Source organism: Rhododendron vialii, chromosome 5a, assembly GCF_030253575.1.
Source record: "Rhododendron vialii isolate Sample 1 chromosome 5a, ASM3025357v1".
NCBI classification, from domain to species: domain Eukaryota; kingdom Viridiplantae; phylum Streptophyta; class Magnoliopsida; order Ericales; family Ericaceae; genus Rhododendron; species Rhododendron vialii.
Window position 1 is genome coordinate 22582120 of NC_080561.1, and position 72089 is coordinate 22654208.

A 72089-nucleotide genomic window follows, 5' to 3' on the forward strand; every position below is an offset into this window, starting at 1 on the left:
GTACTGTAACGAAGTACTCGTACGGTATTGCACCGTTTTGGTGTGGTTTGGTACCGTAACGAAGTACTCGTCCAGTATTGCACCGTTTTGGTGTGGTTTGGTACCGTAACGAAGTACTCGTACGGTATTGCACCCTTTTGGTGTGGTTTGGTACCGTAACGAAGTACTCGTACGGTATTGCACCGTTTTGGTGTGGTTTGGTACCGTATGGATGTACTCGTACGGTATTGTACCGTTTTGGTGTGGTTTGGTACCGTAACGAAGTACTCGTACGGTATTGCACCGTTTTTGGGTGATTTGGTACCGTAACGAAGTACTCGTACGGTATTGCACCGTTTTGGTGTGGTTTGGTACCGTAACGGAGTACTCGTACTGTATTGCACCGTTTTGGTGTGGTTTGGTACCGTATGGATGTGCTCGTACGGTATTGGACCGTTTTGGTGTGGTTTGGTACCGTAACGACGTACTCGTACGGTATTGCACCGTTTTGGTGTGATTTGGTACCGTAACGAAGTACTCGTACGGTATTGCACCGTTTTGGGGTGATTTGGTACCGTAACGAAGTACTCGTACGGTATTGCACCGTTTTGGTGTGGTTTGGTACCGTAACGGAGTACTCGTACTGTATTGCACCGTTTTGGTGTGGTTTGGTACCGTAACGCAGTACTCGTACGGTATTGCACCGTTTTGGTGTGATTTGGTACCTTAACGAAGTACTCGTACGGTATTGCACCGTTTTGGTGTGGTTTGGTACCGTAACGAAGTACTCGTACGGTATTGCACCCTTTTGGTGTGGTTTGGTACCGTAACGAAGTACTCGTACGGTATTGCACCGTTTTGGTGTGGTTTGGTACCGTATGGATGTACTCGTACGGTATTGTACCGTTTTGGTGTGGTTTGGTACCGTAACGAAGTACTCGTACGGTATTGCACCGTTTTGGGGTGGTTTGGTACCGTAACGGAGTACTCGTACGGTATTGCACCGTTTTGGTGTGGTTTGGTACCGTAACGGAGTACTCGTACCGTATTGCACCGTTTTGGTGTGGTTTGGTACCGTATGGATGTACTCGTACGGTATTGTACCGCTTTGGTGTGGTTTGGTACCGTAACGAAGTACTCGTACGTTATTGCACCGTTTTGGTGTGGTTTGGTAACGTATGGATGTACTCGTACGGTATTGCACCGTTTTGGTGTGGTTTGGTACCGTATGGATGTACTCGTACGGTATTGTACCGTTTTTGTGTGGTTTGGTACCGTAACGAAGTACTGGTACGTTATTGCACCGTTTTGGGGTGGTTTGGTACCCTAACGAAGTACTCGTACCGTATTGCACCGTTTTGGTGTGGTTTGGTACCTTATGGATGTACTCGTACGGTATTGTACCGTTTTGGTGTGGTTTGGTACCGTAACGAAGTACTCATATGGTATTGCACCGTTTTGGTGTGGTTTGGTACCGTAACGAAGTACTCGTACCGTATTGCACCGTTTTGGTGTGGTTCGGTACCGTATGGATGTACTCGTACGGTATTGTACCGTTTTGGTGTGGTTTGGTACCGTAACGAAGTACTCGTACGGTATTGCACCGTTTTGGTGTGGTTTGGTACCATATGGATGTACTCGTACGGTATTGTACCGTTTTGGTGTGGTTTGGTACCATATGGACGTACTCGTACGGTATTGCACCGTTTTGGTGTGGTTTGGTACCGTATGGATGTACTCGTACGGTATTGTACCGTTTTGGTGTGGTTTGGTACCGTAACGAAGTACTCATACGGTATTGCACCGTTTTGGTGTGGTTTGGTACCGTAACGAAGTACTCGTACGGTATTGCACCGTTTTGGTGTGGTTTGGTACCGTAACGAAGTACTCGTACGGTATTGTACCGTTTTGGTGTGGTTTGGTACCGTAACGAAGTACTCTTACGGTATTGCACCCTTTTGGTGTGGTTTGGTACCGTAACGAAGTACTCGTACGGTATTGCACCGTTTTGGTGTGGTTTGGTACCGTATGGATGTACTCGTACGGTATTGTACCATTTTGGTGTGGTTTGGTACCGTAACGAAGTACTCGTACGGTATTGCACCGTTTTGGTGTGGTTTGGTACCGTATGGATGTACTCGTACGGTATTGTACCGCTTTGGTGTGGTTTGGTACCGTAACGAAGTACTCGTACGTTATTTCACCGTTTTGGTGTGGTTTGGTAACGTATGGATGTACTCGTACGGTATTGCACCGTTTTGGTGTGGTTTGGTACCGTATGGATGTACTCGTACGGTATTGTACCGTTTTTGTGTAGTTTGGTACCGTAACGAAGTACTCGTACGTTATTGCACCGTTTTGGGGTGGTTTGGTACCCTAACGAAGTACTCGTACGGTATTGCACCGTTTTGATGTGGTTTGGAACCGTAACGAAGTACTCGTACGGTATTGCACCGTTTTGGTGTGGTTTGGTACCGTATGAATGTACTCGTACCGTAATGCACCGTTTTGATGTGGTTTGGTACCGTATGGATGTACTCGTACGGTATTGCACCGTTTTGGTGTGGTTTGGTACCGTAACGAAGTACTCGTACGGTATTGTACCGTTTTGGGGTGGTTTGGTACCGTAACAAAGTACTCGTACGATATTGCACCGTTTTGGTGTGGTTTGGTACCGTATGGATGTACTCGGACGGTATTGCCCCGTTTTGGTATGGTTTGGTACCGTGTGGATGTACTCGTACGGTATTGCACTGTTTTAGTGTGGTTTGGTGCCGTGACGAAGTACTCGTACGGTATTGTACCGTTTTGGTGTTGTTTGGTACCGTAACGAAGTACTCGTACAGTATTGCACCGTTTTGGTGTGGTTTGGCACCGTATGGATGTACTCGTACGGTATTGTACCGTTTTTGTGTGGTTTGGTACCGTAACGAAGTACTCGTACGTTATTGCACCGTTTTGGTGTGGTTTGGTAACGTATGGATGTACTCGTACGGTATTGCACTGTTTTGGTGTGGTTTGGTACCGTATGGATGTACTCGTACGGTATTGGACCGTTTTGGTGTGGTTTGGTACCGTAACGAAGTACTCGTACGGTATTGCACCGTTTTGGTGTGGTTTGGTACCGTAACGAAGTACTCGTACGGTATTGCACCGTTTTGGTGTGGTTTGGTACCGTAACGAAGTACTCGTCCGGTATTGCACCGTTTTGGTGTGGTTTGGTTCCGTAACGAAGTACTCGTACGGTATTGTACCGTTTTGGTGTGGTTTGGTACCGTAACGAAGTACTCGTACGGTATTGCACCGTTTTGGTGTGGTTTGGTACCATATGGATGTACTCGTACGGTATTGTACCGTTTTGGTGTGGTTTGGTACCATATGGACGTACTCGTACGGTATTGCACCGTTTTGGTGTGATTTGGTACCGTATGGATGTACTCGTACGGTATTGTACCGTTTTGGTGTGGTTTGGTACCATATGGACGTACTCGTACGGTATTGCACCGTTTTGGTGTGGTTTGGTACCGTATGGATGTACTCGTACGGTATTGTACCGTTTTGGTGTGGTTTGGTACCGTAACGAAGTACTCGTACGGTATTGCACCGTTTTGGTGTGATTTGGTACCGTAACGAAGTACTCGTACGGTATTGCACCGTTTTGGTGTGGTTTGGTACCGTAACGGAGTACTCGTACAGTATTGCACCGTTTTGGTGTGGTTTGGTACCGTATGGATGTACTCGTACGGTATTGTACCATTTTGGTGTGGTTTGGTACCGTAACGAAGTACTCGTACGGTATTGCACCGTTTTGGTGGGGTTTGGTACCGTATGGATGTACTCGTACGGTATTGTACCAATTTGGTTGTGTTTGGTACCGTAACGAAGTACTCGTACGGTATTGCAACGTTTTGGTGTGGTTTGGTACCGTATGGATGTACTCGTACGGTATTGTACCGTTTTTGTGTGGTTTGGTACCGTAACGAAGTACTCGTACGGTATTGCACCGTTTTGGTGTGGTTTGGTACCGTAACAAAGAACTCGTACGGTATTGCACCGTTTTGGTGTGGTTTGGTACCGTATGGATGTACTCGTACGGTATTGTACCGTTTTGGTGTGGTTTGGTACCGTAACGAAGTACTCGTACGGTATTGCACCGTTTTCGTGTGGTTTGGTACCGTAACGAAGTACTCGTACGGTATTGCACCGTTTTGGTGTGGTTTGGTACCGTAACGAAGTACTCGTACGGTATTGCACCGTTTTGGTGGGGTTTGGTACCGTATGGATGTACTCGTACGGTATTGTACCGTTTTGGTGTGGTTTGGAACCATATGGATGTACTCGTACGGTATTGCACCGTTTTGGTGTGGTTTGGTACCGTAACGAAATACTCGTACGGTATTGCACCGTTTTGGTGTGGTTTGGTACCGTAACGAAGTACTCGTACGGTATTGCACCGTATTTGTGTGGTTTGGTACCGTAACGAAGTACTCGTACGGTATTGTACCGTTTTGGTGGTGTTTGGTACCGTAACGAAGTACTCCTACGGTATTGCACCGTTTTGGTGTGGTTTGGTACCGTAACGAAGTACTCGTAGGGTATTGCACCGTTTTGGTGTGGTTTGGTACCGTATGGATGTACTCGTACGATATTGTACCGTTTTGGTGTGGTTTGGTACCGTAACGAAGTACTCGTACGGTATTGCACCGTTTTGGTGTGGTTTGGTACCGTAACGAAGTACTCGTACCGTATTGCACCGTTTCGATGTGGTTTGGTACCGTATGGATGTACTCGTACGGTATTGTACCGTTTTGGTGTGGTTTGGTACCGTAACGAAGTACTCGTACGGTATTGCACCGTTTTGGTGTGGTTTGGTACCATATGGATGTACTCGTACGGTATTGCACCGTTTTGGTGTGGTTTGGTACCGTAACGAAGTACTCGTATGGTATTGCACCGTTTTGGTGTGGTGTGGTACCGTATGGATGTACTCGTACGGTATTGTACCTTTTTGGTGTGGTTTGGTACCGTAATGAAGTACTCGTACGGTATTGCACCGTTTTGGTGTTGTTTGGTACCGTAACGAAGTACTCATACGTTATTGCACCGTTTTGGTGTGGTTTGCTACCGTAACGAAGTACTCGTACGGTATTGCACCGTTTTGGTGTGGTTTGGTACCGTATGGATGTACTCGTACGGTATTGCACCGTTTTGGTGTGGTTTGGTACCGTAACGAAGTACTCGTATGGTATTGCACCGTTTTGGTGTGGTGTGGTACCGTATGGATGTACTCGTACGGTATTGTACCTTTTTGGTGTGGTTTGGTACCGTAATGAAGTACTGGTACGGTATTGCACCGTTTTGGTGTGGTTTGGTACCGTAACGAAGTACTCGTACGGTATTGCACCGTTTTGGTGTGGTGTGGTACCGTATGGATTTACTCGTACGGTATTGTACCGTTTTGGTGTGGTTTTGTACCGTAACGAAGTACTCGTACGGTATTGCACGGTTTTGGTGTGGTGTGGTACCGTATGGATTTACTCGTACGATATTGTATCGTTTTGTTGTGGTTTGGTACCGTAACGAAGTACTCGTACGGTATTGCACCGTTTTGGTGTGGTTTGGTACCGTAACGAAGTACTCGTGCGGTATTGCACCGTTTTGGTGTGGTTTGGTACCGTATGGATGTACTCGTACGGTATTGTACCGTTTTGGTGTGGTTTGGTACCGTAACGAAGTACTCGTACGGTATTGCACCGTTTTGGTGTGGTTTGGTACCGTAACGAAGTACTCGTACCGTATTGCACCGTTTTGGTGTGGTTTGGTACCGTATGGATGTACACGTATGGTATTGTATCGTTTTGGTGTGGTTTGGTACCGTAACGAAGTACTCGTACGGTATTGCACCGTTTTGGTGTGGTGTGGTACCGTATGGATTTACTCGTACGGTATTGTACCGTTTTGGTGTGGTTTTGTACCGTAACGAAGTACTCGTACGGTATTGCACCGTTTTGGTGTGGTTTGGTACCGTAACGAAGTACTCGCACGGTATTGTACCGTTTTGGTGGTGTTTGGTACCGTAACGAAGTACTCGTACGGTATTGCACCGTTTTGGTGTGGTTTGGTACCGTATGGATGTACTCGTACGGAATTGTACCGTTTTGGTGTGGTTTGGTACCGTAACGAAGTACTCGTACGGTATTGCACCGTTTGGTGTGGTTTGGAACCGTATGGATGTACTCGTACGGTATTGTACCGTTTTGGTGTGGTTTGGTACCATATGGATGTACTCGTGCGGTATTGCACCGTTTTGGTGTGGTTTGGTACCGTAACGAAATACTCGTACGGTATTGCACCGTTTTGGTGTGGTTTGGTACGGTAAAGAAGTACTCGTACGGTATTGCACCGTTTTGGTGTGGTTTGGTACCGTAACGAAGTACTCGTACGGTATTGCACCGTTTTGGTGTGGTTTGGTACCGTAACGAAGTACTCGTGCGGTATTGCACCGTTTTGGTGTGGTTTGGTACCGTATGGATGTACTCGTACGGTATTGTACCGTTTTGGTGTGGTTTGGTACCGTAACGAAGTACTCGTACGGTATTGCACCGTTTTGGTGTGGTTTGGTACCGTAACGAAGTACTCGTACCGTATTGCACCGTTTTGGTGTGGTTTGGTACCGTATGGATGTACACGTACGGTATTGTATCGTTTTGGGGTGGTTTGGTACCGTAACGAAGTACTCGTACGGTATTGCACCGTTTTGGTGTGATGTGGTACCGTATGGATTTACTCGTACGGTATTGTACCGTTTTGGGGTGGTTTGGTACCGTAACGAAGTACTCGTACGGTATTGCACCGTTTTGGTGTGGTTTGGTACCGTAACGAAGTACTCGTACGGTATTGTACCGTTTTGGTGGTGTTTGGTACCGTAACGAAGTACTCATACGGTATTGCACCGTTTTGGTGTGGTTTGGTACCGTATGGATGTACTCGTACGGAATTGTACCGTTTTGGTGTGGTTTGGTACCGTAACGAAGTACTCGTACGGTATTGCACCGTTTGGTGTGGTTTGGAACCGTATGGATGTACTCGTACGGTATTGTACCGTTTTGGTGTGGTTTGGTACCATATGGATGTACTCGTACGGTATTGCACCGTTTTGGTGTGGTTTGGTACCGTAACGAAATACTCGTACGGTATTGCACCGTTTTGGTGTGGTTTGGTACCGTATGGATGTACTCGTACGGTATTGTACCGTTTTGGTGTGGTTTGGTACCGTAACGAAGTACTCGTACGGTATTGCACCGTTTTGGTGTGGTTTGGTATCGTATGGATGTACTCGTACCGTATTGTACCGTTTTGGTGTGGTTTTGTACCCTAGCGAAGTACTCGTACGGTATTGCACCGTTTTGGTGTGGTTTGGTACCGTATGGATGTACTCGTACGGAATTGTACCTTTTGGTGTGGTTTGGTACCGTAACGAAGTACTCGTACGGTATTGCACCGTTTTGGTGTGGTTTGGTACCGTAACGAAGTACTCGTACGGTATTGCACCGTATTTGTGTGGTTTGGTACCGTAACGAAGTACTCGTACGGTATTGTACCGTTTTGGTGGTGTTTGGTACCGTAACGAAGTACTCCTACGGTATTGCACCGTTTTGGTGTGGTTTGGTACCGTAACGAAGTACGCGTACGGTATTGCACCGTTTTGGTGTGGTTTGGTACCTTATGGATGTACTCGTACGGTATTGTACCGTTTTGGTGTGGTTTGGTACCGTAACGAAGTACTCATATGGTATTGCACCGTTTTGGTGTGGTTTGGTACCGTAACGAAGTACTCGTACCGTATTGCACCGTTTTGGTGTGGTTCGGTACCGTATGGATGTACTCGTACGGTATTGTACCATTTTGGTGTGGTTTGGTACCGTAACGAAGTACTCGTACGGTATTGCACCGCTTTGGTGTGGTTTGGTACCATATGGATGTACTCGTACGGTATTGTACCGTTTTGGTGTGGTTTGGTACCATATGGACGTACTCGTACGGTATTGCACCGTTTTGGTGTGGTTTGGTACCGTATGGATGTACTCGTACGGTATTGTACCGTTTTGGTGTGGTTTGGTACCGTAACGAAGTACTCGTACGGTATTGCACCGTTTTGGTGTGATTTGGTACCGTAACGAAGTACTCGTACGGTATTGCACCGTTTTGGTGTGGTTTGGTACCGTAACGGAGTACTCGTACAGTATTGCACCGTTTTGGTGTGGTTTGGTACCGTATGGATGTACTCGTACGGTATTGTACCATTTTGGTGTGGTTTGGTACCGTAACGAAGTACTCGTACGGTATTGCACCGTTTTGGTGGGGTTTGGTACCGTATGGATGTACTCGTACGGTATTGTACCGTTTTGGTGGTGTTTGGTACCGTAACGAAGTACTCGTACGGTATTGCAACGTTTTGGTGTGGTTTGGTACCGTATGGATGTACTCGTACGGTATTGTACCGTTTTTGTGTGGTTTGGTACCGTAACGAAGTACTCGTACGGTATTGCACCGTTTTGGTGTGGTTTGGTACCGTAACAAAGTACTCGTACGGTATTGCACCGTTTTGGTGTGGTTTGGTACCGTATGGATGTACTCGTACGGTATTGTACCGTTTTGGTGGTGTTTGGTACCGTAACGAAGTACTCGTACGGTATTGCAACGTTTTGGTGTGGTTTGGAACCGTATGGATGTACTCGTACGGTATTGTACCGTTTTGGTGTGGTTTGGTACCATATGGATGTACTCGTACGGTATTGCACCGTTTTGGTGTGGTTTGGTACCGTAACGAAATACTCGTACGGTATTGCACCGTTTTGGTGTGGTTTGGTACCGTATGGATGTACTCGTACGGTATTGTACCGTTTTGGTGTGGTTTGGTACCGTAACGAAGTACTCGTACGGTATTGCACCGTTTTGGTGTGGTTTGGTATCGTATGGATGTACTCGTACCGTATTGTACCGTTTTGGTGTGGTTTTGTACCCTAGCGAAGTACTCGTACGGTATTGCACCGTTTTGGTGTTGTTTGGTACCGTATGGATGTACTCGTACGGAATTGTACCTTTTGGTGTGGTTTGGTACCGTAACGAAGTACTCGTACGGTATTGCACCGTTTTGGTGTGGTTTGGTACCGTAACGAAGTACTCGTACGGTATTGCACCGTATTTGTGTGGTTTGGTACCGTAACGAAGTACTCGTACGGTATTGTACCGTTTTGGTGTGGTTTGGTACCGTAACGAAGTACTCGTACGGTATTGCACCGTTTTGGTGTGGTTTGGTACCGTAACGAAGTACTCGTACGGTATTGCACCGTTTTGGTGTGGTTTGGTACCGTAACGAAGTACTCGTACGGTATTGCACCGTATTTGTGTGGTTTGGTACCGTAACGAAGTACTCGTACGGTATTGCAACGTTTTGGTGTGGTTTGGTACCGTATGGATGTACTCGTACGGTATTGTACCGTTTTGGTGGTGTTAGGTACCGTAACGAAGTACTCGTACGGTATTGCAACGTTTTGGTGTGGTTTGGAACCGTATGGATGTACTCGTACGGTATTGTACCGTTTTGGTGTGGTTTGGTACCATATGGATGTACTCGTACGGTATTGCACCGTTTTGGTGTGGTTTGGTACCGTAACGAAATACTCGTACGGTATTGCACCGTTTTGGTGTGGTTTGGTACCGTATGGATGTACTCGTACGGTATTGTACCGTTTTGGTGTGGTTTGGTACCGTAACGAAGTACTCGTACGGTATTGCACCGTTTTGGTGTGGTTTGGTATCGTATGGATGTACTCGTACCGTATTGTACCGTTTTGGTGTGGTTTTGTACCCTAGCGAAGTACTCGTACGGTATTGCACCGTTTTGGTGTGGTTTGGTACCGTATGGATGTACTCGTACGGAATTGTACCTTTTGGTGTGGTTTGGTACCGTAACGAAGTACTCCTACGGTATTGCACCGTTTTGGTGTGGTTTGGTACCGTAACGAAGTACTCGTAGGGTATTGCACCGTTTTGGTGTGGTTTGGTACCGTATGGATGTACTCGCACGATATTGTACCGTTTTGGTGTGGTTTGGTACCGTAACGAAGTACTCATACGGTATTGCACCGTTTTGGTGTGGTTTGGTACCGTAACGAAGTACTCGTACCGTATTGCACCGTTTCGATGTGGTTTGGTACCGTATGGATGTACTCGTACGGTATTGTACCGTTTTGGTGTGGTTTGGTACCGTAACGAAGTACTCGTACGGTATTGCACCGTTTTGGTGTGGTTTGGTACCATATGGATGTACTCGTACGGTATTGTACCGTTTTGGTGTGGTTTGGTACCGTAACGAAGTACTCATACGTTATTGCACCGTTTTGGTGTGGTTTGCTACCGTAACGAAGTACTCGTACAGTATTGCACCGTTTTGGTGTGGTTTGGTACCGTATGGATGTACTCGTACGGTATTGCACCGTTTTGGTGTGGTTTGGTACCGTAACGAAGTACTCGTATGGTATTGCACCGTTTTGGTCTGGTGTGGTACCGTATGGATGTACTCGTACGGTATTGTACCTTTTTGGTGTGGTTTGGTACCGTAATGAAGTACTCGTACGGTATTGCACCGTTTTGGTGTGGTTTGGTACCGTAACGAAGTACTCGTACGGTATTGCACCGTTTAGGTGTGGTTTGGTACCGTAACGAAGTACTCGTACGGTAATGCACCGTTTTGGTGTGGTTTGGTACCGTATGGATGTACTCGTACGGTATTGTACCGTTTTGGTGTGGTTTTGTACCGTAACGAAGTACTCGTACGGTATTGCACCGTTTTGGTGTGGTGTGGTACCGTATGGATTTACTCGTACGATATTGTATCGTTTTGTTGTGGTTTGGTACCGTAACGAAGTACTCGTACGGTATTGCACCGTTTTGGTGTGGTTTGGTACCGTAACGAAGTACTCGTACGGTATCGTACCGTTTTGGTGGTATTTGGTACCGTCACGAAGTACTCGTACGGTATTGCACCGTTCTGGTGTGGTTTGGTACCGTAACGATGTACTCGTACGGTATTGCACCGTTTTGGTGTGGTTTGGTACCGTAACGAAGTACTCGTACGGTATTGTACCCTTTTGGAGGTGTTTGGTACCGTAACGAAGTACTCGTACGGTATTGCACCGTTTTGGTGTGGTTTGGTACCGTATGGATGTACTCGTACGGTATTGTACCGTTTTTATGTGGTTTGGTACCGTAACGAAGTACTCGTACGGTATTGCACCGTTTTGGTGAGGTGTGGTACCGTATGGATGTACTCGTACGGTATTGTACCTTTTTGGTGTTGTTTGGTACCGTAACGAAGTACTCGTGCGGTATTGCACCGTTTTGGTGTGGTGTGGTACCGTATGGATGTACTCGTACGGTATTGTACCTTTTTGGTGTGGTTTGGTACAGTAACGAAGTACTCGTACGGTATTGCACCGTTTTGGTGTGGTTTGGTACCGTATGGATGTACTCGTACGGTATTGTACCGTTTTGGTGTGGCTTTGTACCGTAACGAAGTACTCGTACGGTATTGCACCGTTTTGGTGTGGTTTCGTACCGTATGGAAGTCCTCGTACGGTATTGGACCGTTTTGGTGTGGTTTGGTATCGTATGCACGTATTCGTTCGGTATTGCACCGTTTTGGTGTGGTTTGGTGCCATATGGATGTACTCGTACGGTATTGCACCGTTTTGGTGTGGTTTGGTACCGTATGGATGTACTCGTACGGTATTGCACCGTTTTGGTGTGGTTTGGTACCGTAACGAAGTACTCGTACGGTATTGCACCGTTTTGGTGTGGTTTGGTACCGTATGGATGTACTCGTACGGTATTGTACCGTTTTGGTGTGGTTTGGTACCGTAACGAAGTAATCGTACGGTATTGCGCCGTTATGGGGTCGTTTGGTACCGTATGGATGTACTCGTACGGTATTGTACCGTTTTGGTGTGGCTTTGTTCCGCAACGAAGTACTCGTACGGTATTGCACCGTTTTGGTGTGGTTTGGTACCGTATGGATGTCCTCGTACGGTATTGCACCGTTTTGGTGTGGTTTGGTATCGTATGCATGTACTCGTTCGGTATTGCACCGTTTTGGTGTGGTTTGGTGCCGTATGGATGTACTCGTACGGTATTGCACCGTTTTGGTGTGGTTTGGTACCGTATGGATGTACTCGTACGGTATTGCACCGTTTTGGTGTGGTTTGGTACCGCAACGAAGTACTCGTACGGTATTGTACCGTTTTGGTGTGGTTTGGTACCGTAACGAAGTACTCGTACGGTATTGCACCGTTTTGGTTTGGTTTGGAACCGTATGGATGTACTCGTACGGTATTGTACCATTTTTGTGTGGTTTGGTACCGTAACGACGTACTCGTATGGTATTGCACCGTTTTGGTGTGGTGTGGTACTGTATGGATGTACTCGTACGGTATTGTGACGTTTTGGTGTGGTTTGGTACCGTAACGAAGTACTCGTACGGTATTGCACCGTTTTGGTGTGGTTTGGTACCGTAACGAAGTACTCGTACGGTATTGCAACGTTTTGGTGTGGTTTGGTACCGTATGGATGTACTCGTACGGTATTGTACCGTTTTGGTGTGGTTTGGTACCGTAACGAAGTACTCGTACGGTATTGCGCCGTTATGGGGTGGTTTGGTACCGTATGGATGTACTCGTACGGTATTGTACCGTTTTGGTGTGGCTTTGTACCGTAACGAAGTACTCGTACGGTATTGCACCGTTTTGGTGTGGTTTGGTACCGTATGGATGTCCTCGTACGGTATTGCACAGTGTTGGTGTGGTTTGGTATCGTGTGCAAGTACTCGTTCGGTATTGCACCGTTTTGGTGTGGTTTGGTGCCGTATGGATGTACTCGTACGGTATTGCACCGTTTTGGTGTGGTTTGGTACCGTAACGAAGTACTCGTACGGTATTGTACCGTTTTGGTGTTGTTTGGTACCGTAACGAAGTACTCGTACGGTATTGTACCGTTTTGGTGTGGTTTGGTACCGTAACGAAGTACTCGTATGGTATTGCACCGTTTTGGTGTGGTTTGGTACCGTATGGATGTACTTGTACGGTATTGTACCGTTTTGGTGTGGTTTGGTACCGTAACGAAGTACTTGTACGGTATTGCACCGTTTTGGTGTGGTTTGGTACCGTATGGATGTACTCGTACGGTATTGCACCGTTTTAGTGTGGTTTGGTGCCGTGACGAAGTACTCGTACGGTATTGCACCGTTTTGGTGTGGTTTGGTACCGTAACGAAGTACTCGTACGGTATTGTACTGTTTCGGTGTGGTTTGTTACGGTAACGCAGTACTCGTACGGTATTGCACCGTTTTGGTGTGGTTTGGTACCGTATGGATGTACTCGTACGGTATTGCACCGTTTTGGTGTGGTTTGGTACCGTAACGAAGTACTCGTTCGGTATTGCACCATTTTGGTGTGGTTTGGTACCGTATGGATGTACTCGTACGGTATTGTACCGTTTTGGTGTGGTTTGGTACCGTAACGAAGTACTCGTACGGTATTGCACCGTTTTGGTGTGGTTTGGTACCGTATGGATGTACTCGTACGGTATTGCACCATTTTTGTGTGGTTTTGTGCCGTGACGAAGTACTCGTACGGTATTGCACCGTTTTGGTGTGGTTTGGTACCGTAACGAAGTACTTTAACGGTATTGCACCGTTTTGGTGTGGTTTGGTACCGTATGGATGTACTCGTACGGTATTGTACCGTTTTGGTGTGGTTTGGTACCGTAACAAAGTACTCGTACGGTATTGCACCGTTTTGGTGTGGTTTGGTACCGTAACGAAGTACTCGTACGGTATTGCACCGTTTTGGTGTGGTTTGGTACCGTATGGATGTACTCGTACGGTATTGTACCGTTTTGGTGTGGTTTGGTACCGTAACGAAGTACTCGTACGGTATTGTACCGTTTTGGTGTGGTTTGGTACCGTAACGAAGTACTCGTACGGTATTGCACCGTTTTGGTGTGGTTTGGAACCGTATGGATGTACTCGTACGGTATTGTACCGTTTTTGTGTGGTTTGGTACCGTAACGAAGTACTCGTACGGTTTTGCACCGTTTTGGTGTGGTGTGGTACTGTATGGATGTACTCGTACGGTATTGTGACGTTTTGGTGTGGTTTTGTACCGTCACGAAGTACTCGTACGGTATTGCACCGTTTTGGTGTGGTTTGGTACCGTAACGAAGTACTCGTACGGTATTGCACCGTTTTGGTATGGTTTGGTACCGTATGGATGTACTCGTACGGTATTGTACCGTTTTGGTGTGGTTTGGTACCGTAACGAAGTACTCGTACGGTATTGCGCCGTTATGGTATGGTTTGGTACCGTATGGATGTACTCGTACGGTATTGTACCGTTTTGGTGTGGCTTTGTACCGTAACGAAGTACTCGTACGGTATTGCACCGTTTTGGTGTGGTTTGGTACAGTATGGATGTCCTCGTACGGTATTGCACCGTGTTGGTGTGGTTTTGTATCGTGTGCAAGTACTCGTTCGGTATTGCTCCGTTTTGGTGTGGTTTGGTGCCGTATGCAAGTACTCGTACGGTATTGAACCGTTTTGGTGTGGTTTGGTACCGTAACGAAGTACTCGTACGGTATTGTACCGTTTTTGTGTGGTTTGGTACCGTAACGAAGTACTCGTACGGTATTGTACCGTTTTGGTGTGGTTTGGTACCGTAACGAAGTACTCATACGGTATTGCACCGTTTTGGTGTGGTTTGGTACCGTATGGATGTACTTGTACGGTATTGTACCGTTTTGGTGTGGTTTGGTACCATAACGAAGTACTCGTACGGTATTGCACCGTTTTGGTGTGGTTTGGTACCGTATGGATGTACTCGTACGGTATTGCACCATTTTAGTGTGGTTTGGTGCCGTGACGAAGTACTTGTACGGTATTGCACCGTTTTGGTGTGGTTGGGTACCGTAACGAAGTACTCGTACGGTATTGTACCGTTTTGGTGTGGTTTGGTACGGTAACGCAGTACTCGTACGGTATTGCACCGTTTTGGTGTGGTTTGGTACCGTATGGATGTACTCGTACTGTATTGCACCGTTTTGGTGTGGTTTGGTACCGTAACGAAGTACTCGTTCGGTATTGCACCGTTTTGGTGTGGTTTGGTACCGTATGGATGTACTCGTACGGTATTGTACCGTTTTGGTGTGGTTTGGTACCGTAACGAAGTACTCGTACGGTATTGCACCGTTTTGGTGTGGTTTGGTACCGTTTGGATGTACTCGTACGGTATTGCACCATATTTGTGTGGTTTTGTGCCGTGACGAAGTACTCGTACGGTATTGCACCGTTTTGGTGTGGTTTGGTACCGTAACGAAGTACTCTAACGGTATTGCACCGTTTTGGTGTGGTTTGGTACCGTATGGATGTACTCGTACGGTATTGTACCGTTTTGGTGTGGTTTGGTACCGTAACGAAGTACTCGTACGGTATTGCACCGTTTTGGTGTGGTTTGGTACCGTATGGATGTACTCGTACGGTATTGCACCGTTTTGGTGTGGTTTGGTACCGTAACGAAGTACTCGTACGGTATTGCACCATTTTGGTGTGGTTTGGTACCGTATGGATGTACTCGTACGGTATTGTACCGTTTTGGTGTGGTTTGGTACCGTAACGAAGTAATCGTACAGTATTGCGCCGTTATGGGGTCGTTTGGTACCGTATGGATGTACTCGTACGGTATTGTACCGTTTTGGTGTGGCTTTGTTCCGCAACGAAGTACTCGTACGGTATTGCACCGTTTTGGTGTGGTTTGGTACCGTATGGATGTCCTCGTACGGTATTGCACCGTTTTGGTGTGGTTTGGTATCGTATGCATGTACTCGTTCGGTATTGCACCGTTTTGGTGTGGTTTGGTGCCGTATGGATGTACTCGTACGGTATTGCACCGTTTTGGTGTGGTTTGGTACCGTATGGATGTACTCGTACGGTATTTCACCGTTTTGGTGTGGTTTGGTACCGCAACGAAGTACTCGTACGGTATTGTACCGTTTTGGTGTGGTTTGGTACCGTAACGAAGTACTCGTACGGTATTGCACCGTTTTGGTGTGGTTTGGAACCGTATGGATGTACTCGTACGGTATTGTACCATTTTTGTGTGGTTTGGTACCGTAACGACGTACTCGTATGGTATTGCACCGTTTTGGTGTGGTGTGGTACTGTATGGATGTACTCGTACGGTATTGTGACGTTTTGGTGTGGTTTGGTACCGTAACGAAGTACTCGTACGGTATTGCACCGTTTTGGTGTGGTTTGGTACCGTAACGAAGTACTCGTACGGTATTGCAACGTTTTGGTGTGGTTTGGTACCGTATGGATGTACTCGTACGGTATTGTACCGTTTTGGTGTGGTTTGGTACCGTAACGAAGTACTCGTACGGTATTGCGCCGTTATGGGGTGGTTTTGTACCGTATGGATGTACTCGTACGGTATTGTACCGTTTTGGTGTGGCTTTGTACCGTAACGAAGTACTCGTACGGTATTGCACCGTTTTGGTGTGGTTTGGTACCGTATGGATGTCCTCGTACGGTATTGCACAGTGTTGGTGTGGTTTGGTATCGTGTGCAAGTACTCGTTCGGTATTGCACCGTTTTGGTGTGGTTTGGTGCCGTATGGATGTACTCGTACGGTATTGCACCGTTTTGGTGTGGTTTGGTACCGTAACGAAGTACTCGTACGGTATTGTACCGTTTTGGTGTTGTTTGGTACCGTAACGAAGTACTCGTACGGTATTGTACCGTTTTGGTGTGGTTTGGTACCGTAACGAAGTACTCGTACGGTATTGCACCGTTTTGGTGTGGTTTGGTACCGTATGGATGTACTTGTACGGTATTGTACCGTTTTTATGTGGTTTGGTACCGTAACGAAGAACTTGTACGGTATTGCACCGTTTTGGTGTGGTTTGGTACCGTATGGATGTACTCGTACGGTATTGCACCGTTTTAGTGTGGTTTGGTGCCGTGACGAAATACTCGTACGGTATTGCACCGTTTTGGTGTGGTTTGGTACCGTAACGAAGTACTCGTACGGTATTGTACTGTTTCGGTGTGGTTTGGTACGGTAACGCAATACTCGTACGGTATTGCACCGTTTTGGTGTGGTTTGGTACCGTATGGATGTACTCGTACGGTATTGCACCGTTTTGGTGTGGTTTGGTACCGTAACGAAGTACTCGTTCGGTATTGCACCATTTTGGTGTGGTTTGGTACCGTATGGATGTACTCGTACGGTATTGTACCGTTTTGGTGTGGTTTGGTACCGTAACGAAGTACTCGTACGGTATTGCACCGTTTTGGTGTGGTTTGGTACCGTATGGATGTACTCGTACGGTATTGCACCATTTTTGTGTGGTTTTGTGCCGTGACGAAGTACTCGTACGGTATTGCACCGTTTTGGTGTCGTTTGGTACCGTAACGAAGTACTCTAACGGTATTGTACTGTTTCGGTGTGGTTTGGTACGGTAACGCAATACTCGTACGGTATTGCACCGTTTTGGTGTGGTTTGGTACCGTATGGATGTACTCGTACGGTATTGCACCGTTTTGGTGTGGTTTGGTACCGTAACGAAGTACTCGTTCGGTATTGCACCATTTTGGTGTGGTTTGGTACCGTATGGATGTACTCGTACGGTATTGTACCGTTTTGGTGTGGTTTGGTACCGTAACGAAGTACTCGTACGGTATTGCACCGTTTTGGTGTGGTTTGGTACCGTAACGAAGTACTTTAACGGTATTGCACCGTTTTGGTGTGGTTTGGTACCGTATGGATGTACTCGTACGGTATTGTACCGTTTTGGTGTGGTTTGGTACCGTAACAAAGTACTCGTACGGTATTGCACCGTTTTGGTGTGGTTTGGTACCGTATGGATGTACTCGTACGGTATTGTACCGTTTTGGTGTGGTTTGGTACCGTAACGAAGTACTCGTACGGTATTGTACCGTTTTGGTGTGGTTTGGTACCGTAACGAAGTACTCGTACGGTATTGCACCGTTTTGGTGTGGTTTGGAACCGTATGGATGTACTCGTACGGTATTGTACCGTTTTTGTGTGGTTTGGTACCGTAACGAAGTACTCGTACGGTTTTGCACCGTTTTGGTGTGGTGTGGTACTGTATGGATGTACTCGTACGGTATTGTGACGTTTTGGTGTGGTTTTGTACCGTAACGAAGTACTCGAACGGTATTGCACCGTTTTGGTGTGGTTTGGTACCGTAACGAAGTACTCGTACGGTATTGCACCGTTTTGGTATGGTTTGGTACCGTATGGATGTACTCGTACGGTATTGTACCGTTTTGGTGTGGTTTGGTACCGTAACGAAGTACTCGTACGGTATTGCGCCGTTATGGTATGGTTTGGTACCGTATGGATGTACTCGTACGGTATTGGACCGTTTTGGTGTGGCTTTGTACCGTAACGAAGTACTCGTACGGTATTGCACCGTTTTGGTGTGGTTTGGTACAGTATGGATGTCCTCGTACGGTATTGCACCGTGTTGGTGTGGTTTTGTATCGTGTGGAAGTACTCGTTCGGTATTGCACCGTTTTGGTGTGGTTTGGTGCCGTATGCAAGTACTCGTACGGTATTGAACCGTTTTGGTGTGGTTTGGTACCGTAACGAAGTACTCGTACGGTATTGTACCGTTTTGGTGTGGTTTGGTACCGTAACGAAGTACTCGTACGGTATTGTACCGTTTTGGTGTGGTTTGGTACCGTAACGAAGTACTCATACGGTATTGCACCGTTTTGGTGTGGTTTGGTACCGTATGGATGTACTTGTACGGTATTGTACCGTTTTGGTGTGGTTTGGTACCATAACGAAGTACTCGTACGGTATTGCACCGTTTTGGTGTGGTTTGGTACCGTATGGATGTACTCGTACGGTATTGCACCATTTTAGTGTGGTTTGGTGCCGTGACGAAGTACTTGTACGGTATTGCACCGTTTTGGTGTGGTTGGGTACCGTAACGAAGTACTCGTACGGTATTGTACCGTTTTGGTGTGGTTTGGTACGGTAACGCAGTACTCGTACGGTATTGCACCGTTTGGGTGTGGTTTGGTACCGTATGGATGTACTCGTACGGTATTGCACCGTTTTGGTGTGGTTTGGTACCGTAACGAAGTACTCGTTCGGTATTGCACCGTTTTGGTGTGGTTTGGTACCGTATGGATGTACTCGTACGGTATTGTACCGTTTTGGTGTGGTTTGGTACCGTAACGAAGTACTCGTACGGTATTGCACCGTTTTGGTGTGGTTTGGTACCGTATGGATGTACTCGTACGGTATTGCACCATATTTGTGTGGTTTTGTGCCGTGACGAAGTACTCGTACGGTATTGCACCGTTTTGGTGTGGTTTGGTACCGTAACGAAGTACTCTAACGGTATTGCACCGTTTTGGTGTGGTTTGGTACCGTATGGATGTACTCGTACGGTATTGTACCGTTTTGGTGTGGTTTGGTACCGTAACGAAGTACTCGTACGCTATTGCACCGTTTTGGTGTGGTGTGGTACCGTATGGATGTACTCGTACGGTATTGTACCGTTTTGGTGTGGTTTGTTACCGTAACAAAGTACTCGTACGGTATTGAACCGTTTTGGTGTGGTTTGGTACCGTAACGAAGTACTCGTACGGTATTGCACCGTTTTGGTGTGGTTTGGTACCGTATGGATGTACTCGTACGGTATTGTACCGTTTTGGTGTGGTTTGGTACCGTAACGAAGTACTCGTACGGTATTGCGCCGTTATGGGGTGGTTTGGTACCGTATGGATGTACTCGTACGGTATTGTACCGTTTTGGTGTGGCTTTGTACCGCAACGAAGTACTCGTACGGTATTGCACCGTTTTGGTGTGGTTTGGTACCGTATGGATGTCCTCGTACGGTATTGCACCGTTTTGGTGTGGTTTGGTATCGTATGCACGTACTCGTTCGGTATTGCACCGTTTTGGTGTGGTTTGGTGCCGTATGCACGTACTCGTACGGTATTGCACCGTTTTGGTGTGGTTTGGTACCGTATGGATGTGCTCGTACGGTATTGCACCGTTTTGGTGTGGTTTGGTACCGTAACGAAGTACTCGTACGGTATTGTACCGTTTTGGTGTGGTTTGGTACCGTAACGAAGTACTCGTTTTGGTGTGGTTTGGTACCGTAACGAAGTATTCGTACGGTATAACACCGTTTTGGTGTGGTTAGGTACCGTAACGAAGTACTCGTACTGTATTGCACCGTTTTGGTGTGGTTTGGTACCGTATGGATGTACTTGTACGGTATTGTACCGTTTCGGTGTGGTTTGGTACCCTAACGAAGTACTCGTACGGTATTGTACCGTTTTGGTGTGGTTTGGTACCGTAACGAAGTACTCGTTTTGGTGTGGTTTGGTACCGTAACGAAGTATTCGTACGGTATAACACCGTTTTGGTGTGGTTAGGTACCGTAACGAAGTACTCGTACGGTATTGCACCGTTTTGGTGTGGTTTGGTATCGTATGCATGTACTCGTTCGGTATTGCACCGTTTTGGTGTGGTTTGGTGCTGTATGGATGTACTTGTACGGTATTGCACCGTTTTGGCGTGGTTTGGTACCGTATGGATGTACTCGTACAGTATTGCACCGTTTTGGTGTGGTTTGGTACCGTAACGAAGTACTCGTACGGTATTGCTTCGTTTTGGGGTGGTTTGGTACCGTATGGATGTACTCGTACGGTATTGTACCGTTTTGGTGTGGTTTGGTACCGTAACGAAGTACTCGTACGGTATTGCAACGTTTTGGTGTGGTTTGGTACCGTAACGAAGTACTCGTACGGTATTGCACCGTTTTGGTGTGGTTTGGTACCGTATGGATGTACTCGTACGGTATTGTACCGTTTTGGTGTGGTTTGGTACCGTAACGAAGTACTCGTACGGTATTGTACCGTTTTGGTGTGGTTTGGTACCGTAACGAAGTACTCGTACGGTATTGCACCGTTTTGGTGTGGTTTGGAACCGTATGGATGTACTCGTACGGTATTGTACCGTTTTTGTGTGGTTTGGTACCGTAACGAAGTACTCGTACGGTTTTGCACCGTTTTGGTGTGGTGTGGTACTGTATGGATGTACTCGTACGGTATTGTGACGTTTTGGTGTGGTTTTGTACCGTAACGAAGTACTCGTACGGTATTGCACCGTTTTGGTGTGGTTTGGTACCGTAACGAAGTACTCGTACGGTATTGCACCGTTTTGGTATGGTTTGGTACCGTATGGATGTACTCGTACGGTATTGTACCGTTTTGGTGTGGTTTGGTACCGTAACGAAGTACTCGTACGGTATTGCGCCGTTATGGTATGGTTTGGTACCGTATGGATGTACTCGTACGGTATTGGACCGTTTTGGTGTGGCTTTGTACCGTAACGAAGTACTCGTACGGTATTGCACCGTTTTGGTGTGGTTTGGTACAGTATGGATGTCCTCGTACGGTATTGCACCGTGTTGGTGTGGTTTTGTATCGTGTGCAAGTACTCGTTCGGTATTGCACCGTTTTGGTGTGGTTTGGTGCCGTATGCAAGTACTCGTACGGTATTGAACCGTTTTGGTTTGGTTTGGTACCGTAACGAAGTACTCGTACGGTATTGTACCGTTTTGGTGTGGTTTGGTACCGTAACGAAGTACTCGTACGGTATTGTACCGTTTTGGTGTGGTTTGGTACCGTAACGAAGTACTCATACGGTATTGCACCGTTTTGGTGTGGTTTGGTACCGTATGGATGTACTTGTACGGTATTGTACCGTTTTGGTGTGGTTTGGTACCATAACGAAGTACTCGTACGGTATTGCACCGTTTTGGTGTGGTTTGGTACCGTATGGATGTACTCGTACGGTATTGCACCATTTTAGTGTGGTTTGGTGCCGTGACGAAGTACTTGTACGGTATTGCACCGTTTTGGTGTGGTTGGGTACCGTAACGAAGTACTCGTACGGTATTGTACCGTTTTGGTGTGGTTTGGTACGGTAACGCAGTACTCGTACGGTATTGCACCGTTTGGGTGTGGTTTGGTACCGTATGGATGTACTCGTACGGTATTGCACCGTTTTGGTGTGGTTTGGTACCGTAACGAAGTACTCGTTCGGTATTGCACCGTTTTGGTGTGGTTTGGTACCGTATGGATGTACTCGTACGGTATTGTACCGTTTTGGTGTGGTTTGGTACCGTAACGAAGTACTCGTACGGTATTGCACCGTTTTGGTGTGGTTTGGTACCGTATGGATGTACTCGTACGGTATTGCACCATATTTGTGTGGTTTTGTGCCGTGACGAAGTACTCGTACGGTATTGCACCGTTTTGGTGTGGTTTGGTACCGTAACGAAGTACTCTAACGGTATTGCACCGTTTTGGTGTGGTTTGGTACCGTATGGATGTACTCGTACGGTATTGTACCGTTTTGGTGTGGTTTGGTACCGTAACGAAGTACTCGTACGCTATTGCACCGTTTTGGTGTGGTGTGGTACCGTATGGATGTACTCGTACGGTATTGTACCGTTTTGGTGTGGTTTGGTACCGTAACAAAGTACTCGTACGGTATTGAACCGTTTTGGTGTGGTTTGGTACCGTAACGAAGTACTCGTACGGTATTGCACCGTTTTGGTGTGGTTTGGTACCGTATGGATGTACTCGTACGGTATTGTACCGTTTTGGTGTGGTTTGGTACCGTAACGAAGTACTCGTACGGTATTGCGCCGTTATGGGGTGGTTTGGTACCGTATGGATGTACTCGTACGGTATTGTACCGTTTTGGTGTGGCTTTGTACCGCAACGAAGTACTCGTACGGTATTGCACCGTTTTGGTGTGGTTTGGTACCGTATGGATGTCCTCGTACGGTATTGCACCGTTTTGGTGTGGTTTGGTATCGTATGCACGTACTCGTTCGGTATTGCACCGTTTTGGTGTGGTTTGGTGCCGTATGCACGTACTCGTACGGTATTGCACCGTTTTGGTGTGGTTTGGTACCGTATGGATGTGCTCGTACGGTATTGCACCGTTTTGGTGTGGTTTGGTACCGTAACGAAGTACTCGTACGGTATTGTACCGTTTTGGTGTGGTTTGGTACCGTAACGAAGTACTCGTTTTGGTGTGGTTTGGTACCGTAACGAAGTATTCGTACGGTATAACACCGTTTTGGTGTGGTTAGGTACCGTAACGAAGTACTCGTACTGTATTGCACCGTTTTGGTGTGGTTTGGTACCGTATGGATGTACTTGTACGGTATTGTACCGTTTCGGTGTGGTTTGGTACCCTAACGAAGTACTCGTACGGTATTGTACCGTTTTGGTGTGGTTTGGTACCGTAACGAAGTACTCGTTTTGGTGTGGTTTGGTACCGTAACGAAGTATTCGTACGGTATAACACCGTTTTGGTGTGGTTAGGTACCGTAACGAAGTACTCGTACGGTATTGCACCGTTTTGGTGTGGTTTGGTATCGTATGCATGTACTCGTTCGGTATTGCACCGTTTTGGTGTGGTTTGGTGCTGTATGGATGTACTTGTACGGTATTGCACCGTTTTGGCGTGGTTTGGTACCGTATGGATGTACTCGTACAGTATTGCACCGTTTTGGTGTGGTTTGGTACCGTAACGAAGTACTCGTACGGTATTGCATCGTTTTGGGGTGGTTTGGTACCGTATGGATGTACTCGTACGGTATTGTACCGTTTTGGTGTGGTTTGGTACCGTAACGAAGTACTCGTACGGTATTGCAACGTTTTGGTGTGGTTTGGTACCGTAACGAAGTACTCGTACGGTATTGCACCGTTTTGGTGTGGTTTGGTACCGTATGGATGTACTCGTACGGTATTGTACCGTTTTGGTGTGGTTTGGTACCGTAACGAAGTACTCGTACGGTATTGTACCGTTTTGGTGTGGTTTGGTACCGTAACGAAGTACTCGTACGGTATTGCACCGTTTTGGTGTGGTTTGGAACCGTATGGATGTACTCGTACGGTATTGTACCGTTTTTGTGTGGTTTGGTACTGTAACGAAGTACTCGTACGGTATTGCACCGTTTTGGTGTGGTGTGGTACAGTATGGATGTACTCGTACGGTATTGAACCGTTTTGGTGTGGTTTGGTACCGTAACGAAGTTCTCGTACGGTATTGCACCGTTTTGGTGTGGTTTGGTACCGTAACGAAGTACTCGTACGGTATTGTACCGTTTTGGTGTGGTTTGGTACCGTGTGGATGTACTCGTACGTTATTGCACCGTTTTAGTGTGGTTTGGTGCCGTGACGAAGTACTCGTACGGTATTGTACCGTATTGGTGTGGTTTGGTACCGTAACGAAGTACTCGTACGGTATTGCGCCGTTATGGGGTGGTTTGGTACCGTATGGATGTACTCGTACGGTATTGTACCGTTTTGGTGTGGCTTTGTACCGTAACGAAGTACTCGTACGGTATTGCACCGTTTTGGTGTGGTTTGGTACCGTATGGATGTCCTCGTACGGTATTGCACCGTGTTGGTGTGGTTTGGTATCGTGTGCAAGTACTCGTTCGGTATTGCACCGTTTTGGTGTGGTTTGGTGCCGTATGGATGTACTCGTACGGTATTGCACCGTTTTGGTGTGGTTTGGTACCGTAACGAAGTACTCGTACGGTATTGTACCGTTTTGGTGTGGTTTGGTACCGTAACGAAGTACTCGTACGGTATTGTACCGTTTTGGTGTGGTTTGGTACCGTAACGAAGTACTCGTACGGTATTGCACCGTTTTGGTGTGGTTTGGTACCGTATGGATGTACTTGTACGGTATTGTACCGTTTTGGTGTGGTTTGGTACCGTAACGAAGTACTTGTACGGTATTGCACCGTTTTGGTGTGGTTTGGTACCGTATGGATGTACTCGTACGGTATTGCACCGTTTTAGTGTGGTTTGGTGCCGTGACGAAGTACTCGTACGGTATTGCACCGTTTTGGTGTGGTTTCGTACCGTAACGAAGTACTCGTACGGTATTGTACTGTTTCGGTGTGGTTTGGTACGGTAACGCAGTACTCGTACGGTATTGCACCGTTTTGGTGTGGTTTGGTACCGTAACGAAGTACTCGTTCGGTATTGAACCGTTTTGGTGTGGTTTGGTACCGTATGGATGTACTCGTACGGTATTGTACCGTTTTGGTGTGGTTTGGTACCGTAACGAAGTACTCGTTCGGTATTGCACCGTTTTGGTGTGGTTTGGTACCGTATGGATGTACTCGTACGGTATTGCACCATTTTAGTGTGGTTTTGTGCCGTGACGAAGTACTCGTACGGTATTGCACCGTTTTGGTGTGGTTTGGTACCGTAACGAAGTACTCGAACGGTATTGCACCGTTTTGGTGTGGTTTGGTATCGTATGGATGTACTCGTACGGTATTGTACCGTTTTGGTGTGGTTTGGTACCGTAACGAAGTACTCGTACGCTATTGCACCGTTTTGGTGTGGTGTGGTACCGTATGGATGTACTCGTACGGTATTGTACCGTTTTGGTGTGGTTTGGTACCGTAACAAAGTACTCGTACGGTATTGCACCGTTTTGGTGTGGTTTGGTACTGTAACGAAGTACTCGTACGGTATTGCACCGTTTTGGTGTGGTTTGGTATCGTATGGATGTACTCGTACGGTATTGTACTGTTTTGGTGTGGTTTGGTACCGTAACGAAGTACTCGTACGGTATTGTACCGTTTTGGTGTGGTTTGGTACCGTAACGAAGTACTCGTACGGTATTGCACCGTTTTGGTGTGGTTTGGAACCGTATGGATGTACTCGTACGGTATTGTACCGTTTTTGTGTGGTTTGGTACCGCAACGAAGTACTCGTACGGTTTTGCACCGTTTTGGTGTGGTGTGGTACTGTATGGATGTACTCGTACGGTATTGTGACGTTTTGGTGTGGTTTTGTACCGTAACGAAGTACTCGTACGGTATTGCACCGTTTTGGTATGGATGTACTCGTACGGTATTGTACCGTTTTGGTGTGGTTTGGTACCGTAACGAAGTACTCGTACGGTATTGCGCCGTTATGGTATGGTTTGGTACCGTATGGATGTACTCGTACGGTATTGTACCGTTTTGGTGTGGCTTTGTACCGTAACGAAGTACTCGTACGGTATTGCACCGTTTTGGTGTGGTTTGGTACAGTATGGATGTCCTCGTACGGTATTGCACCGTGTTGGTGTGGTTTTGTATCGTGTGCAAGTACTCGTTCGGTATTGCACCGTTTTGGTGTGGTTTGGTGCCGTATGCAAGTACTCGTACGGTATTGCACCGTTTTGGTGTGGTTTGGTACCGTAACGAAGTACTCGTACGGTATTGTACCGTTTTGGTGTGGTTTGGTACCGTAACGAAGTACTCGTACGGTATTGTACCGTTTCGGTGTGGTTTGGTACCGTAACGAAGTACTCATACGGTATTGCACCGTTTTGGTGTGGTTTGGTACCGTATGGATGTACTTGTACGGTATTGTACCATTTTGGTGTGGTTTGGTACCGTAACGAAGTACTCGTACGGTATTGCACCGTTTTGGTGTGGTTTGGTACCGTATGGATGTACTCGTACGGTATTGCACCATTTTAGTGTGGTTTGGTGCCGTGACGAAGTACTTGTACGGTATTGCACCGTTTTGGTGTGGTTGGGTACCGTAACGAAGTACTCGTACGGTATTGTACCGTTTTGGTGTGGTTTGGTACGGTAACGCAGTACTCGTACGGTATTGCACCGTTTTGGTGTGGTTTGGTACCGTATGGATGTACTCGTACGGTATTGCACCGTTTTGGTGTGGTTTGGTACCGTATGGATGTACTCGTACGGTATTGCACCGTTTTGGTGTGGTTTGGTACGGTAACGAAGTACTCGTACGGTATTGCACCGTTTTGGTGTGGTTTGGTACCGTATGGATGTACTCGTACGGTATTGCACCATTTTTGTGTGGTTTTGTGCCGTGACGAAGTACTCGTACGGTATTGCACCGTTTTGGTGTGGTTTGGTACCGTAACGAAGTACTCTAACGGTATTGCACCGTTTTGGTGTGGTTTGGTACCGTATGGATGTACTCGTACGGTATTGTACCGTTTTGGTGTGGTTTGGTACCGTAACATAGTACTCGTACGCTATTGCACCGTTTTGGTGTGGTGTGGTACCGTATGGATGTACTCGTACGGTATTGTACCGTTTTGGTGTGGTTTGGTACTGTAACAAAGTACTCGTACGGTATTGAACCGTTTTGGTGTGGTTTGGTACCGTAACGAAGTACTCGTACGGTATTGCACCGTTTTGGTGTGGTTTGGTACCGTATGGATGTACTCGTACGGTATTGTACCGTTTTGGTGTGGTTTGGTACCGTAACGAAGTACTCGTACGGTATTGCGCCGTTATGGGGTGGTTTGGTACCGTATGGATGTACTCGTACGGTATTGTACCGTTTTGGTGTGGCTTTGTACCGTAACGAAGTACTCGTACGGTATTGCACCGTTTTGGTGTGGTTTGGTACCGTATGGATGTACTCGTACGGTATTGCACCGTTTTGGTGTGGTTTGGTACCGTAACGAAGTACTCGTTCGGTATTGCACCGTTTTGGTGTGGTTTGGTACCGTGTGGATGTACTCGTACGTTATTGCACCGTTTTAGTGTGGTTTGGTGCCGTGACGAAGTACTCGTACGGTATTGTACCGTTTTGGTGTGGTTTGGTACCGTAACGAAGTACTCGTACGGTATTGCACCGTTTTGGTGTGGTTTGGTACCGTATGGATGTACTCGTACGGTATTGCACCGTTTTGGTGTGGTTTGGTACCGTAACGAAGTACTCGTTCGGTATTGCACCAATTTGGTGTGGTTTGGTACCGTAACGAAGTACTCGTTCGGTATTGCACCGTTTTGGTGTGGTTTGGTACCGTATGGATGTACTCGTACGGTATTGTACCGTTTTGGTGTGGTTTGGTACCGTAACGAAGTACTCGTACGGTATTGCACCGTTTTGGTGTGGTTTGGTACCGTATGGATGTACTCGTACGGTATTGCACCATTTTTGTGTGGTTTTGTGCCGTGACGAAGTACTCGTACGGTATTGCACCGTTTTGGTGTGGTTTGGTACCGTAACGAAGTACTCTAACGGTATTGCACCGTTTTGGTGTGGTTTGGTACCGTATGGATGTACTCGTACGGTATTGTACCGTTTTGGTGTGGTTTGGTACCGTAACGAAGTACTCGTACGGTATTGCGCCGTTATGGGGTGGTTTGGTACCGTATGGATGTACTCGTACGGTATTGTACCGTTTTGGTGTGGCTTTGTACCGCAACGAAGTACTCGTACGGTATTGCACCGTTTTGGTGTGGTTTGGTATCGTATGCATGTACTCGTTCGGTATTGCACCGTTTTGGTGTGGTTTGGTGCCGTATGGATGTACTCGTACGGTATTGCACCGTTTTGGTGTGGTTTGGTACCGTATGGATGTACTCGTACGGTATTGCACCGTTTTGGTTTGGTTTGGTACCGTAACGAAGTACTCGTACGGTATTGTACCGTTTTGGTGTGGTTTGGTACCGTAACGAAGTACTCGTACGGTATTGTACCGTTTTGGTGTGGTTTGGTACCGTAACGAAGTACTCGTACGGTATTGCACCGTTTTGGTGTGGTTTGGAACCGTATGGATGTACTCGTACGGTATTGCACCGTTTTGGTGTGGTTTGGTACCGTAACGAAGTACTCGTTCGGTATTGCACCGTTTTGGTGTGGTTTGGTACCGTAACGAAGTACTCGTTCGGTATTGCACCGTTTTGGTGTGGTTTGGTACCGTATGGATGTACTCGTACGGTATTGTACCGTTTTGGTGTGGTTTGGTACCGTAACGAAGTACTCGTACGGTATTGCACCGTTTTGGTGTGGTTTGGTACCGTATGGATGTACTCGTACGGTATTGCACCATTTTAGTGTGGTTTTGTGCCGTGACGAAGTACTCGTACGGTATTGCAACGTTTTGGTGTGGTGTGGTACCGTAACGAAGTACTCATACGGTATTGTACCGTTTTGGTGTGGTTTGGTACCGTAACGAAGTACTCGTACGGTATTGCACCGTTTTGGTGTGGTTTGGTAACGTATGGATGTACTCGTACGGTATTGTACCGTTTTGGGGTGGTTTGGTACCGTAACGAAGTACTCGTACGGTATTGCACCGTTTTAATGTGGTTTGGTACCGTTTTGGTATGGTTTGGTACCGTATGGATGTACTCGTACGGTATTGCACCGTTTTGGTGTGGTTTTGTACCGTAACGAAGTACTCGTTCGGTATTGCACCGTTTTGGTGTGGTTTGGTACCGTAACGAAGTACTCGTTCGGTATTGCACCGTTTTGGTGTGGTTTGGTACCGTATGGATGTACTCGTACGGTATTGTACCGTTTTGGTGTGGTTTGGTACCGTAATGAAGTACTCGTACGGTATTGCACCGTTTTGGTGTGGTTTGGTACCGTATGGATGTACTCGTACGGTATTGCACCATTTTTGTGTGGTTTTGTGCCGTGACGAAGTACTCGTACGGTATTGCACCGTTTTGGTGTGGTTTGGTACCGTAACGAAGTACTCTAACGGTATTGCACCGTTTTGGTGTGGTTTGGTACCGTATGGATGTACTCGTACGGTATTGCACCGTTTTGGTGTGGTTTGGTACCGTAACGAAGTACTCGTTCGGTATTGCACCGTTTTGGTGTGGTTTGGTACCGTAACGAAGTACTCGTTCGGTATTGCACCGTTTTGGTGTGGTTTGGTACCGTATGGATGTACTCGTACGGTATTGTACCGTTTTGGTGTGGTTTGGTACCGTAACGAAGTACTCGTACGGTATTGCACCGTTTTGGTGTGGTTTGGTACCGTATGGATGTACTCGTATGGTATTGCACCATTTTTGTGTGGTTTTGTGCCGTGACGAAGTACTCGTACGGTATTGCACCGTTTTGGTGTGGTTTGGTACCGTAACGAAGTACTCTAACGGTATTGCACCGTTTTGGTGTGGTTTGGTACCGTATGGATGTACTCGTACGGTATTGTACCGTTTTGGTGTGGTTTGGTACCGTAACGAAGTACTCGTACGCTATTGCACCGTTTTGGTGTGGTGTGGTACCGTATGGATGTACTCGTACGGTATTGTACCGTTTTGGTGTGGTTTGGTACTGTAACAAAGTACTCGTACGGTATTGAACCGTTTTGGTGTGGTTTGGTACCGTAACGAAGTACTCGTACGGTATTGCACCGTTTTGGTGTGGTTTGGTACCGTATGGATGTACTCGTACGGTATTGTACCGTTTTGGTGTGGTTTGGTACCGTAACGAAGTACTCGTACGGTATTGCGCCGTTATGGGGTGGTTTGGTACCGTATGGATGTACTCGTACGGTATTGTACCGTTTTTGTGTGGCTTTGTACCGCAACGAAGTACTCGTACGGTATTGCACCGTTTTGGTGTGGTTTGGTATCGTATGCATGTACTCGTTCGGTATTGCACCGTTTTGGTGTGGTTTGGTGCCGTATGGATGTACTCGTACGGTATTGCACCGTTTTGGTGTGGTTTGGTACCGTATGGATGTACTCGTACGGTATTGCACCGTTTTGGTGTGGTTTGGTACCGTAACGAAGTACTCGTACGGTATTGTACCGTTTTGGTGTGGTTTGGTACCGTAACGAAGTACTCGTACGGTATTGTACCGTTTTGGTGTGGTTTGGTACCGTAACGAAGTACTCGTACGGTATTGCACCGTTTTGGTGTGGTTTGGAACCGTATGGATGTACTCGTACGGTATTGTACCGTTTTTGTGTGGTTTGGTACTGTAACGAAGTACTCGTACGGTATTGCACCGTTTTGGTGTGGTGTGGTACAGTATGGATGTACTCGTACGGTATTGAACCGTTTTTGTGTGGTTTGGTACCGTAACGAAGTTCTCGTACGGTATTGCACCGTTTTGGTGTGGTTTGATACCGTAACGAAGTACTCGTACGGTATTGTACCGTTTTGGTGTGGTTTGGTACCGTGTGGATGTACTCGTACGTTATTGCACCGTTTTAGTGTGGTTTTGTGCCGTGACGAAGTACTCGTACGGTATTGTACCGTTTTGGTGTGGTTTGGTACCGTAACGAAGTACTCGTACGGTATTGCACCGTTTTGGTGTGGTTTGGTACCGTATGGATGTACTCGTACGGTATTGCACCGTTTTGGTGTGGTTTGGTACCGTAACGAAGTACTCGTTCGGTATTGCACCGTTTTGGTGTGGTTTGGTACCGTAACGAAGTACTCGTTCGGTATTGCACCGTTTTGGTGTGGTTTGGTACCGTATGGATGTACTCGTACGGTATTGTACCGTTTTGGTGTGGTTTGGTACCGTAACGAAGTACTCGTACGGTATTGCACCGTTTTGGTGTGGTTTGGTACCGTATGGATGTACTCGTACGGTATTGCACCATTTTAGTGTGGTTTTGTGCCGTGACGAAGTACTCGTACGGTATTGCAACGTTTTGGTGTGGTGTGGTACCGTAACGAAGTACTCATACGGTATTGTACCGTTTTGGTGTGGTTTGGTACCGTAACGAAGTACTCGTACGGTATTGCACCGTTTTGGTGTGGTTTGGTAACGTATGGATGTACTCGTACGGTATTGTACCGTTTTGGGGTGGTTTGGTACCGTAACGAAGTACTCGTACGGTATTGCACCGTTTTAATGTGGTTTGGTACCGTTTGGATGTCCTCGTATGGTATTGCACTGTTTTGGTGTGGTTTGGTACCGTAACGAAGTACTCGTACGGTATTGCACCGTTTTGGTGTGGTTTGGTACCGTAACGAAGTACTCGTTCGGTATTGCACCGTTTTGGTGTGGTTTGGTACCGTATGGATGTACTCGTACGGTATTGTACCGTTTTGGTGTGGTTTGGTACCGTAACGAAGTACACGTACGGTATTGCACCGTTTTGGTGTGGTTTGGTACCGTATGGATGTACTCGTACGGTATTGCACCATTTTAGTGTGGTTTTGTGCCGTGACGAAGTACTCGTACGGTATTCCACAGTTTTGGTGTGGTGTGGTACCGTAACGAAGTACTCATACGGTATTGCACCGTTTTGGTGTGGTTTGGTACCGTATGGATGTACTCGTACGGTATTGTACCATTTTGGTGTGGTTTGGTACCGTAACGAAGTACTCGTACGGTATTGCACCGTTTTGGTGTGGTTTGGTACCGTATGGATGTACTCGTACGGTATTGCACCATTTTTGTGTGGTTTTGTGCCGTGACGAAGTACTCGTACGGTATTGCACCGTTTTGGTGTGGTTTGGTACCGTATGGATGTACTCGTACGGTATTGTACCGTTTTGGTGTGGTTTGGTACCGTAACGAAGTACTCGTACGGTATTGCACAGTTTTGGTGTGGTTTGGTAACGTATGGATGTACTCGTACGGTATTGTACCGTTTTGGTGTGGTTTGGTACCGTAACGAAGTACTCGTACGCTATTGCACCGTTTTGGTGTGGTGTGGTACCGTATGGATGTACTCGTACGGTATTGAACCGTTTTGGTGTGTTTTGGTACCGTAACGAAGTTCTCGTACGGTATTGCACCGTTTTGGTGTGGTGTGGTACCGTAACGAAGTACTCATACGGTATTGTACCGTTTTGGTGTGGTTTGGTACCGTAACGAAGTACTCGTACGGTATTGCACCGTTTTGGTGTGGTTTGGTAACGTATGGATGTACTCGTACGGTATTGTACCGTTTTGGTGTGGTTTGGTACCGTAACGAAGTACTCGTACGGTATTGCACCGTTTTAGTGTGGTTTGGTACCGTTTGGATGTCCTCGTACGGTATTGCACTGTTTTGGTGTGGTTTGGTATCGTATGCACGTACTCGTTCGGTATCGCACCGTTTTGGTGTTGTTTGGTGCCGTACGGATGTACTCGTACAGTATTGCACCGTTTTGGTGTGGTTTGGTACCGTATGGATGTACTCGTACGGTATTGCACCGTTTTGGTGTGGTTTGGTACCGTAACGAAGTACTCGTACGGTATTGTACCGTTTTGGTGTGGTTTGGTGCCGTAACGAAGTACTCGTTTTGGTGTGGTTTGGTACCGTAACGAAGTACTCGTACGGTATTGTACCGTATTGGTGTGGTTTGGTACCGTAACGAAATACTCGAACGGTATTGCACCGTTTTGGTGTGGTTTGGTACCGTATGGATGTACTCGTACGGTATTGTACCATTTTGGTGTGGTTTGGTACCGTAACGAAGTACTCGTACGGTATAGCACCGTTTTGGTGTGGTTAGGTACCGTATGGATGTACTCGAACGGTATTGCACCGTTTTGGTGTGGTTTGGTACCGTAACGAAGTACTCGTACGGTATTGTACCGTTTTGGTGTGGTTTGGTACCGTAACGAAGTACTCGTACGGTATTGCACCGTTTTGGTGTGGTTTGGTACCGTATGGATGTACTCGTACGGTATTGTACCGTTTTGGTGTGGTTTGGTACCGTAACGAAGTACTCGTACGCTATTGCACCGTTTTGGTGTGGTGTGGTACCGTATGGATGTACTCGTACGGTATTGAACCGTTTTGGTGTGTTTTGGTACCGTAACGAAGTACTCGTACGGTATTGCACCGTTTTAGTGTGGTTTGGTACCGTTTGGATGTCCTCGTACGGTATTGCACTGTTTTGGTGTGGTTTGGTATCGTATGCACGTACTCGTTCGGTATCGCACCGTTTTGGTGTTGTTTGGTGCCGTACGGATGTACTCGTACAGTATTGCACCGTTTTGGTGTGGTTTGGTACCGTATGGATGTACTCGTACGGTATTGCACCGTTTTGGTGTGGTTTGGTACCGTAACGAAGTACTCGTACGGTATTGTACCGTTTTGGTGTGGTTTGGTACCGTAACGAAGTACTCGTTTTGGTGTGGTTTGGTACCGTAACGAAGTACTCGTACGGTATTGTACCGTATTGGTGTGGTTTGGTACCGTAACGAAATACTCGAACGGTATTGCACCGTTTTGGTGTGGTTTGGTAACGTATGGATGTACTCGTACGGTATTGTACCGTTTTGGTGTGGTTTGGTACCGTAACGAAGTACTCGTACGGTATAGCACCGTTTTGGTGTGGTTAGGTACCGTATGGATGTACTCGAACGGTATTGCACCGTTTTGGTGTGGTTTGGTACCGTAACGAAGTACTCGTACGGTATTGTACCGTTTTGGTGTGGTTTGGTACCGTAAAGAAGTACTCGTACGGTATTGCACCGTTTTGGTGTGGTTTGGTACCGTATGGATGTACTCGTACGGTATTGTACCGTTTTGGTGTGGTTTGGTACCGTAACGAAGTACTCGTACGGTATTGTACCGTTTTGGTGTGGTTTGGTACCGTAACGAAGTACTCGTACGGTATTGCACCGTTTTGGTGTGGTTTGGTACCGTATGGATGTACTCGTACGGTATTGTACCGTTTTGGTGTGGTTTGGTACCGTAACGAAGTACTCGTACGGTATTGCACCGTTATGGGGTGGTTTGGTACCGTATGGATGTACTCGTACAGTATTGTACCATTTTAATGTGGCTTTGTACCGTAACGAAGTACTCGTACGGTATTGCACCGTTATGGGGTGGTTTGGTACCGTATGGATGTACTCGTACGGTATTGTACCGTATTGGTGTGGCTTTGTACCATAACGAAGTACTCGTACGGTATTGCACCATTTTGGTGTGGTTTGGTACCGTATGGATGTCCTCGTACGGTATTGCACCGTTTTGGTGTGGTTTGGTATCGTATGCACGTACTCGTTCGGTATTGCATTGTTTTGGTGTGGTTTGGTGCCGTATGGATGTACTTGTACGGTATTGCACCGTTTTGGCGTGGTTTGGTACCGTATGGATGTACTCGTACAGTATTGCACCGTTTTGGTGTGGTTTGGTACCGTAACGAAGTACTCGTACGGTATTGCATCGTTTTTGTGTGGTTAGGTACCGTAACGAAGTACTCGTACGGTATTGCACCGTTTTGGTGTGGTTTGGTACCGTATGGATGTACTCGTACGGTATTGCACCGTTTTGGTGTGGTTTGGTACCGTAACGAAGTACTCGAACGGTATTGCATCGTTTTGGTGTGGTTTGGTACCGTATGGATGTACTCGTACGGTATTGTACCGTTTTGGTGTGGTTTTGTACCGTAACGAAGTACTCGTACGGTATTGCAACGTTTTGGTGTGGTTAGGTACCGTAACGAAGTACTCGTACGGTATTGCACCGTTTTGGTGTGGTTTGGTACCGTATGGATGTACTCGTACGGTATTGTACCGTTTTGGTGTGGTTTGGTACCGTAACGAAGTACTCGTACGGTATTGCGCCGTTATGGGGTGGTTTGGTACCGTATGGATGTACTCGTACGGTATTGTACCGTTTTGGTGTGGCTTTGTACCGTAACGAAGTACTCCTACGGTATTGCACCGTTTTGGTGTGGTTTGGTACCGTATGGATGTCCTCGTACGGTATTGCACCGTTTTGGTGTGGTTTGGTATCGTATGCATGTACTCGTTCGGTATTGCACCGTTTTGGTGTGGTTTGGTGCCGTATGGATGTACTCGTACGGTATTGCACCGTTTTGGTGTGGTTTGGTACCGTATGGACGTACTCGTACGGTATTGCACCGTTTTGGTGTGGTTTGGAACCGTATGGATGTACTCGTACGGTATTGTACCGTTTTTGTGTGGTTTCGTACCGTAACGAAGTACTCGTACGGTATTGCACCGTTTTGGTGTGGTGTGGTACAGTATGGATGTACTCGTACGGTATTGAACCGTTTTGGTGTGGTTTGGTACCGTAACGAAGTTCTCGTACGGTATTGCACCGTTTTGGTGTGGTTTGGTACCGTAACGAAGTACTCGTACGGTATTGTACAGTTTTGGTGTGGTTTGGTACCGTGTGGATGTACTCGTACGGTATTGCACCGTTTTAGTGTGGTTTGGTGCCGTGACGAAGTACTCGTACGGTATTGTACCGTTTTGGTGTGGTTTGGTACCGTAACGAAGTACTCGTACGGTATTGCACCGTTTTGGTGTGGTTTGGTACCGTATGGATATACTCGTACGGTATGGTACCGTTTTTATGTGGTTTGGTACCGTAACGAAGTACTCGTACGGTATTGCACCATTTTGGTGTGGTGTGGTACCGTATGGATGTACTCGTACGGTATTGTACCTTTTTGGTGTGGTTTGGTACGGTAACGAAGTACTCGTACGGTATTGCACCGTTTTGGTGTGGTGTGGTACCATATGGATGTACTCGTACGGTATTGTACCTTTTTGGTGTGGTTTGGTACCGTAACGAAGTACTCGTACGGTATTGCACCGTTTTGGTGTGGTTTGGTACCGTATGGATGTACTCGTACGGTATTGTACCGTTTTGGTGTGGTTTGGTACCATAACGAAGTACTCGTACGGTATTGCACCGTTTTGGGGTGGTTTGGTACCGTATGGATGTACTCGTACGGTATTGTACCGTTTGGGTGTGGCTTTGTACCGTAACGAAGTACTCGTACGGTATTGCACCGTTTTGGTGTGGTTTCGTACCGTATGGTTATCCTCGTACGGTATTGCACCGTTTTGGTGTGGTTTGGTATCGTATGCACGTATTCGTTCGGTATTGCACCGTTTTGGTGTGGTTTGGTGCCATATGGATGTACTCGTACGGTATTGCACCGTTTTGGTGTGGTTTGGTACCGTATGGATGTACTCGTACGGTATTGCACCGTTTTGGTGTGGTTTGGTACCGTAACGAAGTACTCGTACGGTATTGCACCGTTTTGGTGTGGTTTGGTACCGTATGGATGTACTCGTACGGTATTGTACCGTTTTGGTGTGGTTTGGTACCGTAATGAAGTACTGGTACGGTATTGCACCGTTTTGGTGTGGTTTGGTACCGTATGGATGTACTCGTACGATATTGCACCGTTTTGGTGTGGTTTGGTACCGTAACGAAGTACTCGTACGGTATTGCACCGTTTTGGTGTGGTTTGGTATCGTATGGATGTACTGGTACGGTATTGTACCGTTTTTGTTTGGTTTGGTACCGTAACGAAGTACTCGTACGGTATTGCACCGTTTTGGTGTGGTTTGGTACCGTATGGATGTACTCGTACGGTATTGTACCGTTTTGGTGTGGTTTGGTACCATAACGAAGTACTCGTACGGTATTGCACCGTTTTGGGGTGGTTTGGTACCGTATGGATGTACTCGTACGGTATTGTACCGTTTGGGTGTGGCTTTGTACCGTAACGAAGTACTCGTACGGTATTGCACCGTTTTGGTGTGGTTTCGTACCGTATGGTTGTCCTCGTACGGTATTGCACCGTTTTGGTGCGGTTTGGTACCGTATGGATGTACTCGTACAGTATTGTACCGTTTTGGTGTGGTTTGGTACCGTAACGAAGTACTCGTACGGTATTGCACCGTTTTGGTGTGGTTTGGTACCGTATGGATGTACTCGTACGGTATTGTACCGTTTTGGTGTGGTTTGGTACCGTATGGAAGTACTCGTACCGTATTGCACCGTTTTGGTGTGGTGTGGTACCGTATGGATTTACTCGTACGGTATTGTACCGTTTTGGTGTGGTTTGGTACCGTAACGAAGTACTCGTACGTTATTGCACCGTTTTGGTGTGGTTTGGTACCGTAACGAAGTACTCATACGGTATTGTACCGTTTTGGTGTGGTTTGGTACCGTAACGAAGTACTCGTACGGTATTGCACAGTTTTGGTGTGGTTTGGTAACGTATGGATGTACTCGTACGGTATTGTACCGTTTTGGTGTGGTTTGGTACCGTAACGAAGTACTCGTACGGTATTGCACCGTTTTAGTGTGGTTTGGTACCGTTTGGATGTCCTCGTACGGTATTGCACTGTTTTGGTGTGGTTTGGTATCGTATGCACGTACTCGTTCGGTATCGCACCGTTTTGGTGTGGTTTGGTGCCGTACGGATGTACTCGTACAGTATTGCACCGTTTTGGTGTGGTTTGGTACCGTATGGATGTACTCGTACGGTATTGCACCGTTTTGGTGTGGTTTGGTACCGTAACGAAGTACTCGTACGGTATTGTACCGTTTTGGTGTGGTTTGGTACCGTAACGAAGTACTCGTTTTGGTGTGGTTTGGTACCGTAACGAAGTACTCGTACGGTATTGTACCGTATTGGTGTGGTTTGGTACCGTAACGAAATACTCGAACGGTATTGCACCGTTTTGGTGTGGTTTGGTACCGTATGGATGTACTCGTACGGTATTGTACCGTTTTGGTGTGGTTTGGTACCGTAACGAAGTACTCGTACGGTATTGCACCGTTTTAGTGTGGTTTGGTACCGTTTGGATGTCCTCGTACGGTATTGCACTGTTTTGGTGTGGTTTGGTATCGTATGCACGTACTCGTTCGGTATCGCACCGTTTTGGTGTGGTTTGGTGCCGTACGGATGTACTCGTACAGTATTGCACCGTTTTGGTGTGGTTTGGTACCGTATGGATGTACTCGTACGGTATTGCACCGTTTTGGTGTGGTTTGGTACCGTAACGAAGTACTCGTACGGTATTGTACCGTTTTGGTGTGGTTTGGTACCGTAACGAAGTACTCGTTTTGGTGTGGTTTGGTACCGTAACGAAGTACTCGTACGGTATTGTACCGTATTGGTGTGGTTTGGTACCGTAACGAAATACTCGAACGGTATTGCACCGTTTTGGTGTGGTTTGGTACCGTATGGATGTACTCGTACGGTATTGTACCGTTTTGGTGTGGTTTGGTACCGTAACGAAGTACTCGTACGGTATAGCACCGTTTTGGTGTGGATAGGTACCGTATGGATGTACTCGAACGGTATTGCACCGTTTTGGTGTGGTTTGGTACCGTAACGAAGTACTCGTACGGTATTGTACCGTTTTGGTGTGGTTTGGTACCGTAACGAAGTACTCGTACGGTATTGCACCGTTTTGGTGTGGTTTGGTACCGTATGGATGTACTCGTACGGTATTGTACCGTTTTGGTGTGGTTTCGTACCGTAACGAAGTACTCGTACGGTATTGTACCGTTTTGGTGTGGTTTGGTACCGTATGGATGTACTCGTACGGTATTGTACCGTTTTGGTGTGGTTTGGTACCGTAACGAAGTACTCGTACGGTATTGCACCGTTTTGGTGTGGTTTGGTACCGTATGGATGTACTCGTACGGTATGGTACCGTTTTTATGTGGTTTGGTACCGTAACGAAGTACTCGTACGGTATTGCACCGTTTTGGTGTGGTGAGGTACCGTATGGATGTACTCGTACGGTATTGTACCTTTTTGGTGTGGTTTGGTACCGTAACGAAATACTCGTACGGTATTGCACCGTTTTGGTGTGGTGTGGTACCGTATGGATGTACTCGTACGGTATTGTACCTTTTTGGTGTGGTTTGGTACCGTCACGAAGTACTCGTACGGTTTTGCACCGTTTTGGTGTGGTTTGGTACCGTATGGATGTACTCGTACGGTATTGTACCGTTTTGGTGTGGTTTGGTACCGTAACGAAGTACTCGTACGGTATTGCACCGTTTTGGGGTGGTTTGGTACCGTATGGATGTACTCGTACGGTATTGCACCGTTTTAGAGTGGTTTGGTACCGTGACGAAGGACTCGTACGGTATTGTACCGTTTTTGTGTGGCTTTGTACCGTAACGAAGTACTCGTACGGTATTGCGCCGTTTTGGTGTGGTTTCGTACCGTATGGTTGTCCTCGTACGGTATTGCACCGTTTTGGTGTGGTTTTGTATCGTATGCACGTATTCGTTCGGTATTGCACCGTTTTGGTGTGGTTTGGTGCCATATGGATGTACTCGTACGGTATTGAACCGTTTTGGTGTGGTTTGGTACCGTATGGATGTACTCGTACGGTATTGCACCGTTTTAGTGTGGTTTGGTACCGTGACGAAGGACTCGTACGGTATTGCACCGTTTTGGTGTGGTTTGGTACCGTAAGGATGTACTCGTACGGTATTGCACCGTTTTAGTGTGGTTTGGTGCCGTGACGAAGGACTCGTACGGTATTGCACCGTTTTGGTGTGGTTTGGTACCGTAACGAAGTACTCGTACGGTATTGAACCGTTTTGGTGTGGTTTGGTACCGTATGGATGTACTCGTACGGTATTGTACCGTTTTGGTGTTGTTTGGTACCGTAATGAAGTACTGGTACGGTATTGCACCGTTTTGGTGTGGTTTGGTACCGTATGGATGTACTCGTACGATATTGCACCGTTTTGGTGTGGTTTGGTACCGTAACGAAGTACTCGTACGGTATTGCACCGTTTTGGTGTGGTTTGGTATCGTATGGATGTACTGGTACGGTATTGTACCGTTTTTGTTTGGTTTGGTACCGTAACGAAGTACTCGTACGGTATTGCACCGTTTTGGTGTGGTATGGTACCGTATGGATGTACTCGTACGGTATTGTACCGTTTTGGTGTGGTTTGGTACCATAACGAAGTACTCGTACGGTATTGCACCGTTTTGGGGTGGTTTGGTACCGTATGGATGTACTCGTACGGTATTGTACCGTTTGGGTGTGGCTTTGTACCGTAACGAAGTACTCGTACGGTATTGCACCGTTTTGGTGTGGTTTCGTACCGTATGGTTGTCCTCGTACGGTATTGCACCGTTTTGGTGCGGTTTGGTACCGTATGGATGTACTCGTACAGTATTGTACCGTTTTGGTGTGGTTTGGTACCGTAACGAAGTACTCGTACGGTATTGCACCGTTTTGGTGTGGTTTGGTACCGTATGGATGTACTCGTACGGTATTGTACCGTTTTGGTGTGGTTTGGTACCGTATGGAAGTACTCGTACCGTATTGCACCGTTTTGGTGTGGTGTGGTACCGTATGGATTTACTCGTACGGTATTGTACCGTTTTGGTGTGGTTTGGTACCGTAACGAAGTACTCGTACGTTATTGCACCGTTTTGGTGTGGTTTGGTACCGTAACGAAGTACTCATACGGTATTGTACCGTTTTGGTGTGGTTTGGTACCGTAACGAAGTACTCGTACGGTATTGCACAGTTTTGCTGTGGTTTGGTAACGTATGGATGTACTCGTACGGTATTGTACCGTTTTGGTGTGGTTTGGTACCGTAACGAAGTACTCGTACGGTATTGCACCGTTTTAGTGTGGTTTGGTACCGTTTGGATGTCCTCGTACGGTATTGCACTGTTTTGGTGTGGTTTGGTATCGTATGCACGTACTCGTTCGGTATCGCACCGTTTTGGTGTGGTTTGGTGCCGTACGGATGTACTCGTACAGTATTGCACCGTTTTGGTTTGGTTTGGTACCGTATGGATGTACTCGTACGGTATTGCACCGTTTTGGTGTGGTTTGGTACCGTAACGAAGTACTCGTACGGTATTGTACCGTTTTGGTGTGGTTTGGTACCGTAACGAAGTACTCGTTTTGGTGTGGTTTGGTACCGTAACGAAGTACTCGTACGGTATTGTACCGTATTGGTGTGGTTTGGTACCGTAACGAAATACTCGAACGGTATTGCACCGTTTTGGTGTGGTTTGGTACCGTATGGATGTACTCGTACGGTATTGTACCGTTTTGGTGTGGTTTGGTACCGTAACGAAGTACTCGTACGGTATTGCACCGTTTTAGTGTGGTTTGGTACCGTTTGGATGTCCTCGTACGGTATTGCACTGTTTTGGTGTGGTTTGGTATCGTATGCACGTACTCGTTCGGTATCGCACCGTTTTGGTGTGGTTTGGTGCCGTACGGATGTACTCGTACAGTATTGCACCGTTTTGGTGTGGTTTGGTACCGTATGAATGTACTCGTACGGTATTGCACCGTTTTGGTGTGGTTTGGTACCGTAACGAAGTACTCGTACGGTATTGTACCGTTTTGGTGTGGTTTGGTACCGTAACGAAGTACTCGTTTTGGTGTGGTTTGGTACCGTAACGAAGTACTCGTACGGTATTGTACCGTATTGGTGTGGTTTGGTACCGTAACGAAATACTCGAACGGTATTGCACCGTTTTGGTGTGGTTTGGTACCGTATGGATGTACTCGTACGGTATTGTACCGTTTTGGTGTGGTTTGGTACCGTAACGAAGTACTCGTACGGTATAGCACCGTTTTGGTGTGGTTAGGTACCGTATGGATGTACTCGAACGGTATTGCACCGTTTTGGTGTGGTGTGGTACCGTATGGATGTACTCGTACGGTATTGTACCTTTTTGGTGTGGTTTGGTACCGTCACGAAGTACTCGTACGGTTTTGCACCGTTTTGGTGTGGTTTGGTACCGTATGGATGTACTCGTACGGTATTGTACCGTTTTGGTGTGGTTTGGTACCGTAACGAAGTACTCGTACGGTATTGCACCGTTTTGGGGTGGTTTGGTACCGTATGGATGTACTCGTACGGTATTGCACCGTTTTAGAGTGGTTTGGTACCGTGACGAAGGACTCGTACGGTATTGTACCGTTTTTGTGTGGCTTTGTACCGTAACGAAGTACTCGTACGGTATTGCGCCGTTTTGGTGTGGTTTCGTACCGTATGGTTGTCCTCGTACGGTATTGCACCGTTTTGGTGTGGTTTGGTATCGTATGCACGTATTCGTTCGGTATTGCACCGTTTTGGTGTGGTTTGGTGCCATATGGATGTACTCGTACGGTATTGAACCGTTTTGGTGTGGTTTGGTACCGTATGGATGTACTCGTACGGTATTGCACCGTTTTAGTGTGGTTTGGTACCGTGACGAAGGACTCGTACGGTATTGCACCGTTTTGGTGTGGTTTGGTACCGTAAGGATGTACTCGTACGGTATTGCACCGTTTTAGTGTGGTTTGGTGCCGTGACGAAGGACTCGTACGGTATTGCACCGTTTTGGTGTGGTTTGGTACCGTAACGAAGTACTCGTACGGTATTGAACCGTTTTGGTGTGGTTTGGTACCGTATGGATGTACTCGTACGGTATTGTACCGTTTTTGTGTTGTTTGGTACCGTAATGAAGTACTGGTACGGTATTGCACCGTTTTGGTGTGGTTTGGTACCGTATGGATGTACTCGTACGATATTGCACCGTTTTGGTGTGGTTTGGTACCGTAACGAAGTACTCGTACGGTATTGCACCGTTTTGGTGTGGTTTGGTATCGTATGGATGTACTGGTACGGTATTGTACCGTTTTTGTTTGGTTTGGTACCGTAACGAAGTACTCGTACGGTATTGCACCGTTTTGGTGTGGTATGGTACCGTATGGATGTACTCGTACGGTATTGTACCGTTTTGGTGTGGTTTGGTACCATAACGAAGTACTCGTACGGTATTGCACCGTTTTGGGGTGGTTTGGTACCGTATGGATGTACTCGTACGGTATTGTACCGTTTGGGTGTGGCTTTGTACCGTAACGAAGTACTCGTACGGTATTGCACCGTTTTGGTGTGGTTTCGTACCGTATGGTTGTCCTCGTACGGTATTGCACCGTTTTGGTGCGGTTTGGTACCGTATGGATGTACTCGTACAGTATTGTACCGTTTTGGTGTGGTTTGGTACCGTAACGAAGTACTCGTACGGTATTGCACCGTTTTGGTGTGGTTTGGTACCGTATGGATGTACTCGTACGGTATTGTACCGTTTTGGTGTGGTTTGGTACCGTATGGAAGTACTCGTACCGTATTGCACCGTTTTGGTGTGGTGTGGTACCGTATGGATTTACTCGTACGGTATTGTACCGTTTTGGTGTGGTTTGGTACCGTAACGAAGTACTCGTACGTTATTGCACCGTTTTGGTGTGGTTTGGTACCGTAACGAAGTACTCATACGGTATTGTACCGTTTTGGTGTGGTTTGGTACCGTAACGAAGTACTCGTACGGTATTGCACAGTTTTGCTGTGGTTTGGTAACGTATGGATGTACTCGTACGGTATTGTACCGTTTTGGTGTGGTTTGGTACCGTAACGAAGTACTCGTACGGTATTGCACCGTTTTAGTGTGGTTTGGTACCGTTTGGATGTCCTCGTACGGTATTGCACTGTTTTGGTGTGGTTTGGTATCGTATGCACGTACTCGTTCGGTATCGCACCGTTTTGGTGTGGTTTGGTGCCGTACGGATGTACTCGTACAGTATTGCACCGTTTTGGTGTGGTTTGGTACCGTATGGATGTACTCGTACGGTATTGCACCGTTTTGGTGTGGTTTGGTACCGTAACGAAGTACTCGTACGGTATTGTACCGTTTTGGTGTGGTTTGGTACCGTAACGAAGTACTCGTTTTGGTGTGGTTTGGTACCGTAACGAAGTACTCGTACGGTATTGTACCGTATTGGTGTGGTTTGGTACCGTAACGAAATACTCGAACGGTATTGCACCGTTTTGGTGTGGTTTGGTACCGTATGGATGTACTCGTACGGTATTGTACCGTTTTGGTGTGGTTTGGTACCGTAACGAAGTACTCGTACGGTATTGCACCGTTTTAGTGTGGTTTGGTACCGTTTGGATGTCCTCGTACGGTATTGCACTGTTTTGGTGTGGTTTGGTATCGTATGCACGTACTCGTTCGGTATCGCACCGTTTTGGTGTGGTTTGGTGCCGTACGGATGTACTCGTACAGTATTGCACCGTTTTGGTGTGGTTTGGTACCGTATGGATGTACTCGTACGGTATTGCACCGTTTTGGTGTGGTTTGGTACCGTAACGAAGTACTCGTACGGTATTGTACCGTTTTGGTGTGGTTTGGTACCGTAACGAAGTACTCGTTTTGGTGTGGTTTGGTACCGTAACGAAGTACTCGTACGGTATTGTACCGTATTGGTGTGGTTTGGTACCGTAACGAAATACTCGAACGGTATTGCACCGTTTTGGTGTGGTTTGGTACCGTATGGATGTACTCGTACGGTATTGTACCGTTTTGGTGTGGTTTGGTACCGTAACGAAGTACTCGTACGGTATAGCACCGTTTTGGTGTGGTTAGGTACCGTATGGATGTACTCGAACGGTATTGCACCGTTTTGGTGTGGTTTGGTACCGTAACGAAGTACTCGTACGGTATTGTACCGTTTTGGTGTGGTTTGGTACTGTAACGAAGTACTCGTACGGTATTGCACAGTTTTGGTGTGGTTTGGTACCGTATGGATGTACTCGTACGGTATTGTACCGTTTTGGTGTGGTTTCGTACCGTAACGAAGTACTCGTACGGTATTGTACCGTTTTGGTGTGGTTTGGTACCGTATGGATGTACTCGTACGGTATTGTACCGTTTTGGTGTGGTTTGGTACCGTAACGAAGTACTCGTACGGTATTGCACCGTTTTGGTGTGGTTTGGTACCGTATGGATGTACTCGTACGGTATGGTACCGTTTTTATGTGGTTTGGTACCGTAACGAAGTACTCGTACGGTATTGCACCGTTTTGGTGTGGTGAGGTACCGTATGGATGTACTCGTACGGTATTGTACCTTTTTGGTGTGGTTTGGTACCGTAACGAAATACTCGTACGGTATTGCACCGTTTTGGTGTGGTGTGGTACCGTATGGATGTACTCGTACGGTATTGTACCTTTTTGGTGTGGTTTGGTACCGTCACGAAGTACTCGTACGGTTTTGCACCGTTTTGGTGTGGTTTGGTACCGTATGGATGTACTCGTACGGTATTGTACCGTTTTGGTGTGGTTTGGTACCGTAACGAAGTACTCGTACGGTATTGCACCGTTTTGGGGTGGTTTGGTACCGTATGGATGTACTCGTACGGTATTGCACCGTTTTAGAGTGGTTTGGTACCGTGACGAAGGACTCGTACGGTATTGTACCGTTTTTGTGTGGCTTTGTACCGTAACGAAGTACTCGTACGGTATTGCGCCGTTTTGGTGTGGTTTCGTACCGTATGGTTGTCCTCGTACGGTATTGCACCGTTTTGGTGTGGTTTGGTATCGTATGCACGTATTCGTTCGGTATTGCACCGTTTTGGTGTGGTTTGGTGCCATATGGATGTACTCGTACGGTATTGCACCGTTTTGGTGTGGTTTGGTACCGTATGGATGTACTCGTACGGTATTGCACCGTTTTAGTGTGGTTTGGTACCGTGACGAAGGACTCGTACGGTATTGCACCGTTTTGGTGTGGTTTGGTACCGTAAGGATGTACTCGTACGGTATTGCACCGTTTTAGTGTGGTTTGGTGCCGTGACGAAGGACTCGTACGGTATTGCACCGTTTTGGTGTGGTTTGGTACCGTAACGAAGTACTCGTACGGTATTGCACCGTTTTGGTGTGGTTTGGTACCGTATGGATGTACTCGTACGGTATTGCACCGTTTTAGTGTGGTTTGGTGCCGTGACGAAGGACTCGTACGGTATTGCACCGTTTTGGTGTGGTTTGGTACCGTAAGGAAGTACTCGTACGGTATTGCACCGTTTTAGTTTGGTTTGGTACCGTATGGATGTCCTCGTACGGTATTGCAACGTTTTGGTGTGGTTTGGTACCGTATGGATGTACTCGTACGGTATTGTACCGTTTTGGTGTAGTTAGGTACCGTAACGAAGTACTCGCACGGTATTGCGCCGTTTTGGTGAGGTTTGGTACCGTATGGATGTACTCGTATGGTATTGTACGGTTTTGGTGTGGTTTGGTACCGTAACAAAGTACTCGTACGGTATTGCACCGTATTGGAGGGGTTTGGTACCGTATGGATGTCCTCGTACGGTATTGCACCGTTTTGGTGTTGTTTGGTATCGTATCCACATACTCGTACGGTATTCCACAATTTTGGTGTGATTTGGTGCCGTATGGATGTACTCATACGGTATTGCACCGTTTTGGTGTGGTTTGGTACCGTACATATGTACTCGTACGGTATTGCACCGTTTTGGTGTGGTTTGGTACGTAACGAAGTACTCGTACGGTATTGCACCGTTTTGGTGGGGTTTGGTACCGTATGGATTTACTCGTACGGTATTGTACCGTTTTGGTGTGGTTTGGTACCGTAACGAAGTACTCGTACGGTATTGCACCGTTTTGGTGTGGTTTGGTACCGTAACGAAGTACTCGTACGGTATTGTACCGTTTTGGTGTGGTTTGGTACCGTAAGGATGTACTCGTACGGTATTGCAGCGTTTTGGTGTGGTTTGGTACCGTAACGAAGTACTCGTACGGTATTGTACCTTTTTGGTGTGGTTTGGTACGGTATGGATGTACTCGTACGGTATTGTACCGTTTTGGTGTGGTTTGGTACCGTATGGATGTACTCGTACGGTATTGTACCGTTTTAGTGTGGTTTGGTGCCGTGACGAAGGACTCGTACGGTATTGCACCGTTTTGGTGTGGTTTGGTACCGTAACGAAGTACTCGTACGGTATTGCACCGTTTTGGTGTGGTTTGGTACCGTATGGATGTACTCGTACGGTATTGCACCGTTTTAGTGTGGTTTGGTGCCGTGACGAAGGACTCGTACGGTATTGCAGCGTTTTGGTGTGGTTTGGTACCGTAAGGAAGTACTCGTACGGTATTGCACCGTTTTAGTGTGGTTTGGTACCGTATGGATGTACTCGTACGGTATTGCAGCGTTTTGGTGTGGTTTGGTACCGTAACGAAGTACTCGTACGGTATTGTACCGTTTTGGTGTGGTTTGGTACCGTATGGATGTACTCGTACGGTATTGTACCGTTTTGGTGTGGTTTGGTACCGTAACGAAGTACTCGTACGGTATTGCACCGTTTTGGTGTGGTTTGGTACCGTATGGATGTACTCGTACGGTATTGCACCGTTTTCGTGTGGTTTGGTGCCGTGACGAAAGACTCGTACGGTATTGCACCGTTTTGGTGTGGTTTGGTACCGTAAGGATGTACTCGCACGGTATTGCACCGTTTTAGTGTGGTTTGGTGCCGTGACGAAGGACTCGTACGGTATTGCACCGTTTTGGTGTGGTTTGGTACCGTAACGAAGTACTCGTACGGTATTGCACCGTTTTGGTGTGGTTTGGTACCGTATGGATGTACTCGTACGGTATTGCACCGTTTTAGTGTGGTTTGGTGCCGTGACGAAGGACTCGTACGGTATTGCACCGTTTTGGTGTGGTTTGGTACCGTAAGGATGTACTCGTACGGTATTGCACCATTTTAGTGTGGTTTGGTGCCGTGACGAAGGACTCGTACGGTATTGCACCGTTTTGGTGTGGTTTGGTACCGTAACGAAGTACTCGTACGGTATTGCACCGTTTTGGTGTGGTTTGGTACCGTATGGATGTACTCGTACGGTATTTCACCATTTTAGTGTGGTTTGGTGCCGTGACGAAGTACTCGTACGGTATTGCACCGTTTTAGTGTGGTTTGGTGCCGTGACGAAGGACTCGTACGGTATTGCACCGTTTTGGTGTGGTTTGGTACCGTAACGAAGTACTCGTACGGTATTGCACCGTTTTGGTGTGGTTTGGTACCGTATGGATGTACTCGTACGGTATTGCACCGTTTTAGTGTGGTTTGGTGCCGTGACGAAGGACTCGTACGGTATTGCACCGTTTTGGTGTGGTTTGGTACCGTAAGGATGTACTCGTACGGTATTGCACCATTTTAGTGTGGTTTGGTGCCGTGACGAAGGACTCGTACGGTATTGCACCGTTTTGGTGTGGTTTGGTACCGTAACGAAGTACTCGTACGGTATTGCACCGTTTTGGTGTGGTTTGGTACCGTATGGATGTACTCGTACGGTATTGCACCGTTTTGGTGTGGTTTGGTACCGTATGGATGTACTCGTACGGTATTGCACCGTTTTAGTGTGGTTTGGTGCCGTGACGAAGGACTCGTACGGTATTGCACCGTTTTGGTGTGGTTTGGTACCGTAAGGATGTACTCGTACGGTATTGCACCATTTTAGTGTGGTTTGGTGCCGTGACGAAGGACTCGTACGGTATTGCACCGTTTTGGTGTGGTTTGGTACCGTAACGAAGTACTCGTACGGTATTGCACCGTTTTGGTGTGGTTTGGTACCGTATGGATGTACTCGTACGGTATTGCACCGTTTTGGTGTGGTTTGGTACCGTAACGAAGTACTCGTACGGTATTGCACTGTTTTGGTGTGGTTTGGTACCGTAACGAAGTACTCGTATGGTATTGCACCGTTTTGGTGTGGTTTGGTACCGTATGGATGTACTCGTACGGTATTGCACCGTTTTGGTGTGGTTTGGTACCGTAACAAAGTACTCGTTCGGTATTGCACCGTTTTGGTGTGGTTTGGTACCGTATGGATGTCCTCGTACGGTATTGTACCGTTTTGGTGTGGTTTGGTACCGTAACGAAGTACTCGTACGGTATTGCACCGTTTTCGTGTGGTTTGGTACCGTATGGATGTACTCGTACGGTATTTCACCATTTTAGTGTGGTTTGGTGCCGTGACGAAGTACTCGTACGGTATTGCACCGTTTTGGTGTGGTTTGGTACCGTAACGAAGTACTCGTACGGTATTGCACCGTTTTGGTGTGGTTTGGTACCGTATGGATGTACTCGTACGGTATTCTACCGTTTTGGTACGGTTTGGTACCGTAACGAAGTACTCGTACGGTATTGCACCGTTTTGGTGTGGTGTGGTACCGTATGGATGTACTCGTACGGTATTGTACCGTTTTGGTGTGGTTTGGTACCGTAACGAAGTACTCGTACGGTATTGCACCGTTTTGGTGTGGTTTGGTACCGTATGGATGTACTCGTACGGTATTGTACCGTTTTGGTGTGGTTTGGTACCGTAACGAAGTAATCGTACGGTATTGCGCCGTTATGGGGTGGTTTGGTACCGTATGGATGTACTCGTACGGTATTGTACCGTTTTGGTGTGGCTTTGTTCCGTAACGAAGTACTCGTACGGTATTGCACCGTTTTGGTGTGGTTTGGTACCGTATGGATGTCCTCGTACGGTATTGCACCGTTTTGGTGTGGTTTGGTATCGTATGCATGTACTCGTTCGGTATTGCATCGTTTTGGTGTGGTTTGGTGCCGTATGGATGTACTCGTACGGTATTGCATCGTTTTGGTGTGGTTTGGTACCGTATGGATGTACTCGTACGGTATTGCACCGTTTTAGTGTGGTTTGGTGCCGTGACGAAGGACTCGTACGGTATTGCACCGTTTTGGTGTGGTTTGGTACCGTATGGATGTACTCGTACGGTATTGCACCGTTTTGGTGTGGTTTGGTACCGTAACGAAGTACTCGTACGGTATTGCACCGTTTTGGTGTGGTTTGGTACCGTATGGATGTACTCGTACGGTATTGCACCGTTTTAGTGTGGTTTGGTGCCGTGACGAAGGACTCGTACGGTATTGCACCGTTTTGGTGTGGTTTGGTACCGTATGGATGTACTCGTACGGTATTGCACCGTTTTGGTGTGGTTTGGTACCGTATGGATGTACTCGTACGGTATTGTACCGTTTTGGTGTGGTTTGGTACCGTAACGAAGTACTCGTTCGGTATTGCACCGTTTTGGTGTGGTTTGGTACCGTAACGAAGTACTCGTTCGGTATTGCACCGTTTTGGTGTGGTTTGGTACCGTAACGAAGTACTCGTTCGGTATTGCACCGTTTTGGTGTTGTTTGGTACCGAATGGATGTACTCGTACGGTATTGTACCGTTTTGGTGTGGTTTGGTACCGTAACGAAGTACTCGTACGGTATTGCACCGTTTTGGTGTGGTTTGGTACCGTATGGATGTACTCGTACGGTATTGCACCATTTTGGTGTGGTGTGGTACCGTATGGATGTACTCGTACGGTATTGTACCGTTTTGGTGTGGTTTGGTACCGTAACGAAGTACTCGTTCGGTATTGCACCGTTTTGGTGTGGTTTGGTACCGTAACGAAGTACTCGTTCGGTATTGCACCGTTTTGGTGTTGTTTGGTACCGAATGGATGTACTCGTACGGTATTATACCGTTTTGGTGTGGTTTGGTACCGTAACGAAGTACTCGTACGGTATTGCACCGTTTTGGTGTGGTTTGGTACCGTATGGATGTACTCGTACGGTATTGCACCATTTTAGTGTGGTTTGGTGCCGTGACGAAGTACTCGTACGGTATTGCACCGTTTTGGTGTGGTTTGGTACCGTATGGATGTACTCGTACGGTATTGCACCGTTTTGGTGTGGTTTGGTACCGTAACGAAGTACTCGTTCGGTATTGCACCGTTTTGGTGTGGTTTGGTACCGTATGGATCCCCGTACGGTATTGTACCGTTTTGGTGTGGTTTGGTACCGTAACGAAGTACTCGTACGGTATTGCACCGTTTTCGTGTGGTTTGGTACCGTATGGATGTACTCGTACGGTATTGCACCGTTTTGGTGTGGTTTGGCACCGTAACGAAGTACTCGTTCGGTATTGCACCGTTTTGGTGTTGTTTGGTACCGAATGGATGTACTCGTACGGTATTGTACCGTTTTGGTGTGGTTTGGTACCGTAACGAAGTACTAGTACGGTATTGCACCGTTTTGGTGTGGTTTGGTACCGTATGGATGTACTCGTACGGTATTGCACCATTTTAGTGTGGTTTGGTGCCGTGACGAAGTACTCGTACGGTATTGCACCGTTTTGGTGTGGTTTGGTACCGTATGGATGTACTCGTACGGTATTGTACCGTTTTGGTGTGGTTTGGTACCGTAACGAACTACTCGTACGGTATTGCACCGTTTTTGTGTGGTGTGGTACCGTATGGATGTACTCGTACGGTATTGTACAGTTTTGGTGTGGTTTGGTACCGTAACGAAGTACTCGTACGGTATTGCACCGTTTTGGTGTGGTTTGGTACCGTAACGAAGTACTCGTACGGTATTGCACCGTTTTGGTGTGGTTTGGTACCTTATGGATGTACTCGTACGGTATTGTACCGTTTTGGTGTGGTTTTGTACCGTAACGAAGTAATCGTACGGTATTGCGCCGTTATGGGGTGGTTTGGTACCGTATGGATGTATTCGTACGGTATTGTACCGTTTTGGTGTGGCTTTGTTCCGTAACGAAGTACTCGTACGGTATTGCACCGTTTTGGTGTGGTTTGGTACGGTATGGATGTCCTTGTACGGTATTGCACCGTATTGGTGTGGTTTGGTGCCGTATGGATGTACTCGTACGGTATTGCACCGTTTTGGTGTGGTTTGGTACCGTATGGATGTACTCGTACGGTATTGCACCGTTTTGGTGTGGTTTGGTACCGCAACGAAGTACTCGTACGGTATTGTACCGTTTTGGTGTGGTTTGGTACCGTAACGAAGTACTCGTACGGTATTGTACCGTTTTGGTGTGGTTTGGTACCGTAACGAAGTACTCGTACGGTATTGCACCGTTTTGGTGTGGTTTGGAACCGTATGGATGTACTCGTACGGTATTGGACCGTTTTTGTGTGGTTTGGTACCGTAACGAAGTACTCGTACGGTATTGCACCGTTTTGGTGTGGTGTGGTACCGTATGGATGTACTCGTACGGTATTGTACCGTTTTGGTGTGGTTTGGTACCGTAACGAAGTACTCGTACGGTATTGCACCGTTTTGGTGTGGTTTGGTACCGTAACCAAGTACTCGTACGGTATTGCACCGTTTTGGTGTGGTTTGGTACCGTATGGATGTACTCGTACGGTATTGTACCGTTTTGGTGTGGTTTGGTACCGTAACGAAGTACTCGTACGGTATTGCACCGTTTTGGTGTGGTTTGGTACCGTATGGATGTACTCGTACGGTATTGCACCATTTTAGTGTGGTTTGGTGCCGTGACGAAGTACTCTTACGGTATTGCACCGTTTTGGTGTGGTTTGGTACCGTATGGATGTACTCGTACGGTATTGTACCGTTTTGGTGTGGTTTGGTACCGTAACGAACTACTCGTACGGTATTGCACCGTTTTTGTGTGGTGTGGTACCGTATGGATGTACTCGTACGGTATTGTACAGTTTTGGTGTGGTTTGGTACCGTAACGAAGTACTCGTACGGTATTGCACCGTTTTGGTGTGGTTTGGTACCGTAACGAAGTACTCGTTCGGTATTGCACCGTTTTGGTGTGGTTTGGTACCGTATGGATGTACTCGTATGGTATTGTACCGTTTTGGTGTGGTTTGGTACCGTAACGAAGTACTCGTACGGTATTGCACCGTTTTGGTGTGGTTTGGTACCGTATGGATGTACTCGTACGGTATTGCACCATTTTATTGTGGTTTTGTGCCGTGACGAAGTACTCGTACGGTATTGCACCGTTTTGGTGTGGTTTGGTACCGTAAGGAAGTACTCGAACGGTATTGCACCGTTTTGGTGTGGTTTGGTACCGTATGGATGTACTCGTACGGTATTGTACCGTTTTGGTGTGGTTTGGTACCGTAACGAAGTACTCGTACGCTATTGCACCGTTTTGGTGTAGTGTGGTACCGTATGGATGTACTCGTACGGTATTGTACCGTTTTGGTGTGGTTTGGTACCGTAACGAAGTACTCGTACGGTATTGCACCGTTTTGGTGTGGTTTGGTACCTTATGGATGTACTCGTACGGTATTGCACCATATTAGTGTGGTTTTGTGCCGTGACGAAGTACTCGTACGGTATTGCACCGTTTTGGTGTGGTTTGGTACCGTAATGAAGTACTCGAACGGTATTGCACCGTTTTGGTGTGGTTTGGTACCGTATGGATGTACTCGTACGGTATTGTACCGTTTTGGTGTGGTTTGGTACCGTAACGAAGTACTCGTACGCTATTGCACCGTTTTGGTGTGGTGTGGTACCGTATGGATGTACTCGTACGGTATTGTACCGTTTTGGTGTGGTTTGGTACCGTAATGAAGTACTCGAACGGTATTGCACCGTTTTGGTGTGGTTTGGTACCGTATGGATGTACTCGTATGGTATTGTACCGTTTTGGTGTGGTTTGGTACCGTAACGAAGTACTCGTACGGTATTGCGCCGTTATGGGGTGGTTTGGTACCGTATGGATGTACTCGTACAGTATTGTACCGTTTTGGTGTGGCTTTGTTCCGTAACGAAGTACTCGTACGGTATTGCACCGTTTTGGTGTGGTTTGGTACCGTATGGATGTCCTCGTACGGTATTGCACCGTGTTGGTGTGGTTGGTATCGTGTGCAAGTACTCGTTCGGTATTGCACCGTTTTGGTGTGGTTTGGTGCCGTATGGATGTACTCGTACGGTATTGCACCGTTTTGGTGTGGTTTGGTACCCTATGGATGTACTCGTACAGTATTGTACGATTTTGGTGTGGCTTTGTACCATAACGAAGTACTCGTACGGTATTGTACCGTTTTGGTGTGGTTTGGTACCGTATGGATGTACTCGTACGGTATTGCCCCATTTTGGTGTGGTTTGGTACCGTATGGATGTACTCGTACGGTATTGTACCGTTTTGGTGTGGTTTGGTACCGTAACGAAGTACTCGTTCGGTATTGCACCGTTTTGGTGTGGTTTGGTACCGTAACGAAGTACTCATTCGGTATTGCACCGTTTTGGTGTTGTTTGGTACCGAATGGATGTACTCGTACGGTATTGTACCGTTTTGGTGTGGTTTGGTACCGTAACGAAGTACTCGTACGGTATTGCACCGTTTTGGTGTGGTTTGGTACCGTATGGATGTACTCGTACGGTATTGCACCATTTTGGTGAGGTGTGGTACCGTATGGATGTACTCGTACGGTATTGTACCGTTTTGGTGTGGTTTGGTACCGGAACGAAGTACTCGTTCGGTATTGCACCGTTTTGGTGTGGTTTGGTACCGTAACGAAGTACTCGTTCGGTATTGCACCGTTTTGGTGTTGTTTGGTACCGAATGGATGTACTCGTACGGTATTGTACCGTTTTGGTGTGGTTTGGTACCGTAACGAAGTACTCGTACGGTATTGCACCGTTTTGGTGTGGTTTGGTACCGTATGGATGTACTCGTACGGTATTGCACCATTTTTGTGTGGTGTGGTACCGTATGGATGTACTCGTACGGTATTGTACCGTTTTGGTGTGGTTTGGTACCGTAACGAAGTACTCGTTCGGTATTGCACCGTTTTGGTGTGGTTTGGTACCGTAACGAAGTACTCGTACGGTATTGCACCGTTTTGGTGTGGTTTGGTACCGTATGGATGTACTCGTACGGTATTGCACCATTTTAGTGTGGTTTGGTGCCGTGACGAAGTACTCGTACGGTATTGCACCGTTTTGGTGTGGTTTGGTACCGTATGGATGTACTCGTACGGTATTGCACCGTTTTGGTGTGGTTTGGTACCGTAACGAAGTACTCGTTCGGTATTGCACCGTTTTGGTGTGGTTTGGTACCGTATGGATGTCCTCGTACGGTATTGTACCGTTTTGGTGTGGTTTGGTACCGTAACGAAGTACTCGTACGGTATTGCACCGTTTTCGTGTGGTTTGGTACCGTATGGATGTACTCGTACGGTATTGCACCGTTTTTGTGTGGTTTGGTACCGTATGGATGTACTCGTACGGTATTGTACCGTTTTGGTGTGGTTTGGTACCGTAACGAAGTAATCGTACGGTATTGCGCCGTTATTGGGTGGTTTGGTACCGTATGGATGTACTCGTACGGTATTGTACCGTTTTGGTGTGGCTTTGTTCCGTAACGAAGTACTCGTACGGTATTGTACCGTTTTGGTGTGGTTTGGTACCGTATGGATGTCCTCGTACGGTATTGCACCGTTTTGGTGTGGTTTGGTATCGTATGCATGTACTCGTTCGGTATTGCATCGTTTTGGTGTGGTTTGGTGCCGTATGGATGTACTCGTACGGTATTGCACCGTTTTGGTGTGGTTTGGTACCGTATGGATGTACTCGTACGGTATTGCACCGTTTTAGTGTGGTTTGGTGCCGTGACGAAGGACTCGTACGGTATTGCACCGTTTTGGTGTGGTTTGGTACCGTATGGATGTACTCGTACGGTATTGCACCGTTTTGGTGTGGTTTGGTACCGTAACGAAGTACTCGTTCGGTATTGCACCGTTTTGGTGTTGTTTGGTACCGAATGGATGTACTCGTACGGTATTGTACCGTTTTGGTGTGGTTTGGTACCGTAACGAAGTACTCGTACGGTATTGCACCGTTTTGGTGTGGTTTGGTACCGTATGGATGTACTCGTACGGTATTGCACCATTTTCGTGTGGTTTGGTGCCGTGACGAAGTACTCGTACGGTATTGCACCGTTTTGGTGTGGTTTGGTACCGTATGGATGTACTCGTACGGTATTGTACCGTTTTGGTGTGGTTTGGTACCGTAACGAACTACTCGTACGGTATTGCACCGTTTTTGTGTGGTGTGGTACCGTATGGATGTACTCGTACGGTATTGTACAGTTTTGGTGTGGTTTGGTACCGTAACGAAGTACTCGTACGGTATTGCACCGTTTTGGTGTGGTTTGGTACCGTAACGAAGTACTCGTACGGTATTGCACCGTTTTGGTGTGGTTTGGTACCTTATGGATGTACTCGTACGGTATTGTACCGTTTTGGTGTGGTTTGGTACCGTAACGAAGTAATCGTACGGTATTGCGCCGTTATGGGGTGGTTTGGTACCGTATGGATGTACTCGTACGGTATTGTACCGTTTTGGTGTGGCTTTGTTCCGTAACGAAGTACTCGTACGGTATTGCACCGTTTTGGTGTGGTTTGGTACCGTATGGATGTCCTTGTACGGTATTGCACCGTATTGGTGTGGTTTGGTGCCGTATGGATGTACTCGTACGGTATTGCACCGTTTTGGTACCGTATGGATGTACTCGTACGGTATTGCACCGTTTTGGTGTGGTTTGGTACCGCAACGAAGTACTCGTACGGTATTGTACCGTTTTGGTGTGGTTTGGTACCGTAACGAAGTACTCGTACGGTATTGTACCGTTTTGGTGTGGTTTGGTACCGTAACGAAGTACTCGTACGGTATTGCACCGTTTTGGTGTGGTTTGGAACCGTATGGATGTACTCGTACGGTATTGGACCGTTTTTGTGTGGTTTGGTACCGTAACGAAGTACTCGTACGGTATTGCACCGTTTTGGTGTGGTGTGGTACCGTATGGATGTACTCGTACGGTATTGTACCGTTTTAGTGTGGTTTGGTACCGTAACGAAGTACTCGTACGGTATTGCACCGTTTTGGTGTGGTTTGGTACCGTAACGAAGTACTCGTACGGTATTGCACCGTTTTGGTGTGGTTTGGTACCGTATGGATGTACTTGTACGGTATTGTACCGTTTTGGTGTGGTTTGGTACCGTAACGAAGTACTCGTACGGTATTGCGCCGTTATGGGGTGGTTTGGTACCGTATGGATGTACTCGTACGGTATTGTACCGTTTTGGTGTGGCTTTGTTCCGTAACGAAGTACTCGTACGGTATTGCACCGTTTTGGTGTGGTTTGGTACCGTATGGATGTCCTCGTACGGTATTGCACCGTGTTGGTGTGGTTGGTATCGTGTGCAAGTACTCGTTCGGTATTGCACCGTTTTGGTGTGGTTTGGTGCCGTATGGATGTACTCGTACGGTATTGCACCGTTTTGGTGTGGTTTGGTACCGTAACGAAGTACTCGTACGGTATTGCACCGTTTTGGTGTGGTTTAATACCGTAACGAAGTACTCGTCCGGTATTGCACCGTTTTGGTGTGGTTTGGTACCGTATGGATGTACTTGTACGGTATTGTACCGTTTTGGTGTGGTTTGGTACCGTAACGAAGTACTCGTACGGTATTGCACCGTTTTGGTGTGGTTTGGTACCGTATGGATGTACTCGTACGGTATTGCACCGTTTTAGTGTTGTTTGGTGCCGTGACTAAGTACTCGTACGGTATTGCACCGTTTTGGTGTGGTTTGGTACCGTAACGAAGTACTCGTACGGTATTGTACCGTTTTGGTGTGGTTTGGTACGGTAACGCAGTACTCGTACGGTATTGCACCGTTTTGGTGTGGTTTGGTACCGTGTGGATGTACTCGTACGGTATTGCACCGTTTTGGTGTGGTTTGGTACCGTAACGAAGTACTCGTTCGGTATTGCACCGTTTTGGTGTGGTTTGGTACCGTATGGATGTACTCGTATGGTATTGTACCGTTTTGGTGTGGTTTGGTACCGTAACGAAGTACTCGTACGGTATTGCACCGTTTTGGTGTGGTGTGGTACCGTATGGATGTACTCGTACGGTATTGCACCATTTTAGTGTGGTTTTGTGCCGTGACGAAGTACTCGTACGGTATTGCACCGTTTTGGTGTGGTTTGGTACCGTAAGGAAGTACTCGAACGGTATTGCACCGTTTTGGTGTGGTTTGGTACCGTATGGATGTACTCGTACGGTATTGTACCGTTTTGGTGTGGTTTTGTACCGTAACGAAGTACTCGTACGCTATTGCACCGTTTTGGTGTGGTGTGGTACCGTATGGATGTACTCGTACGGTATTGTACCGTTTTGGTGTGGTTTGGTACCGTAACGAAGTACTCGTACGGTATTGCACCGTTTTGGTGTGGTTTGGTACCGTATGGATGTACTCGTACGGTATTGGACCATTTTAGTGTGGTTTTGTGCCGTGACGAAGTACTCGTACGGTATTGCACCGTTTTGGTGTGGTTTGGTACCGTAATGAAGTACTCGAACGGTATTGCACCGTTTTGGTGTGGTTTGGTACCGTATGGATGTACTCGTACGGTATTGTACCGTTTTGGTGTGGTTTGGTACCGTAACGAAGTACTCGTACGCTATTGCACCGTTTTGGTGTGGTGTGGTACCGTATGGATGTACTCGTACGGTATTGTACCGTTTTGGTGTGGTTTGGTACCGTAATGAAGTACTCAAACGGTATTGCACCGTTTTGGTGTGGTTTGGTACCGTATGGATGTACTCGTACGGTATTGTACCGTTTTGGTGTGGTTTGGTACCGTAACGAAGTACTCGTACGGTATTGCGCCGTTATGGGGTGGTTTGGTACCGTATGGATGTACTCGTACGGTATTTTACCGTTTTGGTGTGGCTTTGTTCCGTAACGAAGTACTCGTACGGTATTGCACCGTTTTGGTGTGGTTTGGTACCGTATGGATGTCCTCGTACGGTATTGCACCGTGTTGGTGTGGTTGGTATCGTGTGCAAGTACTCGTTCGGTATTGCACCGTTTTGGTGTGGTTTGGTGCCGTATGGATGTACTCGTACGGTATTGCACCGTTTTGGTGTGGTTTGGTACCCTATGGATGTACTCGTACGGTATTGTACGATTTTGGTGTGGCTTTGTACCATAACGAAGTACTCGTACGGTATTGCACCGTTTTGGTGTGGTTTGGTACCGTATGGATGTCCTCGTACGGTATTGCACCGTTTTGGTGTGGTTTGGTATCGTATGCACGTACTCGTTCGGTATTGCACCGTTTTGGTGTGGTTTGGTGCCGTATGGATGTACTCGTACGGTATTGCACCGTTTTGGTGTGGTTTGGTACCGTATGGATGTACTCGTACGGTATTGCACCGTTTTGGTGTGGTTTGGTACCGTAACGAAGTACTCGTACGGTATTGTACCGTTTTGGTGTGGTTTGGTAACGTAACGAAGTACTCGTTTTGGTGTGGTTTGGTACCGTAACGAAGTACTCGTACGGTATTGTACCGTTTTGGTGTGCTTTGGTACCGTAACGAAGTACTCGAACGGTATTGCACCGTTTTGGTGTGGTTTGGTACCGTATGGATGAACTCGTACGTTATTGTACCGTTTTGGTGTGGTTTGGTACCGTAACGAAGTACTCGTACGGTATAGCACCGTTTTGGTGTGGTTAGGTACCGTAACGAAGTACTCGTACGGTATTGCACCGTTTTGGTGTGGTTTGGTACCGTATGGATGTACTTGTACGGTATTGTACCGTTTTGGTGTGGTTTGGTACCGTAACGAAGTACTCGTATGGTATTGCACCGTTTTGGTGTGGTTTGGTACCGTATGGATGTACTCGTACGGTATTGCACCGTTTTAGTGTGGTTTGGTGCCGTGACCAAGTACTCGTACGGTATTGCACCATTTTGGTGTGGTTTGGTACCGTAACGAAGTACTCGTACGGTATTGTACCGTTTTGGTGTGGTTTGGTACCGTAACAAAGTACTCGTACGCTATTGCACCGTTTTGGTGTGGTGTGGTACCGTATGGATGTACTCGTACGGTATTGTACCGTTTTGGTGTGGTTTGGTACCGTAACAAAGTACTCGTACGGTATTGCACCGTTTTGGTGTGGTTTGGTACCGTAACAAAGTACTCGTACGGTATTGCACCGTTTTGGTGTGGTTTGGTACCGTAACGAAGTACTCGTACGGTATTGCACCGTTTTGGTGTGGTTTGGTACCGTATGGATGTACTCGTACGGTATTGCACCGTTTTGGTGCGGTTTGGTACCGTAACGAAGTACTCGTACGGTATTGCGCCGTTATGGTGTGGTTTGGTACCGTATGGATGTACTCGTACGGTATTGTACCGTTTTGGTGTGGCTTTGTACCGTAACGAAGTACTCATACGGTATTGCACCGTTTTGGTGTGGTTTGGTATCGTATACACGTACTCGTTCGGTATTGCACCGTTTTGGTGTGGTTTGGTGCCGTATGGATGTACTGGTACGGTATTGCACCGTTTTGGTGTGGTTTGGTACCGTATGGATGTACTCGTACGGTATTGCACCGTTTTGGTGTGGTTTGGTACCGTACGGATGTACTCGTACGGTATTGCACCGTTTTGGTGTGGTTTGGTACCGTAACGAAGTACTCGTACGGTATTGCACCGTTTTGGTGTGGTTTGGTACCGTAACGAAGTACTCGTACGGTATTGTACCGTTTTGGTGTGGTTGGGTACCGTATGGATATACTCGTACGGTATTGCACCGTTTTGGTGTGGTTTGGTACCGTAACGAAGTACTCATACGGTATTGTACCGTTTTGGTGTGGTTTGGTACCGTAACGAAGTACTCGTACGGTATTGCACCGTTTTGGTGTGGTTTGATACCGTCACGAAGTACTCGTACGGTATTGCACCGTTTTGGTGTGGTTTGGTACCGTATGGATGTACTCGCACGGTATTGCACCGTTTTGATGTGGTTTGGTACCGTATGGATGTACTCGCACGGTATTGCACCGTTTTGGTTTGGTTTGGTACCGTATGAATGTACTCGTACCGTATTGCACCGTTTTGATGTGGTTTGGTACCATATGGATGTACTCGTACGGTATTGCACCGTTTTGGTGTGGTTTGGTACCGTAACGAAGTACTCGTACGGTATTGCACCGTTTTGGTGTGGTTTGGTACCGTATGGATGTACTCGTACGGTATTGTACCGTTTTGGTGTGGTTTGGTACCGTAACGAAGTACTGGTACGGTATAGCACCGTTTTGGTGTGGTTTGGTACCGTATGGATGTACTCGTACGGTATTGCACCGTTTTGGTGTGGTTTGGTACCGTAACGAAGTACTCGTACGGTATTGCACCGTTTTGGTGGGGTTTGGTATCGTATGGATGTACTTGTACGGTATTGTACCGTCTTTGTTTGGTTTGGTACCGTAACGAAGTACTCGTACGGTATTGCACCGTTTTGGTGCGGTTTGGTATCGTATGGATGTACTTGTATGGTATTGTACCGTTTTTGTTTGGTTTGGTACCGTAACGAAGTACTCGTACGGTATTGCACCGTTTTGGTGCGGTTTGGTACCGTATGGATGTACTCGTACAGTATTGTACCGTTTTGGTGTGGTTTGGTACCGTAACGAAGTACTCGTACGGTATTGCACCGTTTTGGTGTGGTTTGGTACCGTATGGATGTACTCGTACGGTATTGTACCGTTTTGGTGTGGTTTGGTACCGTAACGAAGTACTCGTACGGTATAGCACCGTTTTGGTGTGGTTAGGTACCGTAACGAAGTACTCGTACGGTATTGCACCGTTTTGGTGTGGTTTGGTACCGTATGGATGTACTTGTACGGTATTGTACCGTTTTGGTGTGGTTTGGTACCGTAACGAAGTACTCGTACGGTATTGCACCGTTTTGGTGTGGGTATTGCACCGTTTTGGTGTGGTTTGGTACCGTATGGATGTACTCGTACGGTATTGCACCGTTTTAGTGTGGTTTGGTGCCGTGACCAAGTACTCGTACGGTATTGCACCATTTTGGTGTGGTTTGGTACCGTAACGAAGTACTCGTACGGTATTGTACCGTTTTGGTGTGGTTTGGTACCGTAACAAAGTACTCGTACGCTATTGCACCGTTTTGGTGTGGTGTGGTACCGTATGGATGTACTCGTACGGTATTGTACCGTTTTGGTGTGGTTTGGTACCGTAACAAAGTACTCGTACGGTATTGCACCGTTTTGGTGTGGTTTGGTACCGTAACAAAGTACTCGTACGGTATTGCACCGTTTTGGTGTGGTTTGGTACCGTAACGAAGTACTCGTACGGTATTGCACCGTTTTGGTGTGGTTTGGTACCGTATGGATGTACTCGTACGGTATTGTACCGTTTTGGTGTGGTTTGGTACCGTAACGAAGTACTCGTACGGTATTGCGCCGTTATGGTGTGGTTTGGTACCGTATGGATGTACTCGTACGGTATTGTACCGTTTTGGTGTGGCTTTGTACCGTAACGAAGTACTCATACGGTATTGCACCGTTTTGGTGTGGTTTGGTATCGTATACACGTACTCGTTCGGTATTGCACCGTTTTGGTGTGGTTTGGTGCCGTATGGATGTACTGGTACGGTATTGCACCGTTTTGGTGTGGTTTGGTACCGTATGGATGTCCTCGTACGGTATTGCACCGTTTTGGTGTGGTTTGGTATCGTATCCACATACTCGTACGGTATTGCACAATTTTGGTGTGATTTGGTGCCGTATGGATGTACTCGTACGGTATTGCACCGTTTTGGTGTGGTTTGGTACCGTACGGATGTACTCGTACGGTATTGCACCGTTTTGGTGTGGTTTGGTACCGTAACGAAGTACTCGTACGGTATTGCACCGTTTTGGTGGAGTTTGGTACCGTATGGATTTACTCGTACGGTATTGTACCGTTTTGGTGTGGTTTGGTACCGTAACGACGTACTCGTACGGTATTGCACCGTTTTGGTGTGGTTTGGTACCGTAACGAAGTACTCGTACGGTATTGTACCGTTTTGGTGTGGTTTGGTACCGTATGGATGTACTCGTACGGTATTGCAGCGTTTTGGTGTGGTTTGGTACCGTAACGAAATACTCTTACGGTATTGTACCGTTTTGGTGTGGTTTCGTACCGTAACGAAGTACTCGTACGGTATTGCACCGTTTTGGTGTGGTTTGGTACCGTATGGATGTACTCGTACGGTATTGTACCGTTTTGGTGTGGTTTGGTACCGTAACGAAGTACTCGTACGGTATTGCGCCGTTATGGGGTGGTTTGGTACCGTATGGATGTACTCGTACGGTATTGTACCGTTTTGGTGTGGCTTTGTTCCGTAACGAAGTACTCGTACGGTATTGCACCGTTTTGGTGTGGTTTGGTACCGTATGGATGTCCTCGTACGGTATTGCACCGTGTTGGTGTGGTTGGTATCGTGTGCAAGTACTCGTTCGGTATTGCACCGTTTTGGTGTGGTTTGGTGCCGTATGGATGTACTCGTACGGTATTGCACCGTTTTGGTGTGGTTTGGTACCGTATGGATGTACTCGCACTGTATTGCACCGTTTTGATGTGGTTTGGTACCGTATGGATGTACTCGCACGGTATTGCACCGTTTTGGTTTGGTTTGGTACCGTATGAATGTACTCGTACCGTATTGCACCGTTTTGATGTGGTTTGGTACCATATGGATGTACTCGTACGGTATTGCACCGTTTTGGTGTGGTTTGGTACCGTAACGAAGTACTCGTACGGTATTGCACCGTTTTGGTGGGGTTTGGTATCGTATGGATGTACTTGTACGGTATTGTACCGTTTTTGTTTGGTTTGGTACCGTAACGAAGTACTCGTACGGTATTGCACCGTTTTGGTGCGGTTTGGTATCGTATGGATGTACTTGTATGGTATTGTACCGTTTTTGTTTGGTTTGGTACCGTAACGAAGTACTCGTACGGTATTGCACCGTTTTGGTGCGGTTTGGTACCGTATGGATTTACTCGTACAGTATTGTACCGTTTTGGTGTGGTTTGGTACCGTAACGAAGTACTCGTACGGTATTGCACCGTTTTGGTGTGGTTTGGTACCGTATGGATGTACTCGTACGGTATTGTACCGTTTTGGTGTGGTTTGGTACCGTAACGAAGTACTCGTACGGTATAGCACCGTTTTGGTGTGGTTAGGTACCGTAACGAAGTACTCGTACGGTATTGCACCGTTTTGGTGTGGTTTGGTACCGTATGGATGTACTTGTACGGTATTGTACCGTTTTGGTGTGGTTTGGTACCGTAACGAAGTACTCGTACGGTATTGCACCGTTTTGGTGTGGGTATTGCACCGTTTTGGTGTGGTTTGGTACCGTATGGATGTACTCGTACGGTATTGCACCGTTTTAGTGTGGTTTGGTGCCGTGACCAAGTACTCGTACGGTATTGCACCATTTTGGTGTGGTTTTGTACCGTAACGAAGTACTCGTACGGTATTGTACCGTTTTGGTGTGGTTTGGTACCGTAACAAAGTACTCGTACGCTATTGCACCGTTTTGGTGTGGTGTGGTACCGTATGGATGTACTCGTACGGTATTGTACCGTTTTGGTGTGGTTTGGTACCGTAACAAAGTACTCGTACGGTATTGCACCGTTTTGGTGTGGTTTGGTACCGTAACAAAGTACTCGTACGGTATTGCACCGTTTTGGTGTGGTTTGGTACCGTAACGAAGTACTCGTACGGTATTGCACCGTTTTGGTGTGGTTTGGTACCGTATGGATGTACTCGTACGGTATTGTACCGTTTTGGTGTGGTTTGGTACCGTAACGAAGTACTCGTACGGTATTGCGCCGTTATGGTGTGGTTTGGTACCGTATGGATGTACTCGTACGGTATTGTACCGTTTTGGTGTGGCTTTGTACCGTAACGAAGTACTCATACGGTATTGCACCGTTTTGGTGTGGTTTGGTATCGTATACACGTACTCGTTCGGTATTGCACCGTTTTGGTGTGGTTTGGTGCCGTATGGATGTACTGGTACGGTATTGCACCGTTTTGGTGTGGTTTGGTACCGTATGGATGTCCTCGTACGGTATTGCACCGTTTTGGTGTGGTTTGGTATCGTATCCACATACTCGTACGGTATTGCACAATTTTGGTGTGATTTGGTGCCGTATGGATGTACTCGTACGGTATTGCACCGTTTTGGTGTGGTTTGGTACCGTACGGATGTACTCGTACGGTATTGCACCGTTTTGGTGTGGTTTGGTACCGTAACGAAGTACTCCTACGGTATTGCACCGTTTTGGTGGGGTTTGGTACCGTATGGATTTACTCGTACGGTATTGTACCGTTTTGGTGTGGTTTGGTACCGTAACGACGTACTCGTACGGTATTGCACCGTTTTGGTGTGGTTTGGTACCGTAACGAAGTACTCGTACGGTATTGTACCGTTTTGGTGTGGTTTGGTACCGTATGGATGTACTCGTACGGTATTGCAGCGTTTTGGTGTGGTTTGGTACCGTAACGAAATACTCGTACGGTATTGTACCGTTTTGGTGTGGTTTCGTACCGTAACGAAGTACTCGTACGGTATTGCACCGTTTTGGTGTGGTTTGGTACCGTATGGATGTACTCGTACGGTATTGTACCGTTTTGGTGTGGTTTGGTACCGTAACGAAGTACTCGTACGGTATTGCGCCGTTATGGGGTGGTTTGGTACCGTATGGATGTACTCGTACGGTATTGCACCGTTTTGGTGTGCTTTGGTACCGTATGGATGTCCTCGTACGGTATTGCACCGTGTTGGTGTGGTTGGTATCGTGTGCAAGTACTCGTTCGGTATTGCACCGTTTTGGTGTGGTTTGGTGCCGTATGGATGTACTCGTACGGTATTGCACCGTTTTGGTGTGGTTTGGTACCGTAACGAAGTACTCGTACGGTATTGCACCGTTTTGGTGTGGTTTGGTACCGTAACGAAGTACTCGTACGGTATTGCGCCGTTATGGGGTGGTTTGGTCCCGTACGGATGTACTCGTACGGTATTGTTCCGTTTTGGTGTGGCTTTGTACCGTAACGAAGTACTCGTACGGTATTGCACCGTTTTGGTGTGGTTTGGTACCGTATGGATGTCCTCGTACGGTATTGCACCGTTTTGGTGTGGATTGGTATCGTATGCACGTACTCGTTCGGTATTGCACCGTTTTGGTGTGGTTTGGTGCCATATGGATGTACTCGTACGGTATTGCACCGTTTTGGTGTGGTTTGGTACCGTATGGATGTACTCGTACGGTATTGCACCGTTTTGGTGTGGTTTGGTACCGTAACGAAGTACTCGTACGGTATTGTTCCGTTTTGGTGTGGTTTGGTACCGTAACGAAGTACTCGTACGGTATTGCACCGTTTTGGTGTGGTTACTCGTACGGTATTGCACCGTTTTGGTGTGGTTTGGTACCGTATGGATGTACTCGTACGGTATTGTACCGTTTTGGTGTGGTTTGGTACCGTAACGAAGTACTCATACGGTATTGCACCGTTTTCATGTGGTTTGGTACCGTATGGATGTACTTGTACGGTATTCTACCGTTTTGGTGTGGTTTGGTACCGTAACGAAGTACTCGTACGGTATTGTACCGTTTTGGTGTGGTTTGGTACCGTAACGAAGTACTTGTTCGGTATTGCACCGTTTTGGTGTGGTTTGGTACCGTATGGATGTACTCGTACGGTATTGCACCGTTTTGGTGTGGTTTGGTACCGTATGGATGTCCTCGTACGGTATTGCACCGTTTTGGTGTGGTTTGGTATCGTATGGATGTATTCGTACGGTATTGCACCGTTTTGGTGTGGTGTGGTACCGTAACGAAGTACTCATACGGTATTGTACCCTTTTGGTGTGGTTTGGTACCGTAACGAAGTACTCGTACGGTATTGTACCGTTTTGGTGTGGTTTGGTACCGTAACGAAGTACTCGTACGGTATTGCACCGTTTTGGTGTGGTGTGGTACCGTATGGATGTACTCGTACGGTATTGTACCGTTTTGGTGTGGTTTGGTACCGTAACGAAGTACTCGTACGGTATTGCGCCGTTATGGGGTGGTTTGGTACCGTATGGATGTACTCGTACGGTATTGTCCCGTTTTGGTGTGGTTTGGTACCGTATGGATGTCCTCGTACGGTATTGCACCGTTTTGGTGTGGTTTGGTATCGTATGGATGTATTCGTACGGTATTGCACAGTTTTGGTGTGGTGTGGTACCGTAACGAAGTACTCATACGGTATTGTACCGTTTTGGTGTGGTTTGGTACCGTAACGAAGTACTCGTACGGTATTGCGCAGTTACGGGGTGGTTTGGTACCGTATGGATGTACTCGTAGGGTATTGTACCGTTTTGGTGTGGATTTGTACCGTAACGAAGTACTCGTACGGTATTGCACCGTTTTGGTGTGGTTTGGTACCGTATGGATGTACTCGTACGGTATTGTACCGTTTTGGTGTGGTTTGGTACCGTAACGAAGTACTCGTACGGTATTTCGCCGTTATGGTGTGGTTTGGTACCGTATGGATGTACTCGTACGGTATTGTACCGTTTTGGTGTGGCTTTGTACCGTAACGAAGTACTCATACGGTATTGCACCGTTTTGGTGTGGTTTGGTATCGTATACACGTACTCGTTCGGTATTGCACCGTTTTGGTGTGGTTTGGTGCCGTATGGATGTACTCGTACGGTATTGCACCGTTTTGGTGTGGTTTGGTACCGTATGGATGTACTCGTACGGTATTGCACCGTTTTGGTGTGGTTTGGTACCGTACGGATGTACTCGTACGGTATTGCACCGTTTTGGTGTGGTTTGGTACCGTAACGAAGTACTCGTACGGTATTGCACCGTTTTGGTGTGGTTTGGTACCGTAACGAAGTACTCGTACGGTATTGTACCGTTTTGGTGTGGTTTGGTACCGTATGGATATACTCGTACGGTATTGCACCGTTTTGGTGTGGTTTGGTACCGTAACGAAGTACTCATACGGTATTGTACCGTTTTGGTGTGGTTTGGTACCGTAACCAAGTACTCGTACGGAATTGCACCGTTTTGGTGTGGTTTGATACCGTCACGAAGTACTCGTACGGTATTGCACCGTTTTGGTGTGGTTTGGTACCGTATGGATGTACTCGCACGGTATTGCACCGTTTTGATGTGGTTTGGTACCGTATGGATGTACTCGCACGGTATTGCACCGTTTTGGTTTGGTTTGGTACCGTATGAATGTACTCGTACCGTATTGCACCGTTTTGATGTGGTTTGGTACCATATGGATGTACTCGTACGGTATTGCACCGTTTTGGTGTGGTTTGGTACCGTAACGAAGTACTCGTACGGTAGTGCACCGTTTTGGTGTGGTTTGGTACCGTATGGAAGTACTCGTACGGTATTGCACCGTTTTGGTGTGGTTTGGTACCGTATGGATGTGCTCGTACGGTATTGTACCGTTTTGGTGTGGTTTGGTACCGTAACGAAGTACTCATACGGTATTGCACCGTTTTGGAGTGGTGTGGTACCGTATGGATGTACTCGTACGGTATTGCACCGTTTTGGTGTGGTTTGGTACCGTAACGAAGTACTCGTACGGTATTGCACCGTTTTGGTGTGGTTTGGTACCGTATGGATGTACTCGTACTGTATTGTACCGTTTTGGTGTGGTTTGGTACCGTAACGAAGTACTGGTACGGTATAGCACCGTTTTGGTGTTGTTTGGTACCGTATGGATGTACTCGTACGGTATTGCACCGTTTTGGTGTGGTTTGGTACCGTAACGAAGTACTCGTACGGTATTGCACCGTTTTGGTGGGGTTTGGTATCGTATGGATGTACTTGTACGGTATTGTACCGTTTTTGTTTGGTTTGGTACCGTAACGAAGTACTCGTACGGTATTGCACCGTTTTGGTGCGGTTTGGTATCGTATGGATGTACTTGTATGGTATTGTACCGTTTTTGTTTGGTTTGGTACCGTAACGAAGTACTCGTACGGTATTGCACCGTTTTGGTGCGGTTTGGTACCGTATGGATGTACTCGTACAGTATTGTACCGTTTTGGTGTGGTTTGGTACCGTAACGAAGTACTCGTACGGTATTGCACCGTTTTGGTGTGGTTTGGTACCGTATGGATGTACTCGTACGGTATTGTACCATTTTGGTGTGGTTTGGTACCGTAACGAAGTACTCGTACGGTATAGCACCGTTTTGGTGTGGTTAGGTACCGTAACGAAGTACTCGTACGGTATTGCACCGTTTTGGTGTGGTTTGGTACCGTATGGATGTACTTGTACGGTATTGTACCGTTTTGGTGTGGTTTGGTACCGTAACGAAGTACTCGTACGGTATTGCACCGTTTTGGTGTGGGTATTGCACCGTTTTGGTGTGGTTTGGTACCGTATGGATGTACTCGTACAGTATTGTACCGTTTTGGTGTGGTTTGGTACCGTAACGAAGTACTCGTACGGTATTGCACCGTTTTGGTGTGGTTTGGTACCGTATGGATGTACTCGTACGGTATTGTACCGTTTTGGTGTGGCTTTGTACCGTAACGAAGTACTCATACGGTATTGCACCGTTTTGGTGTGGTTTGGTATCGTATACACGTACTCGTTCGGTATTGCACCGTTTTGGTGTGGTTTGGTGCCGTATGGATGTACTGGTATGGTATTGCACCGTTTTGGTGTGGTTTGGTACCGTATGGATGTACTCGTACGGTATTGCACCGTTTTGGTGTGGTTTGGTACCGTACGGATGTACTCGTACGGTATTGCACCGTTTTGGTGTGGTTTGGTACCGTAACGAAGTACTCGTACGGTATTGCACCGTTTTGGTGTGGTTTGGTACCGTAACGAAGTACTCGTACGGTATTGTACCGTTTTGGTGTGGTTTGGTACCGTATGGATATACTCGTACGGTATTGCACCGTTTTGGTGTGGTTTGGTACCGTAACGAAGTACTCATACGGTATTGTACCGTTTTGGTGTGGTTTGGTACCGTAACCAAGTACTCGTACGGTATTGCACCGTTTTGGTGTGGTTTGATACCGTCACGAAGTACTCGTACGGTATTGCACCGTTTTGGTGTGGTTTGGTACCGTATGGATGTACTCGCACGGTATTGCACCGTTTTGATGTGGTTTGGTACCGTATGGATGTATTCGCACGGTATTGCACCGTTTTGGTTTGGTTTGGTACCGTATGAATGTACTCGTACCGTATTGCACCGTTTTGATGTGGTTTGGTACCATATGGATGTACTCGTACGGTATTGCACCGTTTTGGTGTGGTTTGGTACCGTAACGAAGTACTCGTACGGTAGTGCACCGTTTTGGTGTGGTTTGGTACCGTATGGAAGTACTCGTACGGTATTGCACCGTTTTGGTGTGGTTTGGTACCGTATGGATGTGCTCGTACGGTATTGTACCGTTTTGGTGTGGTTTGGTACCGTAACGAAGTACTCATACGGTATTGCACCGTTTTGGAGTGGTGTGGTACCGTATGGATGTACTCGTACGGTATTGCACCGTTTTGGTGTGGTTTGGTACCGTAACGAAGTACTCGTACGGTATTGCACCGTTTTGGTGTGGTTTGGTACCGTATGGATGTACTCGTACTGTATTGTACCGTTTTGGTGTGGTTTGGTACCGTAACGAAGTACTGGTACGGTATAGCACCGTTTTGGTGTTGTTTGGTACCGTATGGATGTACTCGTACGGTATTGCACCGTTTTGGTGTGGTTTGGTACCGTAACGAAGTACTCGTACGGTATTGCACCGTTTTGGTGGGGTTTGGTATCGTATGGATGTACTTGTACGGTATTGTACCGTTTTTGTTTGGTTTGGTACCGTAACGAAGTACTCGTACGGTATTGCACCGTTTTGGTGCGGTTTGGTATCGTATGGATGTACTTGTATGGTATTGTACCGTTTTTGTTTGGTTTGGTACCGTAACGAAGTACTCGTACGGTATTGCACCGTTTTGGTGCGGTTTGGTACCGTATGGATGTACTCGTACAGTATTGTACCGTTTTGGTGTGGTTTGGTACCGTAACGAAGTACTCGTACGGTATTGCACCGTTTTGGTGTGGTTTGGTACCGTATGGATGTACTCGTACGGTATTGTACCGTTTTGGTGTGGTTTGGTACCGTAACGAAGTACTCGTACGGTATAGCACCGTTTTGGTGTGGTTAGGTACCGTAACGAAGTACTCGTACGGTATTGCACCGTTTTGGTGTGGTTTTGTACCGTATGGATGTACTTGTACGGTATTGTACCGTTTTGGTGTGGTTTGGTACCGTAACGAAGTACTCGTACGGTATTGCACCGTTTTGGTGTGGGTATTGCACCGTTTTGGTGTGGTTTGGTACCGTATGGATGTACTCGTACGGTATTGCTCCGTTTTAGTGTGGTTTGGTGCCGTGACCAAGTACTCGTACGGTATTGCACCATTTTGGTGTGGTTTGGTACCGTAACGAAGTACTCGTACGGTATTGCACCGTTTTGGTGTGGTTTGGTACCGTAACGAAGTACTCGTACGGTATTGCACCGTTTTGGTGTGGTTTGGTACCGTATGGATGTACTCGTACGGTATTGTACCGTTTTGGTGTGGTTTGGTACCGTAACGAAGTACTCGTACGGTATTGCGCCGTTATGGTGTGGTTTGGTACCGTATGGATGTACTCGTACGGTATTGTACCGTTTTGGTGTGGCTTTGTACCGTAACGAAGTACTCATACGGTATTGCACCGTTTTGGTGTGGTTTGGTATCGTATACACGTACTCGTTCGGTATTGCACCGTTTTGGTGTGGTTTGGTGCCGTATGGATGTACTGGTACGGTATTGCACCGTTTTGGTGTGGTTTGGTACCGTATGGATGTCCTCGTACGGTATTG